Source organism: Salvia miltiorrhiza, chromosome 6, assembly GCF_028751815.1.
Source record: "Salvia miltiorrhiza cultivar Shanhuang (shh) chromosome 6, IMPLAD_Smil_shh, whole genome shotgun sequence".
Lineage (NCBI taxonomy): Eukaryota > Viridiplantae > Streptophyta > Magnoliopsida > Lamiales > Lamiaceae > Salvia > Salvia miltiorrhiza.
The window spans coordinates 4,006,733-4,061,999 of NC_080392.1; the positions used below are offsets into that span (position 1 = coordinate 4,006,733).

The 55,267-nt window shown below is 36.5% G+C and overlaps 5 protein-coding genes and 2 long non-coding RNA genes across 9 annotated transcripts; 6 read left to right on the forward strand and 1 right to left on the reverse strand.

Moving 5' to 3' along the window:
- The first annotated feature begins 3,511 nt into the window (after positions 1-3,511).
- On the forward strand, positions 3,512-4,248 carry LOC130988041 (uncharacterized). Its single transcript, XM_057911786.1, has 2 exons — positions 3,512-3,677; positions 3,778-4,248. The coding sequence occupies exons 1-2, from the start codon at positions 3,599-3,601 to the stop codon at positions 4,041-4,043; spliced, it is 345 nt and encodes a 114-aa protein (XP_057767769.1). The 5' UTR covers positions 3,512-3,598; the 3' UTR covers positions 4,044-4,248.
- Positions 4,249-9,460: 5,212 nt separating this feature from the next.
- LOC130988042 (uncharacterized) lies at positions 9,461-10,303 on the forward strand. The gene is made up of 2 exons (XM_057911787.1): positions 9,461-9,663; positions 9,778-10,303. The coding sequence occupies exons 1-2, from the start codon at positions 9,561-9,563 to the stop codon at positions 10,035-10,037; spliced, it is 363 nt and encodes a 120-aa protein (XP_057767770.1). The 5' UTR covers positions 9,461-9,560; the 3' UTR covers positions 10,038-10,303.
- A 197-nt stretch (positions 10,304-10,500) lies between these two features.
- LOC130988043 (uncharacterized) lies at positions 10,501-12,295 on the forward strand. Its single transcript, XR_009089957.1, has 2 exons — positions 10,501-11,642; positions 11,816-12,295. It is a non-coding gene; the product is annotated as an uncharacterized LOC130988043 (long non-coding RNA).
- A 1,078-nt stretch (positions 12,296-13,373) lies between these two features.
- On the forward strand, positions 13,374-15,315 carry LOC130988044 (uncharacterized). The gene is made up of 2 exons (XR_009089958.1): positions 13,374-14,522; positions 14,839-15,315. It is a non-coding gene; the product is annotated as an uncharacterized LOC130988044 (long non-coding RNA).
- A 3,277-nt stretch (positions 15,316-18,592) lies between these two features.
- Positions 18,593-22,275, reverse strand: LOC130988045 (proteasome subunit beta type-4). Of its 3 annotated transcripts, none has more exons than XM_057911789.1 (7): positions 21,904-22,275; positions 21,325-21,389; positions 20,977-21,053; positions 20,201-20,330; positions 19,901-20,060; positions 19,627-19,812; positions 18,593-18,892 (listed from the first exon to the last, which is right to left on the reverse strand). In XM_057911789.1, the coding sequence occupies exons 1-7, from the start codon at positions 21,979-21,981 to the stop codon at positions 18,779-18,781; spliced, it is 810 nt and encodes a 269-aa protein (XP_057767772.1). In that variant the 5' UTR covers positions 21,982-22,275; the 3' UTR covers positions 18,593-18,778. The 3 variants fall into 3 exon arrangements, with proteins under 3 accessions (XP_057767772.1, XP_057767773.1, XP_057767774.1); XM_057911790.1 differs by lacking the exon at positions 21,904-22,275 and adding an exon at positions 21,515-21,765; XM_057911791.1 differs by lacking the exons at positions 21,325-21,389; positions 21,904-22,275 and adding an exon at positions 21,515-21,693.
- Positions 22,276-30,468: 8,193 nt separating this feature from the next.
- Positions 30,469-32,208, forward strand: LOC130988046 (mitogen-activated protein kinase kinase kinase 20-like). The gene has a single exon (XM_057911792.1). It carries the CDS (start codon positions 30,798-30,800, stop codon positions 32,010-32,012), a length of 1,215 nt encoding a protein of 404 aa, XP_057767775.1. The 5' UTR covers positions 30,469-30,797; the 3' UTR covers positions 32,013-32,208.
- A 5,878-nt stretch (positions 32,209-38,086) lies between these two features.
- Positions 38,087-42,299, forward strand: LOC130988047 (uncharacterized). The gene is made up of 12 exons (XM_057911793.1): positions 38,087-38,354; positions 38,870-38,977; positions 39,447-39,530; positions 39,783-39,836; positions 40,000-40,145; positions 40,272-40,422; positions 40,508-40,645; positions 40,998-41,069; positions 41,153-41,226; positions 41,331-41,472; positions 41,595-41,673; positions 42,075-42,299. Exons 1-12 carry the CDS (start codon positions 38,196-38,198, stop codon positions 42,170-42,172), a joined length of 1,305 nt encoding a protein of 434 aa, XP_057767776.1. The 5' UTR covers positions 38,087-38,195; the 3' UTR covers positions 42,173-42,299.
- The last annotated feature ends 12,968 nt before the right edge of the window (positions 42,300-55,267 follow it).

A 55,267-nucleotide genomic window follows, 5' to 3' on the forward strand; every position in this document is an offset into this window, starting at 1 on the left:
AATTTTTTTTTTACTAGGGTATTAATACTTGGGCCAATATTTGCCCCACTAAAAATAAAGCAGGGCCGGCCCTGCCTTGAGTCAGCGTCTCTGTGTTTTCAGGTTTCATTTTTAGATTTTTTCTTTTTCTTTCAATATAAAAATTTCTAACTCACCGTATAAGTGCGACTACTTTTCTTTTCCACTAATTAATCAAAATTAGGGCTGTATACGAATCGAGCCGAGCCGAATACCTTCAGGCTCGGGCTCGGTTCGTGAAGATTTGGTTCGGTTCGAGTTCGGCTCGAGCTCGAATTCGAGCTTAAAAACGAGCTCGAGTTCGGCTCGCTTATAAAATACCAAGCTCGAGTTTGGTTCGAATTCGGCTCGTTAATTATTCGTTTATCTCGAGCTCGAGCTCGGCTCGAATTTCAAGCTCGAATTCGAGCTTGGTTCGAATTATTTATATTTTAAGGTTTCATTAAAATAAAAAAAATATATATTAGTTCATATATTGCTAGACTATTTATGAATCATAATTTATAATTTATTTTTAACAAATAGATAATTTATCAAGTTAATAGTAATTTTTTAATTATGAGTATTATTTTTATTATTTAACAAATAAAATATATAAAATTATTATTTAATGAACTTATTCGCGAACGTATTCGTGAGCCTATTCGCGAATAAGTTCGAGCCGAACATGCACAGGCTCGAGTTCGGCTCGATAATTTTATCGAGCTCGGATTTGGGCTCGAGTTCGGCTCGTTTAGAAAACGAACGAATTTCGAACGAGCTTTTTTCGAGCCGAGCCCCGAATAGTTCGCAAACGGCTTGGTTCGTTTACACCCCTAATCAAAATGACTAAGATTCGATTTTATCATTTTTAATTAGAATGAATTTGATATTTCTCCCTCCACCTGCCCAATGCAGCTCCTTTCAATAACTAATCGTTGCGAGCCAACTTGCTCCATATATTTTTTTATTTTTTTATTAAGCGTGTATGTGTTGTGGAGTAAAATAGTATATAATAGAGCATAAGATATACGATCAGAAATATTTTAGTCTTTTAATTAATCAACACTCAAGTTATTTCATTTATTTATTGAAAGTGGTAGTCGTCATTTTTCATTAATTAATCTTGGTTCGATTGAAGCTCATTCGATGTAGCTTATTTGATTCTTATATAGTGTAGCAGTATTTGAGCACAAGCAGAATTACAATTTTAGGTGTGGATGTGTTAGTCTAGTGGTAGGAGAGATTATATAATGCCCAAGATCTGAGGTCTTAGGTTCGAGTTTTTCGTCGCGCGGTCTTTGAATTTTACTTTATTTACTTATGTAATTTATCAAAAAAAATTACAATTTTATCCTTTTAAATAATTGACACTCAAAGTGATTTCATTTGTTTTTTTGAAGTGGTTAGTTGTCATTTTCAGTAACAAGAATGGTTAAGAACCAAATTCAATTTAATTATGTAGCATGATTGATAAAATATGTATAGAGTAACTTGTGAGATAGGATCATATTGATGAAGAAACTCAATATTTGGCCACTCATCTAAAAAATATAAATTTTGATCATTTTTTACGTTTTAGGACTATTTTGCCCTTAATTAGGCGGACTGAGTTAGGGTTACGCGTGAGGGTTGGGCTCGCGGGTTATGATGGTAGAAATGGCACTATTAGTGCCAATTGTGTCATTCATTAGGTACACTTGGCACAATTAGTGCCAATTGTGACAAAAGAAAGAGTGCGGCCGCTGGCTTTCCGCAGCCGCTGGCAGTTGGTACAAATGGCACTATTAGTACCAATTGTGTCATTCATTAAGTACACTTGGCAAAATTAGTACCAATTGTTCCAAGAGAAAGGGCACGGCCGCGAAGAGAGGCGTGGCTGCTGACAGTTGGTACAAATAGCACTATTAGTGCCAATTATCAACGGGGCAGTGAGCGAGGGAGAGAAGGGGCGCGCGGGCAAGGGTATTTTGGACCGAAATTGTAAAAAATGACCATAATTTATGTCTTTCATATGGGTAACCAAAAATTGAGATTCATTGCTCAATATGACAATATGAGTGCATATTCCCATATATGTTTATCCTCATTATTAGAATTTCTCCATTCTAACTATTTTATTAATGTGATATGAATCAAGCAAAATCAGCTCAAATGATAGAAATTATCATGATCATATTACGAATTTGGGATATATCAAAGTTTCATTAATCCATCAGTAAACAATGACTTAGACTATAGTATTTTTATCTATCTAGACTATTCCTAAAAAGTAAACGCTCTTAAAATTCAATCCACCTTAACGCTCTTAAAAGGTAAAGTTTCAATGCATCTTAGTAAACAATGAATTAGACTATACTATTTTTATCTATCTAGACTAATAATCACTCTTAACATATAGAACAATATATCACTTTGATTGATAACTGAGCAAACTGTTAGAGTATGAAAATATTCTAGGTGTTTGTCATAGCCTAGAACGAGTGTCTTCATAAGTTCTACATGCCTGGATTAGAACTGTTGCTCGATGAGTTGCTTCCAATGTTATAAGTTTGCTGAAGACACTTAAAAAGCCTTATCTTGCAGGTTTTTGGGATAGAGTTGGAAATATTTATCTCTGGATATATATCAATCGAATCTTCAGATGGAGTTGGAGTCTTTTGGCCTAGGGCTTCAGAGAACCCTAATATGTACCGCAAGTATCATCTTAAGAGTCCTACTTGAGCTTGACAACTTCTAGGGTTTGGCTATATATTGAAGACGAAGAGGACCTTTAATTGGCTGCTGATTTTCGTGCTACTCTACTGCTTTTTGAGAGTATTTTCGTGGGTTTTGTTCATGGCATACACTACATGTAAGTGTGTTCTAGTTTGTCGCTTATTTTCTTCATTGTAAGCATTGGGGTGTTATTTATTCGATTCCTTGCTCCAGCCTGTTGGAGTAAGTTTATTTGTTGGGTTTAAGCGTTGAATGTGTAGCATTCAAGTTTAGGGAGTGAGTTGTTAATTTCCTCTCAATTATTCATCTTGGTGGAGGTTTGGGAAGATATATAGGCTAGGAAAAATGACTCTTCGCGTGTAAGTCCTTTGTATATCTTATCATCACTAGTGGATAATTTACCTTGGGTGTGGCCCCCCAGACGTAGGTGTTTTATCACTGAAATGGATAACCAACTTTGATGTTCTTGTGTTCTTTATTTTTCTGCACGAATTTCTGTTTGAGTCTCTACACGAGTTGAATATTGGATTGGTCAATATTTCACAAACAATATCCCAATTAATATTTATATGGGCCATAAGACCAACTAGAATCCTACTCCTAATAGAGTAAGGCCTTAATTATAACATAATCCCGTGCCAAAAACAAGAGAATAATTGAACATAAATCAACTAAATATAAGCAACCTAATATCTTAATTAGCATATATATGTATATAGCTCACGTCAACTGTCGATGCCTGCCGTCTATTAATTATTGCTATATATATACTAGTATATAATTACCAAACCAACCTAACACATTAATCATATTAGTATAAATCCTATAATGATTGCCAATATATAGTTACACCTCGTTGTAAGGATTCCAACAACTAGGTACGATGTTGTCTGTCTTGAGAGTAATTGCAGTTGTAACAATCTTCGTCACCATTGCTGGAGCCCATGCCAGATATATTCCAGGTAATTAATCTCTAAATATTATTATTTTCAAGCGAATAATACTGTTATTTTTCTGAAGCTTGTGAATTAATAATCCTGATCAATTTTTCCAAATTTCTAGATTATGCAGATGATGGTCTAACTAGCAATGAAAAAACTTCATTTCAAGATAGTCAGATATTAGGGTTTTTTGCCATTATGAGAAAGTGCTTCTCTAAAGGGCTAGACCGCGACGGCTCAATAAAATCCGGTGGAGCGGATAATGTTTTCCGGCCAGCGTTGCCACCACCTCCACCACCTAAGTCACCTCCGGGACCCCATGCCAGCATTTCTCCCGATGAAATTGAAATGCCCTCCTTCAAGAAATTACCTCAGATGTTCGAGTGAAGATGACCCAATTCTCAAGTTTTAATTTGTCCAATATTTCCTACTCGTGTAGGAATTGCCTCATATATGCGTGTAGGTTAATGTTTTTGTGGTTTTATCTGTCTATGTACAGAAATAAAAATAAATGAGGTATGGAAAGTTCAAACTCATGTTGGACTAGCTATCGTATGTACATGTTAAATTGAATATGTCTAGTTGAAAATTATGGAAAGTTGTATAGGCTTGATATTACATGAATATATATATATATATATATATATATATATATATATATATATATATATATATATGAAAGTGTTAAAGTTTTAGGGTGTATTCTTATTGGTTTATAAATTTAGGGTTAATTGCATCAAAATACAGGAATTTAATTTAGTGACTTTTTCATTTTGCACACAAACTTTAAAAATTATATTTTAAATCATGAACTTAATTTGCAGCTCTTTCATTTTTCCCATAAAATTCAATTACAGCGTCCTATTATCCGACGTGTACATTTAATATATCACATGTATATACATGTGTCTTAGTAAAAAAAAAAAGATGTTGTTTCGACATTGGATAATTAAACTACATCGTATTGCTGTTAAACGGCGTCGTTTTAAAGTTTTTACTCAAATTAATCTTCTAATTAGGGCATTATACAAAAGGGGTAAACAATTATGGAAAAATTGAACGAGTTGCAAAGTTCATGATTTAAAATGTAAATTTTAAAGTTCGTGTGCAAAATAAAAAAGTGACTAAAGTTCGTGTATTTTGGTGCAATTAAGTAATTAACCCATAAATTTAGCATGAGAAAAGTGAGGGATAACAAAAATCCCTCCCTTTAAATTCCTTCTTTCTCCCCCTCATTTTCTATAAAAGATAATTCTACCATTTCGCACCCCACATTTTCACTTCAAAGAAGGATATATCATCACACAAAATATAGAGGGATAATATTATCCCTCTTTAGAGTGAAAAATGAGCAATGAGAAAGGGTAGAATTCTATTTTGCATAAAACAATTGAAAAGATGGAAAGGATTTAAAGGGAATTTTTTTTGTTATCCCTCTTTTTCTCACGAAAAATTTATCAATCAAAACGAACACAACCTTAGTATATATTTATGAACCAAGTCATTGATCTTAAGCGTTAGTTATTATGTATCTAAATGCATGCAATATGGGTTAAATTTTAGCGAACTTAAAGAGTTGAGATATATTTATTTTAAAATTCAGTGTTTATGGGCCACACTTAGGCACAATTAGGCTACTTAGCACTTAACATGAGCCATAGACGCCGAACTGGGCCCAAATGTGGCCACGAACGCTAAAATTAAAATGAAATGACCCAATTCTGCATATCTATATAAAATAAATGGCCTCTTTATAAATTGTCCTAAAATAGTGGTTTAAAAAAAATTAAACTTGGATGTATGGGGTTAATCATGTTTTTTTTTTTAGTAGAAGGACGTCGTTTTATTGTGTGGGTGGGAAAAAAAATTACACCTAAGAATAGAGTGAGCTTGGTGACTCGTGATTCAGTCACCGTATTTTGTATTTTGAGACATTTTTTGGAATTTAAAACGCTGAAAGTTGAAAGATTTTGTATAGAAAACGAAAGTTGAAAATATTTTTTGAAATATGCTAAAAGTTGAGGACATATATAAAACACAATTAATGCTTATATTATGTACATAATTAGTCATTTGCGTTGCCTTTTTTTTAATTTAATTTTTCCTATTCATTTAATTTTGCTTTGATTTATTCATAATTGAGAGCGGGAAATTCCTTGGGCAACGACAATTGACAAAAATATTGCCAAAAATTAGTTAACAATTTTAATAGAATTGGAGTCGATCGATTAGTTTATTAGTAGCTATTAGCTAAACCAATTTAAAATTTTGGTTTTTATGGCTGTTAAGCTGATGAGTTGTGTAACGTGGTATAAAGTTCAATCTTGGAGTTCTTTTCTTTTTGAAAAGATGATGGATAATGTTCCCTGTTTAATTGCTTCATTGATGACTCGAATCTTCAATTTATTGGTCGAAGAAAAAACGTCTTATTAACTGAGTAACTGAGTTGTGTTTCATTGTCTATTAATCTTGAAGTTTTATTGAATCTTCATGATCAATTGCAATATACAAACTTTGTTTGATTACAGTATATATTATTGAGAATATTAATTATGATGTAAGTGGCAGAATATTTGTATAATGGGAAAATTTAAATTAGTACGACTTGGTAATGTAGCAAACTATTAATTAATTTCATGCATGCCCCGCGGTAGGTAAAGTCTTGAGTCTTTGGTTGTTACAGTAATATTTTTGTATTTACTTCAGTCTTCACCATGTTTTTATATATGCATGAATGACATGACTCCGAATTTTATACGTAATTAATGTTGGATTAGTTTTTGTTGTCAACACCAATCAATTTATCACTACTTTAAATTTGAGCTTTACAAGAAAATGCGGCTCTAACGACCGAAATTTCGGTCGTTAAAACCCAAAAATCAGTCGTTAATATTTTTAACGACCGATTTAACGACCGTTTTTTTCGGTCGTTGTTTACATCGTCGCCCGAGTTTTAACGACCATTTTTTCGGTTGTTAAATTTAACGACCGATTTTTTATTTTTAACGACCGAAATTTCGGTCGTTAAAAAGAGAAAAAAAATAAAAAATATAAATAAAAAAAATATAAATAAAATAAATATTTTTTTTTCGAAAAAAATATATATATTTTTTTTTATATCTTTGTATCCCACAAGTATTTTTAGTGTATTTCCAATGTATTTTGACCTTAATTGCATATCATTTGACGAACTTTCCAGTAGGTCACCCATCTTACTTGTGCTCTAAGTCAAGCACGCTTAACCTTGAAGTTCCTTTCGAGTAGTCACCAATAGAGAACACTCGTATTATTGATATATATAGTACCTATTAATTCATTTAAACTCTAATTCAATATAAAATATCATTAATCATTCATAACCTTATAATATATCGAGATAATAACTAAGATTTGTGGTGTCGCCGAAACATTGACGATAAATATACGATCGAATTTAAAATAATAAAAAAATAATATTATCGTAATTAAAAAAAGAAAAGAAAATATGAGTATGAAAAATAACAATCAAATATACAACAAAATCAATATTAAATCAAATAATCAATATTAATAAAATTAATATTTGAAAAATAATTTTATTATTTTAAAATAATAAAATTATTAATATTTTGAAAATAATGAATCTAATAATTTAGAAATCTAATAAGTCTAATAATTTATTATAATAAGTCTAATAATTTATTATAATAAATCTAATAATTTATTATTATTTGCAAATAATATCACATTTTTATTAATAATCAATATTATCTATTTTTATAGAATAATATTATGAAAATAACAATCATTTTCAAAATATTCTCTATAATTTGAAAAAAAATAATTAAATAGAAAATTAATAAAAAAATAATTAAATAGAAAATTAAATATTTATATATATATTTATATATAATCAAAAAATAAAAATAAATAAAAAATAAAAATAAAAACGAAATTTAAAATTTTTAAAATTGAAAAAATAAAATTAACGACCGATTATTCGGTCGTTAATAAATAAAATAAATAAATAAAAAATATAAAAAAATAAAAAATTAATAAAAATAATTTTAACGACCGAAAAATTCGGTCTTTAAAAAAAATATATTTTTATTTAAAAAATATTAAAAAAATAAATAAAATAAAAAAATTAAAAAAAATAAAAAAAATAATATTAACGACCGAATAATTCGGTCGTTAAAAAAATTATTTTTTTTAAAAAAAAATAATTTTTTAATAAAAAAAATAAAAAAATACTATATTAACGACCGAATTTTCGGTCGTTAAAATTAAAAAAACAATTCAAATATAAAAAAATAATTTTTACGACCGAAAATTCGGTCGTTAAAAAAAATTAAATATTAAAATATAAAAAAAATAATTAGCGACCGAATTTTCGGTCGTTAAAAAATAAAAAATAAATAAAAAATAAAATTGGTCGTTAAACGGTCGTAAATCGATCGTTAAGGCCGCAAAATTAACGACCGAAATTTTCGGTCGTTAAACGCGTGTTTTCTTGTAGTTCTCTATACTCTAATAGTAATATGATTTTTTGAAAAAAAATCCAAGCATATACATATAGATTGCGATTTTTTTATCCAACTATTATGTATATATGTACGAAATTTTTTTTATATTAACTAGATTACAATTTCAAAAATAATATTGTAGTCTATATATATAGTAAGAAATTCCGTCGGTCAACATAAAAATCTATGAGTATGAGTGTGTAGTGTGTACATATAATAGTATTGATCAATGAGTCAATATATAGAGCAATTATACCAATATTAGTCAATTCTTGGATACAATTTTTTCCTGTAGAGACTAGAAGGGGTCCAACCAATGGAATGAAATTAAATTATTAAATGTCTATATATGTATATAGGAGTCAAATGATTTTTTAGGACAATAACTTATACTTAATTTGGAAATTAGGACAAAAACTTTCGGACTTGTAAAAATAGGACACTAATTTTTTTTTTTGAGTAAAATAGGACACTAATTAATATGCGTCGTAAAAATAGGACATTTTTCGGCCGATAATTGGCCGAGAAATGTCCTGCGGGTGCAACACTTATTAATTAGTGTCCTATTTTTACTCTGAAAAAAATTAGTGTTCTATTTTTACAAGTCTAAAAGTTTTTGTCCTAATTTTCAAATCAACCTAATTTATTGTCCTAAAAAACCCTCGTACTCATGTATATAGGGTGTTCGGGTGAGCTTAATTATTATAAGCACTTTAAAACAGCTTATAAGTTGTTTAGGTGCTTATAAGCGTCTTTAAAGTGTTTGGCAAAATAAGTTCCCAAAAAGCTTATATATAAGCTATAAAAATAAGCTTCAAGAACTTATAAGCTCCCAAAAAATAATTAAGTTTCTCTACCCCCAACTTATTTTTTCATTATCTTATAAGTAATACTCATTCTACAAAAATAACTCAATTATGATTTTTAATTTATTTTAATCATATATCATTCTAGTTTCATCTCTCTTCGATTTTCTCATTCTAACTAAAAATTCTTTATAAGTTCAATTATCCAAACACTTTAACAACTTATAAGCTTTTAATTACTAGCTCTTGTAACATCTTATAATCTCCAAGATTGGAGCTTATAAGCTCTTTAAAATATATAAGCTTAGTCAAATACATTAGTTCTTAATTATATATATGTATTCTTAATTATCAACGCTTCATACATACCTGCCCAGAAATTTTAAACGAAATAACAACAAAATTGACTAATATATTAATTAACGAACAACGTAGATGTACAGTGATCTCATCACTCTCTATATAAATGCCCATCACACTTTAAGAGTTAGCATCGATCCCACAGAAAATATATATATATATATATATATATATATATATATATATATATATATACAGAAAGAAAAAAGTCTTAAATTAAATTCCTCTTAAAGATGAAGATGATGTTTAGTTTGAAAGTTATAACACTAGTTACAATTCTTGCTGCTGCTGCAATTCAGGCCAGAAATGTTCCAGGATATTCGAAAAACATATTGGGTTAATATCTTCTCTCTCTCTCTCTCTCTCTCACCAAAACATACATCACAGTGAATTTGAAACATGATAACGTAACCAAATTAATTTAATACTATAATTATTGTGATTTTGCAGATGATCATGATGTCGATAGCATCAAAGGAGAAACTGAAACTTTATTTACCAATCGGGATTCCATGCATATGCCACGCTGGCTAATCGGAATCGGCCATTACATGCCACGTGTACGGTGTGATAAGCACCACTCAACTCCGCCTGATCTTGGCAAAGACGACCCACCGCCGCCGCCGCCGCCGCAGCCAGACTCTGGACCGCGGCAGCTTTATTCATACAGAAATATTCCTCTCAATCTACATATTCTCAATAAAGAATAAAACTTAGCTCTTATATAGTACTACTAGCCCCCTCCACTTCTTTGATACTTAACTGGTAGCAATTGTATTTTTGAAAAATCTTTAGTGGGGGCTTAAGCCCCCCTCCACTTCTTGCTTGCTGTGTCTGCCGATGATATATATATATATATATATATAAATGTCTGAGTATGAAAGGCTTTTTAGTTTGTGTAGTTGAAATAAGTGGAGTAGGTCAGTGTGTCTTGATAAATTAGTGAAGTAAAATATTCAATTAATTAGTCGTTCCTTAAATATCTTCCTTTCTTTTTATTTTGATCTGTCCCTAAAACATCTTCCTAACTTATTTTTGAAAACAAATACCCTTACAATCTCCCATCTTCACTTTTTATATGACTCATTCTTCATTCATCAAATACACAATAATTTTTTATCAAAATTCATGTCACCGGACGAGGAAGTATTAAGTTATCAATATTTTGTATTCATTGGCGCGTAAAAATCCGTCATCAATCAAATTGTATTACCTTCTCAATATTTAAAAATATATAATCTATAATATATTAAAAATGCAATTTCCAATTTGAAATTGATTTCGAATTAATTCGAATGGCAATTTTGTGAATTGTAGAAAAATTAATGTCATATTTATGCAAAATCCAAATTATAATATTACTAAAATTAACCATCATATAACAAAAAAAAAAAATCATTCATTAACTGTCATTAACTTTTTAATATTAATTTAAGTACATCCATGTAAATATATTATAATAAGCTAAAAAAATTGAAATAAAAAATGGGTAAAATTTTAATAGTTTAACAGGTGATTTAAAATTAATATACATATATAATTGCTATCGAAATTTAAAAATTTATAATTTCAAGTTCCTTACGCGATTACAACGTTCATATAATTTTAGGTTCCCTACATACACTCTTCATATAGTTTTATATATAATTTAAAATTTCAAAACTATAAACCATTTTCCATGCATCGCACGGAGGGCAAATCTAATTACAATTACATCAAGAGTTTTTTCAGCGTCCGCCCCCATCATCTATTAATTCGAAAACTACATGGGATTAATGAACTCCTACACATCTAATTCAATTTTAATTAGAGATTAAAAAGCTCTAATCGAGAATTAAAAAATTTTAATTGTGAACTATCATTAATTAACCCCTTAATAAAAATATTCATTAATATCTACTACTCAGTGTGCATGTGTGTTGCAATAGGTCAAATTAATGCGTGAAGAAAATTAGTAATAAGTTAAAACTATATATATGTTTTCAATTTCTAAAAGTATAGTGTGAATATGATATATTTGACGTACATGTCGGAATAATATTAGTCAACACTCCATACACACCTGCCCAGAAATTTAAAATGAAAGAACAACCAACTTGACTAACCAAAACTCCCATATCATCATTGTCTATATAGATGCCTTTGCTAATTCTCACATAAAACGGAAAAAAAATTAAAATAAAAAACTTCTGAAAAACCTGTGAAATTAAAAATGAAGATGATGTTTGCTTTGAAGGTTATAACACTATCAACAATTTTTGCTATTGCTGGAATTCAGGCCAGAAATATTCCAGATGATGCAAAATACATATTGGGTTAGTTTCTATCTCTCTCTCTCTCTCTCTCTCTCTCTCTCTCTCTCTCTCTCTCTCTCTCTCTTTCTCTCTCTCTCTCTCACACACACACACACACACACACAGAGTAGTGAATTTGGACCATGATAACATTGTAGCCAAATTAATTTTAGCTTGTGATTAATTATATGCAGAAAATGATATTCACAGTATAAAAGGAGACAGTTTACTTACTTGCAATTCCTTGCCACGCTGGCTAGTGGTGATCAGTCATTACGTGCCACGTGTACGGTACGATGAGCACCACCACTCAACGTCGACTAATCTTGGAAAAGACGCGGCGCCGGCGCCGCCGCCGCCGCAGTCAGCCACTGGACCCAGGCAGATTTGTTCATACACAAATTCCATTGAAATTCAGAATTTTTCTGAATAAAATTAGAAGTTAGCTCTAATATATGTATACATCTGTTGAGTTCAGTTTGTTTAATTAGTTGAGTATGAATTTCTTTTGCTGGCGGGATCAAGTTTATGTCTTCTGTAACAAATGCAAGTTTTGTTTAGTTTAATTTTTGGTATATAAGTGGGAGTGGGTCAGAGTTGATGCCTCTCTGTTTCATGTTAGATTAAAATTGTATAGTAGTTCATTTTTTATATATATATTTTCCCTTTCAAAATAGCATGCGTGTGTGAACTCATCATCGAATTGAATAATACTAGTAAAAATACTTTATTGAAATTTTAAAATTACCACCAAACATTTTTTTTAATTCTGCATTGATGCCAAATTGCATGAAAATAATGACGGATACGTGTGTGTGTGTGTGCGTGCATGTATATATATATATATATATATATATAGGCAGGGGCGGAGCCAGGGGGGTGCCCGGGGGGGCTGAAGCCCCCCCCCAAATTTTGAAAAAAAAAAAAAAAAATTTATAATATGTCTAAAAATGTTGTTATTATTGTTATTATATTTGTATTTTAGTAAAAAAAATGTCTAAAATGTATTGAATGCCCCAAAAAAAAATTTAGTAAATGTTGAACTATATTATCTATGAAAATGTTATTATTATTATTATTATTATTATTATTATTATATTTGTATTTTAGTAAAAAATGCCTAAATGTATTGAATGCCCCCAAAAAAAAATTTAGTAAATGTTTTGAACTATATTATCTATGAAAATGTTTTGAACTATATTATCTATGAAAATGTTGTTATTATTATTATTATTATTATTATATTTGTATTTTAGTAAAAAATGTCTAAAATGTATTGAATGCCCCCAAAAAAAATTTAGTAAATGTTTTGAACTATATTATCTATGAAAATGTTGTTATTATTATTATTATATTTGTATTTTAGTAAAAAAAAATGTCTAAAATGTATTGAATGCCCTCAAAAAAAAATTTAGTAAATGTTTTGAACTATATTATCTATGAAAATGTTGTTATTATTATTATTATATTTGAATTTTAGTAAAAAAATGTCTAAAATGTATTGAATGCCCCCAAAAAAAATTTTAGTAAATGTTTTGAACTATATTATCTATGAAAATGTTGTTATTATTATTATTATATTTGTATTTTAGTAAAAAATGTCTAAAATGTATTGAATGCCCCCAAAAAAAAAATTTCGGGGGCTACCGCCCCCGAACCCCCGTAACAGTTCAGCCCCCCCCCAAAAAAAATCCTGGCTCCGCCACTGTATATAGGATTATTATATACTCAACTAATTAACTAAAATATATAGTAAGAATTATTTGGAAGTTTTGCTCTTGTACAAAAAGTTTATACTCATATATGTATAAAATTTTCATCATAATGCATGAAAAATTATTAAGTTCTCATTTGAGTAATTAATACTCTTTTTACAACTTTTTGGCTAAAATAAAAACGTTAGCAGGAAACGATAAAAAAGGAACAATAGTAAAAAACCGAAAAAAAACATTATGTTGCATTAATTAGACATGCAGTATAGAGGGTATAAAGAGAAAAAATAAACAAATAGAATATAATATAATATTTGAGGCTATATTTTGTCACGTCTAATTTTCAAGGTTATATGTTGAGCGTTTTAGATTGGAGTTGAGCGTTTTCAAGGGTATAAAGAGAAAAAATAAACAAATAGAATAGAATTAGTTGAGCGTTTTAGATTGGAGTTGGTCTTGCGTATAATCAGTTGTACCGTACAATCAGGTTGCACCTTGACCCATTTCCTGACCCGAATCCGCATTCTGATCCGAACCGTGTAAATGACACTATTTGGTTATACAAATGACACTGTCTGTAATTGACATTATTCGATTATACAAATAACACTACGTATAAATGGCATCATTAAATATAATAAGAAGTGGCTCAAGACAAGTGCCTAAGCGGCCTTTTTAGTATATATGAGGCAATTTATAGTAAATTTAGTCTTCTTAATTAACTCTCAAAATTATTAGAATCGTTCACTCTTTTGGATTTGGTTAGTTTTATTTCATTTTCTCTTATAAAAAATGGTTAAGAGCCAAATATCAAAACCAAAAAGTAGCAGTACTCATAAAAAGGATCACAAGATTCACAACTGCCGTGTAATATTGTTACACGTTCTTTTGGATAAATTACTTATTTTGGATAAAATATGAAAAAATAAAATTGGGTTGGAAGACACATTATTTTTGAGGAGTTTATAAAGTTGTTCACGAGCTTAATTTGGCCAAATATTTTGAATGAACGCTTATAATCTCCTAAACAGTTTATAAGCTCGGCTAAACACGCTAATTATTATATATAAATCTAAAGTGAAGGCAATATTTCAACTAATAATTAGTACGATGTTGTCTGTCTCGAGAGTGATTGTAGTTGTAACAATCTTCGCCGCCATATCTGCAAGCCATGCAAGAGAATTTCCAGGTTAATCTCATCCTCTCTATTTTTTTTAATTACTTACTATTATTTTAATTTCAAGAAAATTAATACTAATATTCTCCTATTCTTTACTGTTTTTAATCAATGCATGGTTCACAATGAGAATCTTCTTGATTGTGAAAACTACCAAGAACTCTACTGTAAGTATCGTGAATTCGTGATATACAACACCAATTTCACTGAACATATAAGTTAGTTTTTACAGTTCTCACAATAAGAAGAGTTTTCATTTAATTTGCAAATATACATGAAGCTAGCTCTTTGAACTTAAAATCTTTATTTAATTTTTTTTAGTTTCTAGGTTATGCAGATAATGTTGGCGTTACAGGAAAGTGCTTTTCTAAAGGACTAGACGGTGATGATTCAATAATATCACTACCTAGATTGGGAAATATTAATATTTCCCGACCACCGTTACCGTCACCTCCACCACCTAGATCACCTCCGGGACCCCACTCCCGCTTCGACTTCTCCGATAAATTCCTCCAAGAAGCTCTTCTTCAGAAATTTCTTCATTAATATATGTTTATCAAGTTGTGTAGGATTTAGTATTATGTTTTGGTAGTTTGTGAATTTGTCAATGTGCTCAAACTGCTGGTCTAGCTATATGTTACATTAAAAATGTGTGTGTGTGTGTGTGTGTTGAAAATTGTGTATGTTTGAATGTTATGTGTATGTTGAAAATGATGTATCACCAACACTTAATTTGTAATTAAGTGTTAGTTATCCCAGACTCTCAGCATGGTTTTATATTAATGAATAAAGTTATTTATTAATTTATTCTTTGTCAAGCACCGATCATAGTTCTTTCCTTTTTTTCTCCCTTTATTTCTAACATGTTTAAGCAAATTCAAGAGATTCTTTTTTTTTTTTTCTTTGAGCTAAAATAAAAAATGTTTTCTTAAGGTTCTCACCAGTTTATATGGACTTTGGGTAACATGGACCTTAAACACAGTATTAAATATTTCTTGATTTCTATCATGGACCAATTACTTCATTTGGGCTTTTATTGGACCATGGTCCATATACATCGCAAAGACTCATACCTCATAGCAACAATTATTCATAAATTAATTGAGTTTCTACATTTTTTTTTCTCCAACAATTGTCTTTTTATCAGTTATATTTTTCTGCCTTCTATCTTAATTTAAAGATCAATTACTTTGTTTGCATTAAGTTCTGAGCTGGCAATGAGTTGCTATGATATAATTTTAACAAAATGTCATTTTTCATACAAGTATATGATCATCACATATTACAAAACGATAACATAAGAAACTTTTTTTTTTTTTTTTTTTTGATCGGGCAAAGTCATGTTAGATGTTAGTAATTAGTTCCCCATCCACTCCAATAACCACCTTATCTCTCCATTCACCAAAATCCACCTTATATCTCCAATCTCCAATTCGCTCCCAAGAGGGATCGAACCCGGGTCACTTCACTTAAGTGAGGACCTGGTGGCCAGTGGGCTAGGACCACATAAGAAACTACTTCGTACTCGCATTTAAATGTTCACTAGAACGATCTCCCGTGCGATGCACGGCGAGTATCGAAATTAAACGACATCAATTACTCAACAAAATTATGGATTGAAAACGTAAATTTTCAACGTATAAAGTGTAATGACAATTATAGTTATTAAATAATTAATAATTATTTGATAATGAAAATTAGCATTATACTTTATTATAATTATAAAGTATGATGCATCATAATAAATAAATAATTCACAAATATAAAAAAAAATATTTGAAATTATATTTTTAATATATATACTAATTTCATCGACAAAGTTATATTAACATGGGCTAATTGCCTGTAAATTCCTAACGTTTCCACGGAATTGGTTTTTGCACCTTTTTTTATTTTTCTTCTTTTAAATACCTAACCTTTCCTTTTTGTCTGGTTTTTGTCCGATGACCGGTTTTTTTTCACGCCGGCGCCGAAATTGATTATGTGGCAGCCGGAATTAACACTGTGGCAGCCGGAAATTGACACCTAGGCTTATTATTGACATGTGGAATAAAAATAACAAAAAAAAAACAAAACAAAAAACAAAACAAAATCCCCATCGTGACACCATCTTCTTCCCCCTTCCTCCCCTCTCTCCCCCACCCGCTGCCGCCACCACACGCCACCAGACGCCGGCACCGCCACCTCTCCTCCGGAAATCAAACGACGATGGTGGTCTGTTGACTATTGACGCGGGAAAATGAAGTTTGAGGGCGAGGGACGAGGGGCATCAGAGGCGGCCGTCTGTGTGTGTGCGTTGGGAGATGAGAGAGGAGAGAGAGCAGAGGCGAGGAGAGAAGGGATGGCGAGGCGGCGGCCGTGGCTGACAGCGGCGCCAGTCGCAGGGAGAAGACCCCTAGTTTCTATTTGTTAAATCGCCGCGCCGCTGCCCTGAAATTTCCGGTGGATTCGACGACTTCTGTTAAATCGCCGCCGCGGGGAGAAAAGCCCTAGAATATCTGTTAAATCGTCGCCGCCGCCGCCGCGTTCTTTTATTCCGCGCACCGCCGCGTTCTTTAATTTCACTGCACTTTCTTTCTGCGTGTGTTCTTGGTGTGTAGTTGATTCTTGGGGATGTCTGAAAAGAAATTTGAGATTGTATTTTGGCTGACGTCGCCGCCGAGCCCTGGAGCTCATCCGCCGCGCTGTCGAGGTGGGGAGGAGGATGGGCGCCGAGGTGGGGAAGGGGAGGGAGGCAACGAGGTGGGGAGAGGGAGGGGCGCCGAGGTGGGGAATGAGAGGGGGAGGGGGACGGCGAGCGCCGTCGCCGTCGCCGACGGCTGAGGGTGGCGGCGGTGGGTGGGGGAAGGGAGATTAGGGTTTGGGGGTGGGGGAGACTGGGGAAGATGATGATGTGTGTGTTTTTTTTTTGTTTTTTTTTATTATTTTTTTTCCACATGTCAATAATAAGCCTAGGTGTCAATTTCCGGCTGCCACAGTGTTAATTCCGGCTGCCACATAATCAATTCCGGCGCCGGCGTGAAAAAAAACCGGTCATCGGACAAAAACCAGACAAAAAGGAAAGGTTAGGTATTTAAAAGAAGAAAAATAAAAAAAGGTGCAAAAACCAATTCCGTGGAAACGTTAGGAATTTACAGGCAATTAGCCCTTTTAACATTAATACAAAAAAATTATTTTTAAAAAAGAGTTATAAAATGAACCAATATATATTCCTTCACATCTATTACATTAAAACTATTATAATTTAAAAATATATGTAAACACAAACACACGATATTTACTTATTTTTATCTAAAAATACAAAAAGGAAAAAAAGAAAAATAATTAAATTAATATATAGAAAAAAGTGAACATGTCATTAAAGAGAATATTAACACTCATTAAAATAGAAAGGAAAGAACAAAATACTATATTTTAAAACTTTAAATAATCATAACTTATTCATTCTAAATTAGTTTTTTATCAAAAGAGGAAAGATAAAAGATTTTTTGTAGTAAAGAGGGAGAGAGAGAAAAAAATAATAACAAAATTATTAAATTACAATAAAACAATTACGATATAATAACAACAATAATAATAGTGCAAAAAAGGAAGAGATAAAAATATAAAAGAATAGAGAAAAAGAAAGACGAGAGAGAAAAATAATTATCATAAATTTTTTAATTATAATAACTTATTTGTTTCAAATTCATATTTTATGATTTTTATACCAAATTAAAAATCTTGTCTTTATCTTTAATTTAAGATACATATAGAATATTTTTTCATATATCAATTTTTTTTTATAAAGAAAATCACTCAAGTATGAAAGAGAGTAGACGAGAGAGAAATTGTATGAAAAAAAAAATAGTGAAAAAAACAAAATGTGTGATAGAGAGAGGAGAGAGAAAAAATGCATAGCGTAAGGAAAGAGAAAAATTGGCGAGAACAAAAACTGGTGTTTCATATATATATAATAGGATAGGATAGGATAGGATGTGTTTTATATATACATTATCTATCATATAATAGGATGTGTTGCACATCAATCATATCTGATTTCCATGAAGCAATTAATGTTGCAAATAGTAGGAACACACAACTCCAAAAATCAGTAATGCTTCTTAACGAAACACGCACATGAAATCATGGTTTAACAAATTTACGAAATTTGTTTCTAGATGTATGTCAACATAACAAGAAAGGTTCAACTCGGTTTAAGTAACGATACGAATACAAGAGAAACCTGCAGCAAATTTTCCACATAATGTATTTGAGAACCGATGGAACTACCACGAACCCTCAGCGCCCAGGGTGGGATTCTTGAAAGCATTGAGATCCCAGAAGGTCTTCAAAGAGTATGGCTGAGAAAGTGTGAAGCCCTCCTCTGTGATCTTTGCAATCTGGAACCAATATCCTTTATTAGAAATAAAGTCTATTGACAGTTTTTGAATAGGAATCAATATTATGTAAGAATCTAGGAATCAATATTATGTAAGAATCTAGGAATCAATTTTATTGTGGGCTGATGTCACTTCTATAAAGCGAGAGGTAGAATTGAGAACATTGTTTTCAAGTTATCTAAACTATTAAAAATCCTAACTGGTAGTTCTATAATGTGTTTTAAAAGCCGAAACAGACAAGCTCCTACAGTTTTCTTATTCGCAGTTGGTGTAATTATGGTATTGATTTTCTGACCTTTTAATTTGATCTTTTGTCTAGTCAAGCATATACATGGATTATCACTAGTTAAAACAAGATCAAAATATAGTACTGATATATATATCATCAACTATTACAGCCTAATAAGATTATATATATGTACGTGCACGAGATGCACGTCAACATGTACAGCATGGTTGAACCAACTAACATAACCATAACTTTCTTACCAACAAAATATTAATACTTTATAATGGATTTTCAAAACAACGAATATACTGGAAATATGATGGTCCATGAAATCAAATAGAATGATTTAAGATCTAAATATACTAATTAGACCTTTCTAGTGAAAAGAAGCATTGTCATTAACATTTAACACATAAAGAAAATGTATTAGTTTATATAATAGCAGCCTAAACCATACAACAAATATAGAGTAACCAAATTAAATTTCATGGCAGATGAACTGTACCTGAAGTTTGTTGACAGCTGATCTATCGCGGTAGAGAAGCACGCGCATGCATTTTTCCAGTAATTTCACACCCTCTTCATATGTCAAGTTCTCATGCCATTCATCACGGAGAATTGGCCTAGCGAGGTGGTTCCCAAATCCAGTTGCAACATGGTCATCCTCATAATGTACGCCAATCATGCTAACCTGAAATTATTTAACAAGAAACATAAAAGCCCCTGGCTATAACTAAAGTTCAGTAACATGTGATAGAGAACTTAGAAATAATACATACTGTTCCAAGATACTTCTGTCCGTTTTTGATACCACCAAGTACAAGTGAATTCCATAGTGGATTGAACTTATTACGGCGATTATACATCACCCTTGTCAGATAGTTATGCACCTCTTTAGGACCAAGGGAGTTGCCATCATCCCACATGTTATCGTACAAGCTAAATTCACAAAACATGCAAATCAACAAGTCATAAATATCCAGTTACCCTAAAACAATGTGAGCAGTCCAAGAAAACTAAAGTAGTATATAAAACAGGAGCCAGTTCAATGGGTATTCCCAGTCACAGAGATGCCTTACATAAGCTCATCAAGATATCGCATGATCTCCTGGAAATCACTGATCTCGCCACTAGCACCAATAACAGAATGTTTCCCCACTGACTTTAGTCTCTCCACAGACTTGTAACGAAGGGTAGACCCATATGAACCTATCACAAAAGAGCGTGATGAATAAGTATTGTAGGCTAAGTAGCTATTAAAAGCAATTACCATGTACTAGTGGACCAAAATAATAAAATCAACCAGAGAACTACAAGCAAACTATGAGATCAGCATCATATTTTTTCAATAGCTAGGCATCACTAGGACTATGAGGAACAAGATCAAGTAGAGCACCCCCTCTAAAGTTTTTGCTTAAGTCATACTACGTAACAGGGAAAATTCTACCCTGAACCTATTGTGCAACTACATCATGAATTACACCATATCTAGTACAAATGTAAGCTTTCAAACTAATGACTTGGATTCTATGATGGCCATAACAGAAATTCACAGAAAAAAAGAAAAAGAAAAAAAGAAAGGTCTCGAATCAATAGAAAACGAAAAATGAGATCAAAATAGCTTTATTGTTTCTAGAGACCAAAAGTTATTTCTACGGTACTCGACTGCATTTCATCCACAATACAAGTTGAGTTTCATAACTTAGGAGTATATTCTTGAGCCCTAGGCATTTAGTCATTCAAACAAACCAAACAAAACTCACATCACTCAGCTAAATATCAATTACTTGAACAAATAAACAATCTAATAAACATAAATTTCACAAATAAAAATTATGCATGCTTCAGAACCAACCTCCCATATCAGCAGCAAAGAGAATTCCATCTTTGTACTTAATCCCAACCACTGAGGTACCTGTAACATATGGGTACCTACACAAAAATAAATAAATAATAATAATAACCATCATCACATTTTCCAATACATCCAGCCATTCACACGGAAACATATAATTTAAGCAGAACTTGCTCGAATTATGTTAACCTACAAATTACACCAGAAATCAAAAACAAAAAGTACGGTTCTTTCCACATGCTATAATGTAGAGTTTACTGTAAAAATCAAAATCGGGACAGCTAAACCCTAGTTCCTAAGAAAATTATTATCAGATCTTCGCATGTAAATAAACCATGAGGATCATACAGAGTTCTTTGAGAATCGGCTTCGGAGGCAATCAAATTGTTCGTAGCTGGAGCTGAATCGGCTAACTGCAAGCATTTGACCCAAAACAAAGAGGGGGAAAGAGGAAAAAAAATCAGAAATTTAAGAGAATAATAATAGCATCAATCTACTGCAATCACACGACCGGAAATGTAGAAGAGTATAAGCTTACATTCATCATTGTAATTTATGTAGCAGAATTTGAAATGCTGAAGAGATTTGAGAAGCAATTTCTTCTGTAAATTAGGTGCTCTGCCTTTATTTACTTGTGCTCGGTTTTCCCTTTCCTCAAGAAATGAGTGGGCTTTTTCTTGTGGTTGATTTTGATGGGCTTTTCTCAAAGGCCCACTGATGATTTAATTTTAGTTTAAATAAATTTTATGTTTTTGGGCTATCATTTTGGTCCCAATAAAATGCACAGTAAAATGGGATGCGAGAAAAGATATCACAAAACTCCTTACATTTATGTTCATAAATATACAAGTGGCTACTTTAATATATTGGCATTTAGAAAAGAAAAATCATAGCAAAATCCCAACAGAAATTAGAAAAGAAAAATACCTTAATTCCCGTGAAGGGTTGCTGAAGCTCGTGATCGGGGATAACAACCGGCCATTTCTCGTCGGCTTCGCGGAACATCTGCTCGGTTTCAAGGACTCGACCCTTGTCGAGGATGAGGGTGCGGATGTGCTGGGCGGGGGTGGAGGGGCGGCAACGAGCAAGTAGCGCTGGTCGCGGTGGCTAGGGTTAGCAGACGAGAGGGACGGCGATGAGCAGGCGAAGCTGGTCGCGGTGGCTAGGGTTAGCGGACGAGAGGGGCGGCGCAGCGTGGCAGGCGATGCAGTAGCGGCGCCTAGGGATAGCAGATGACAGGGGTGGCGAATTGGGGGGGGGGGGGGGGGGGGGGGGGAGGGGGGGCGCAGCGCTGATAATGTTTCATATTTTATATAACTATTATTTAATGAAAAAAAAAATGTTATGAGTTTTTAATTTTTCAAAGTCTATATTTACAAATAATGTTTTTAGATTTTATATAACTGTTATTTATTGACAAAAAAAATGTTAGGAGTATGAGTTTTTAATTTTTCAAAGTCTATATTTAAAAATAGATTCAGATTTTAGAATAATTTATTTATTTTTAAATATAATATAAGTTTTTAAAAAAATATGTGTATACATAACAGTTTTCAAAGCGCTGATAAATAACGGTTTAATAAACCGTTGTAAATGACACTCATATATAACTCATATATAACGTTTTTCGTAACGTCGGAATAACCGTTATAAAAAGATGCTTTTCGTAACGTCGGAATAACCGTTATAAAAAGATGCTCATAGATAACGGTCGGATTAACGTTTTATAATACCGTCATGTATATAACTAATAGATAACGCACAAACATAACGGACTAACTCAAACCGTTATCTAAGTTTATGGACAACGCTATATAGTTAACGGTTTTTTGTCAAAATCGTTATCTTTTTCTAAAATGCGATCATACATAACGGTTAAAAAACCGTGTATGAAATGTTATGTATGTGCATTTTTGTAGTAGTGACTACTTAAGAAGGACAATGGTCTATCATCACATTCACATACACAAATTCATAACTACCTTCCCAATGGTCTATCAAAGCAAGAAAAAAACATCTGTTTTGCTAGTGTCTACCGTTGTTTCTACTAATAAAGGTGCTTACTTTGATGAAAAATAAAAGAAAATATATATTTTCATTATTCTTTCATTATTTTCAAATATTTATTATGATATACTCCCTCTGTCCCATAAGAGTGTGCATTTTTTTCTATTCTAAGACGTCCATAAGACTGTGCATTTACCATTTTTGGACACTATTTCATCACTAACTCTTTATTTCTTACTCTTACTTTATAAATGGATCATTTTCTCCACTTCTAATACACTCATCTAACATTTTATTAAACATGTGCCACTAAAAATGATGCACATTCTTGTGGGATGGAGGGAGTAGAATTTTTTCTGGTAGGGTGGAATATTTTCTCGGACAACTTCTTTTCACTCATTTTCTCTCTAATGTTGGATAATATTATTTTTGGGTAGTGGTGTGAAAATATTATCCAACATTTTCTCATTTTTTCGTCTCTAATAAACATATGATAATATATTATATATATATATATATATATATATATATATATATATATATATAAAAGTTCTACAACCAAAATAAATGCACCTAATAGTTTGAAGTTGACACTTGTATTATGTATATCAACATATCATACATTCAAACTTTTAAGAACTCACTCATTATTGTCAAAACCACCATTTATGTTTCACATTAATTTGATAATGACTATTTCTTCAATGTAGAGTACCCTCTCCCCTTATAAAGTCTTTCAAAAGTACGATTGACTCAATTCTAATATAGTATTAGAGGAGGCTCCAATTCAATATGATTTATTTATTGTCCACGTTGTAGTGGTCGATGTGTCATATTGGCCTCCACATATATAGGAGTTAATGGGCACAATTCTAATAATTATTTCATTCATAAAAAATAATTTTGTTGATAGAGTTTCTCTTTCGATTAATAGATTAGGAATTGGAGTCATAAGATAAATGAAAATTTATTATTAATCTTTTTCAAGTAAGTAAAGAAAGAAATAACAAAAATACGAGACAAGAGAGGCCCCCCACAATTGGGGTCAATCAATGCCTCTAGTTATATGGCCGATAAAGAGGTGAGTTTGGGGGAAATGTATGGCCATCACAACTGATCATCCAGTTCATTTGGACCTAGCAACATGTCTAAATATTTTATTTTATTCTAGTCATTTTTAGACTCTTAGTCATTATTGTTACAGCAGCTGATTTTTTATATGACTTATTAAAACGAACCCTTTCATATATTAATTTTGAACGTATTTAATTCTTACTTAATTTCATCAATTAACTAAATATTATTGTTCAGTCGTTATAAGCAAATTTATGCAATACTATATATTAACTTATAGAGTATTCTCATTTCTCACGAAAAATAGTATTTTCACTATAACTAATATATATATATATATATATACACACACACACACACATGTATGGCTGCATTCTAGTGTGCTTGTGTTAACCTAATGATAAGTGGTTAATACTCAAAGCCTGAGATCTTGTGTTCGAATTCACTGTTGTGCAGTCTTGTATATCACGATGGGAGTTTATTATATATCATAATATTCTATAATATTTAATGCCTTTAGATTAAATGGACCTTAAACATAAACAAGTATGGTTGCAATTAAGTTTTGCAAAGATAATATATATATATATATATATATATATATATGGAGAGGTTCAGGAAAGAACCATAAATAAAAAAAGAACGGAGAACCATTTTCAGCCATTCGATCATCAAGATCTACGGTGGATGCATCATCTTGTTGGATGAATACAGATCCTGGGTTCGAATCCTGAAGATAGCAATTTTTTTTATTTTTTTGAGTGCATTAATTTTAACAGCGAATGCATTATTTTTTACAGTGAATGCATTAGATTTGATGGTTCTCACGTTCTCACAAATAATGTAGTTCTCCCTAGAACCACACCCTATATATATATATATATATATTTACACACACACTTTAGCACCATCACATTAAAAAAATAAAAAAAAATCAATATATAAAAAGCACTTCCAAAACCTAAATCACCAACTTGGAGAGCCAACTCTAGAATCTCCCTAGGTTGGAATAATTCTACAAGAAAACGTTGAATATGAGAGGATTATCAAATCATAAAATGAGATTGTCCAAAAAATAAGGCACGTGTTAGATTTGAAGGATATAACAGCGAAGAAAACCACATCGTCACGTTAAGGATAATCAACTAATTAATTACTACTTAATTATGTATGCCATATACAATTAGGCCCACACGCATATGGTAAACACAAAGCTTACCGCCGTCTGTAGCTGTAAATAGATCAGATCACGTTCACATTTGGCGGCACATGATTCTGCTAATCACTGTCACATGTAATAAAATTATGTCTCAATTCAAGGTATCAACAATATATTTACTTTTAATTATGTATATATATATGGTCCAAACATTCCTACACGAAAACTCTTTCTAATTATTTTTATTTGTCCAAACATATTACTCACTCCCTACGCAAAAACTCTTTCTAATTTTCATTTTTGTTCATCTATAAAAACTCTTCATGCTCATTTTTTTAAAATAAACGCTATCGATTTTAAAATATTCACGTATTTATTTATATAGTCACTAATGGACCATAGAATTAAATCTACTAACTATTAGTCTTTTCTAAATTGTGGAACTTCCTCTCTATTTATTAAATACATAATTAATTTTTCTTAAAATTTGTATCCACTTTATTGAAAAAGAGTTTTTGTGAACGAACTCTCTTACTTAGTTTTCTTAGTATTTTCTTTTTTCGTAAAAAGCATTTGTAGTTGTTACATATGCTTTTTCGACTATTTTAAGAGGACATTTGATTTGGTGGATAAGATAGATAAAATTAATTGGATTGGAGGGTACACAATTCATCCAATTTTAGGGTGATAAATAATATATGACCTCCCTAGTTCAAATAATTAATTAATTAGAGAAATTGTGATATGAGACTGTTACATAGACGAATAGCAAAATTATTTTATGGTCTAGTTTTTTTTCTTTTTTCTTTCGAGAACCGTTTTTGGTCGAGTTCGAGACAAGTACATGTATCCAAATACTAGATTTTAGGGCATAATTTCACACATATACTTTGACTTTAATTTCTAATAATTTTTATATCTTAGAGAAATCTTTTATTTAAATTATTCTTCACTTTCCACATCTAGTGAAATTATTATAATAATAATAATAATAATAATAATAATAATAATAATAATTATTATTATTATTATTATTATTATTATTATTATTATTATTATCTTTTTAAACATGTGTGTCGTTTACCTTTTATTAATTACTATTATCTTTTGTACAATTTTCTTCAAATTAACAAGATCCACCAACATAGCTACACCAACTTGTGGATGATGGATCAAGGGAAGAGGTTACTAATTGGACAAATTTATCCATTGCTATAATCAATATTTGACATACTGATCGAGTAGTCAAACACCTCAATAATCTTAATATATTGCCAAATTAATTTATCGTCAAAAATCGTACATCGAGAAAGTGGACTAATTTACTTTTTTTTTTTTAATCCTCGATTAATGTAAGGAAAACTAAACAACGAAAGAATCTGCATTGAAAACAAGCATAAAATATAAAATTTGACGTCATTTTTTTTAATATAAAATTCTGACATTAATTAGTTGCTTATTAGGCAACCTATATTTGTTCAGATAAAACATTTGTAGTAAACGAAAGAAGTATTACATGTAAATAATCTTGAGGGCCGAAAGAGTTGCTAAAAAATAATGCAATAAATACTCCCTCCATCCCGCGAATCTTTAGTCAATTCTTTTCGGCACGAAAATTAAGTAAGGGAAAAGGTGCAGATTGGCCCCCGAAGTAGTAGCCCCTATAGCGTATAACCCCTCTTACTCACTGTGTGTGCAATTAAACCCCTAAACTCCAAGAAAATGGTGCAAATCCCCCCCTCTGACTAACGGCTGTTAACAACGTTAGGTCAGAGGGGGGAATTTGCACCATTTTCTCGGAGTTCAGGTGTTTAGTTGCACACACAATGACTAAGGGGGGTTTTACGCTACAGGGGCTACTACTTCAAGGGCTAATCTGCACATTTTCCTTTCTTTTTTTTTAAATTATCTCTCATCTCTCTTTTCTCTCAAAAAGTCACGCACAAAAAAAACAGGAAGCCCTCCTCCTCCAAAATCTGATCGCCGCCGCCGCTGATTTAAGCTCCGGCGAGGCTGGCCGAGGGAGCCGCCCCTTTCCCTATCTCCTGGGCCCTAAACCCCGGAGCTTTCTCGGCTGCACACGCTCAACGTCAAGGGCGAGCCCTAATTCCCCCCTTCGGTCCGAAATCGCCGCCGCGATATCCGGCAAACCGGCCGCCTACCGCCAACGACACCCACCACATGCTCTCTATCTCAATCTGTTACAGATCGCGAGCCCTAGCTTTTCTCGATGAGGAGTCGCCTCTTTCTCTCAAATGCGGCGAAATCGCCGCCACCGTTGCTAAAAGGCCAGCAAGCAGCCAATCCATGGCTCCAGTGCAGCCGCACCCGGCCGGCGAGCCGTCTCCTGCTCGATTCTCCTCTGAAGAGGACGAAGGATTGAACCTTAGCACCGGCTGCCTCCACCGCTCGAATCTCGAACGAAGAGCGCCGCGCACGCTCTCCATCACCACTGACTGCTCTCTCTCAAACTTGCGGTCGTCCTCTGTGCTTTGCTTCAACAAAAGACAGTGCGAAGGTCGCCCCCAAATCACGCCGCAGAAGCAAGCTTGCCGCTTCGAAGCTTCGCGAGTTTGTGATGTTTGGCAAGGCGTCGGCGCCATCGCCAAATTTGACGCCTCTCACAATATAACGATCATAACCTCCTTATTTTCGCTATTTCTATATAATGTCGATTTGATGGATTAATCGTTCGTGTTGCTGATAAAAGATGATCCTACAACTTGTTGATTCAACCACCGTTAGCGGCGGTGCAGTGGCCGAGAGAGAAAAAGGGCTGAGTGAGAGAGATGAGAGTTAATTAAAAAAAGGAAAAAGGTGCAGATTAGCCCCTGAAGTAATAGCCCCTATAGCGTAAAACCCTCTTTAGTCACTGTGTGTGCAACTAAACCCCTGAACTCCGAGAAAAGGGTGCAAATTCCCCCCTCTGACCTAACGTCGTTAACAGCCGTTAGTCAGAGGGGGGGAATTTGCACCCTTTTCTCAGAGTTCAGGGGTTTAGTTGCACACACAGTGAGTAAGAGGGGTTATACGCTATAGGGGCTACTACTTCGGGGGCCAATTTGCACCTTTTCCCATTAAGTAAATAGTAATATTTAGTGTGTTAATTGTGGTTACGTAGGTGAAAAAAGATGAATAAACGGGAATTTTTTTGCCATGTAAGGAAATGACTCAAGATTCGTGGGACGACCGAAAAAGGAAAGTGACTCAAGATTCGTGGGACAGAGGGAGTAGAAAATATGAAGTTTAACATTATTTTATTTTTCAGGGTTATTGTCGGAAAATACATGTAGTTTGTCAATTTTTTGGTTTATAACATGACCTTATAATTTGACCAGAAAATACATCAATTTTCAATTTAATCGTAATTATAACATGATCTTATAGTCTGACATGAAAATACACAAAGTTTCAATTTATTCTCAATTATAACATGACCTTATTTATATTATTGTTCATCATAGATATATTAATATTTATTATTTGATATTAAATTGTTATGTATAAAATATTGTTAATTGATTGATTTATTTTTATAAAAATAAGTTAGATGATTAATTATTTTATATTAATTATTTCATAATATATATATATATATATAGGGGCGCGCTCCAGTGAGACCCCCTATTTTTCCTGTAACATGAGTACAATGAATAAGACATATAATACTAATGAACAAAACGTATATCTAATGAACAAGATGTATATACTGATGAAAAATAAAATTTAAAAAATTCGTAATGAATAAGACATATATACTAATGAACAGGGCCTTATATACTGATGAACAATGCAGTATTTACTAATGAATAACAAAATTTAAAATATTGTGCTCCCTCCAGGATTCGAACCCTGCGAAAAAAAATCACCCTCCAGATACAATATCAGCCATAGGATTGATAAAATAAACGCACCAGATCGTGCCCTAAATCTCAATAAAATTAGGGGGTCTCATTGGAGCGGCCCCCTATATATATATATCAAGATATTATATTGATGATTTAAAAATACACACACCTATAATATATATATATATATATATATATATACACACACACACATTTTTAACACACAAATGCATGTATATAAATTTGATTTTAACATTTTACACGCAACTATATATTTCTAATTTATTGGTTAATATTTTTTATAATTTCATAATTTAAATAGATAAATACTTATTATATATGTAATATATTAAGATAATATTAAAATCAAACTTATATATATGCATGTGTGAAAATATAAATATATATATATATATCTATATATATATAATGCAACCATTAATATAAAATAATTAATCATCTAACTTAATTTTTATAAAACTAAATCAATCAATTAACAATATTTTATACATAACAATGTAATTATATGAAATTACAATAAATATTAATACATTTACGATGAACAATGATCTAAATAAGTTCGTGTTATAATTGAGATTAAATTAAAATTAACTTTGTGTATTTTCTTGTCAGACTATAAGGTCATGTTATAATTGCGATTAAATTGAAAATTGATGTATTTATTGGTCAAATTATAAGGTCATGTTATAAACAAGAAAATTGATAAACTACATGTATTTTCCGGCAATAACCCCTTATTTTTCTATACAATTTTAAAATTGATTATTTATTAGGAGTGGACATATGTTTTTCAAATACTCCCTCCGTCTCACTATATCTGAGACTCTTTCTATTTAAGGCGACCCACTGTAAGTGAGACTATTTCCTTTTTTGGTAAATATTTTACTTTTTAAACACATTTTCACTTTTTTCACTTATAAATAAAATACATTTTTCTTAATTTTCGTGTCCAAAAAAAAGGTCTCACATACAGTGGGACGGATGGAGTATATCACTAGAAGTGAGGGTATTACATGTAAATAATTTAGAGCGCCAAACGAGTTACTAAATATCAATGGAATCTTAACTGCAACATATATCAGAATCTATAAATATTAACACTAATTAACATGACTTTGTCCGATCAAAAAAAAGAAAAAATGTAGCCAAAGAAACGAATCTCCCAAATTATAGATACAGGGGCATTAATATTAATGGAGAGTTTGACAAATTACAGAATTTGGCAAGAGCCGAATTATTGACTTCCTAAAGAGGAGTCCAAATACGACCGAGTTAGAAGATTCTGACCAACTCGTCAAACAGCGTAAATGTAAAAAGAGCGACACGACCGTTATTACTGTTATACAATATTCTGATTTCGGAAAACCTATTTTTCATTCTATTCGACATTATGCGCAACTTCTTTCCTCTTATTATTATTATTATTGTTAATTTTTTTTTATCCACCCATCAACGAAACGCGGCTGTGTTTTATTCTTCACAAATCCCACACAAGAAGAAACCGCAAAGAAACCCTCCACCACTTGTTCATTCTTTTTTGTAAACCCTAAATAAACATTCTTACTTCAACGAAAAAAAAAAAAGAGAAAAGAGGGGAAAAAGCTCATCAACTGAATTGAGTTTTGTCCCCGTTGTTCTTCCGTCCACGCAATTCTCTCCGAAATTGTTTAGTATCCCAATTCAGAAATTCTGCTTTGCCCAAATTTGGAGGAATGGTTGTCAAGGGAGAAGAAATTGGGAATGAATATGGAGATGGGGTGGCGTGGATTAGGGGTCCAGTGATCGGAAAAGGGAGTTTTGGGTGTGTTTATTTGGCTAGTTTGAGGAATCCGAGATCGAAATACAGCTGTTTCCCTTCTGTGATGGCTGTGAAATCGGCGGAGGTTTCGGCATCTGGTTCGATTCAGAAGGAGAGGGAGGTTCTGAGCAATGTCAAAGGCTGCAACGACATAATCAGGTGCTTCGGCGAGGAGACGACGGTGGGGGAAGGCGGCGCCATGGTGTTCAATCTGTTGTTGGAGTACGGCTCCGGCGGGACATTAGCTCAGAGGATCAGGAATTCGGGGGGAAAGGGTCTCCCCGAATTCGAAACCAAGGTGTTTGTGAAATGTCTTCTGAGAGGTTTGAATCACATTCACAGCATTGGGTATGTTCATTGCGATTTGAAGCCGGAGAACATCCTGCTGGTGCCGGATGCCCGGGGCCGGGGGCTGAGGGCGAAGATTGGGGATTTTGGGCTGGCGAAGAGGGCGGAGCAGAGCAAGAAGAGGAAGATGGAGCCGTATTGGAGGGGGACGCCAATGTACTTGCCCCCCGAGGCTGTAACCGAGAATCTGCAGGAGGCGCCGTCTGATGTCTGGGCGCTCGGCTGCATTGTGCTGGAGATGCTCACGGGGAAGCCCCCGTGGAGCGAGGATGCAGAGCTGACCGGAGATGATCTGATTAGGAAGATTGGCGAAGGCCGGGAGTCGCCTAGGATTCCCAATGGGATTTCCAAGGAGGCTAAGGATTTCCTCAAAGGCTGCTTTGTTAGGAAGTCTATGTATAGATTGACGGCTGATATGCTGCTGCTTCACCCCTTTCTTGAAGATTTGGGCGATGATGATGCATATGTTCCACAATATGGCCAAGTTGAAGATTTGGATGAGCTTGAGTCTATCTTGTTGGTGTGTGGGAGTGAGAGTGAGAGCGAGAGCGAGGATGATTGGGACGACGCCTCCTTCAGTTATTGGTCTGAAGATGATCAAGATTATGCCGAGGATGAGGAGGAGGAGGAGGTTACGTCTCAGGAGATTGAGATGAACCTCAAGGAGGAAGAGATCATCAATGGCGAGGGTACTCGGCCAATGAAGAAGCCGAGGCAGGTTTCTTCGGAGAGTAGTAGGCAGCGTTATCCAGTTAGTTTCACCATTCCTGCAGGAGTGTAGGGAAGAAGAATTCGTCGACATGAATGGCAAAGTTTTGTTGTTTAGATATATAACACTGCTAAATATATATAGGCTTTGTTCAATCAATTCATTAGTCATAGCCAGAGATAGAGGCTGTATTTTAGTTATTCATCTATGTAATAGTTACAGATTGAAATTAATTAGATTGATTCTTTCAATTGAAAGTTCATTTTCACTTGCTATTTTCGTTTCCATGTTGCTTGAAACAGATTCTGCAATCAGCAGCAGTTTAGTTGATTTATGAATTCTGAGTTCGTATAATGTTACTGATTTCCTGACTTCTTTCACCAAGATTTTCTGTTACTCGAGTTCGAAGAGATGCAAATGTTGCTATTATCCAACCTGAAAATCAAAATTACGAAGAGAGAGGATCGGTTCATTTTGAATGAGTATTCTAAAGGTCAAAAGTTCAAGTTCGAATTTCAACGACCTTAATTTTCAATTTCTAAATATAGTTTACCCATTATATGTAATTTGCACGTTATAATGGTTGCGCATCTTAATAGCGGCTACAAGTTTCCCTCGTCATAGAAGGAAAAAAGAAAGAAGCAAAAAACTCATGAACTAATCAAAATAAGGTCGTAAACGAGGCGAATCAAATACTAACAGGTTCGAGCTCGACTCGTTTAAATATTCGAGTATTTGAGCTCGGCTCGAGTTCAACTTGCGTGGTACTTGATAGTGTCAAATTCGAGCTTGAGCTCGAGTTTGATTCGTTAGATGTTCGTATACATGATGTTCGAGCTCGAGCTCGTTAAAAACTTACAAAAAGTTTGATAAATGTTCAAAATGTTATCTTGATCTTAATTAATATGTTACTCGAAGTCGAACTCATTCAAGATTTGTACACTAGTTTGATTAAAGGTTCGTGAACAAGCTTGCAAATATATTTGCAAACAAAGCGAATTCAAACATATATGTTCACGAGTTTTCAACGAGTCTGAGTACGGTTAGGCTCGAGTTCAGCTCATTTACTATTGAATCGAGCTTCGAACAAATTCTTTCTAAAATCGAATCTCAAATAGCTTGCGACTAGCTCTATTCATTTAAGGCTATTCAAATACGAGCTTTTGTAAGTTCCAAATATTATTGATACGTTTGTAAAGTCAAAATTTTGTAAGTTCCAAATATTATTGATACTTTTGTAAAGTCAAAATACCGAAATATCTTCTGCACACCTAGGGACAAAATATCTAGCTAAAAACCCTCAATTGTAAATCTTAAGTTTGAGTTGCAAGAATTAATAGATTTTTTCGAAAGGAGAATTAATAGATTTAAATATATCAAAAGTGGCAGTGAGTAATCTTCGAAGATTGTTAAAATGGATAATCAGAAAAAGTGAGGAATCAGCTTTCTTTATCTTCACGACAAAGCCTGAATAGTTTCTTTCCTATTATCCGATTTAGGCCCAGTTTGCTAGGTGCCATGAAACCAGACTCTCTTTTAATCTGGAGCTTTTTGTGTGTTTGCTAGTTTCTGCAATAAAGCAAGGCGGCCCGTTGGAGCCCGAAGGCCAGAAATCCCTCTATTAATTATCTATCGAAAGACGCAGAATTGGGTGTCTGGAGGGCTTCGAAAGTCAGACTATTGTTTTGAATTTTAATACTACCCCAAGAATTCTATTTTCGAAATAAAAAAATGACCTAGGGTAGAACACTCGGCCTAGGGGTGGTAATCGTCCGATTCGGTTATAATCGAACTGGTTTTCTGGTTAAGCGGAACAGATTAGCGCTTAAAACGGTAACCGAAAACCGAACCGATTTTTGGTTCGGTTAACCATGACACTTCAAGCAGGAATTGAATTTTTCCCGGCTAAGTCTGGCCTTCCTAAGATCTGCTTGAAAGGCAACATAGTTCATACCACGATCTTGTGTGACAAAAAATAAGGTCGTAACTTCCGCGCTGTGATCATGATGGCATATGCCGTTTTCTCCGTCACTGTGTACCGCAGCTCTGCCCCTTGAATTATCTTGCTTACAAAATATACCGATGTTTGGTGCCCGTTATCTTCTCTTACCAGCACGGAACTTAGAGACTCCACTCCCTTGGAGATATATAAGTATAGTGGCTCCCCCAGTATTGGCTTTGTCAGGGTTGGTAGCTCTGTTAAATAAGCCTTAAGATCTTCGAAGACTCGTTGGCACTCGTTAGTCCACTAAAAAATGGCTTCCTTTCCTCAAGATCCTGAAGAAAGGGAGACTTCTTTCTGCCGATCGTGAAATGAATCGGCTCAGCGCTGTTATCCGCCCATTTAGCGTCTGGATTTTCTTGATGTCTCGCGGCGCAGTCATGTCTAAGATGGCTCTAACTTTATCTGTGTTAACCTTGTTCCCCTCTAGTGTGACTTTGTATCTCAGAAATTTTCCCGATTGCACCCCGTAAGTGCATTTTGCAGGGGTTGAGCATGAGCCTGTTTTTTCGAACAACTGAGAAGATGTCTTCCAAATCGGCCACATGTGATGTTGCGGACCAACATGTCGTCCACATAAATTGAGACATTCTTTTTTAGTTGGTCCTTAAAATTTTGATCCATCATTCTTTGATACGTGGCTCCAGCATTTTTGAGACCAAAAGGCATGCTTAACCAAGCGAAAACTCCTGCACATACCGCAAAGGCTGTTTTAATAACGTCGCCCGGGTCGGGTGCATCTTTATTTGGTGGTACCCTTGGTAGGCATCCATCATAGACAATAGTTCACAACCCGACGTAGCATCCACAATTCATGTTACAAATAATATTCTTCCAGCTTACGAGATTATTAACTAAAGAACTGTTAAAACAAAATACAAAATAAAATGTTAAATTGCATAGACATTCAAAGCAAATTGAAACAAATCAGAGCTTTGAAATTAAAGCAAATTTGAAGCAAAATAAAATGTCAAATGTAAGTTCGCAGTATATAATCCAAGTATGAATTTGCTCTGCTTCATCAACTTGGTGACATTTGTGTACCCAATTCTTTTATAGAGTGGTCACATGCTTTTAAATTGGAATGACTAAACGATTTTAGGGGGGAAAAATAAGAGGTAAAGTAAATAAAATGATATATCTATTTTTTTTAAAGAATGAACGGGCGAGCTTTTTAGCCCCTAAGCCCGATTAGTCCGGTGGGCTAACTGGGCGGGTGTCACAGGGTCTTCCTTCACTCTAAATTTTTCGCCCCGTGCAGCGCCGAATTCCCACAATCCGACCAGCTTCTTCCCTCACCAACACTCGTTTGACACTTAGAATGTATGAGGCTCTCGAATGTATGCACGAATCAAAGTTCACACGCAGCGGAAATTTACATGAACAGCCTTAAGCAACACACAACGATTTATGGGAACACCATGCCCCAACCTTTAATTTTATTCCCACAATAAAATTACAAGGACCTATCTCTATGCTCAAGGCTCGCGCACACACTCTACCCCTGCACGTTCACAGCCAATTACAATAAATAAATGTGATAGACAACCCCCATCACTAAGTAAAAACCGTCTACACGGCTGAGACTAACTGCTGGGTAGTTTTTCGCCCTACTAACTCAAAACTGCCCATCGTGGGTTGTGGCAGTTGGCGCCCAGCAACTGCTTCACTCTGCTCCCACTGATCCAGCCATCGACATATCTAGAGCTCATCTCCAGAGCTGGTCTGCTCTGACCTCGCCGCGCTGGTCTGCTTTGACCTCCCCGCGTTGGTCTGCTCTGACCTCGCAAAGCTGGTCTGCTTTGATCTCTCGATCTGGTTTGCTCTGCCTACAGAGCTAATCTGCTCTGCCTCCAGAGCTGGTCTGCTCTGCTCTCCAGAGCTGACCATCATGCCGAGACGTACCTCTCACTCGGCACGTCTTGGCTCCAACCATCAAGGGGCTAACTAACCACCCCCACCAAAACCAGACGACGTCCTCGTCGTTGATGGGATTAAACCCCCTGATCTGAGCTCCTCCTATGAAATACTACCGAACCAAATTATGGCCTCATCCGATATCTCCCTGTCACCACCATCTCTTTGATCGGCCTCATTCTTGGACTCAACTTGAATTGCAGACATCAACTGCAATGGACTCATCCTAGCTCCGATCTTGCTGTCTTTGGCACTTTCAGCAACGATCGCATTCACCCGCTTCGGACAATCCCTCATTCGATGCCCATTTCCTCACAAATGAAACATCCCCGATATCTCTTTGGGACTGTTGCTGCCATTTCCGGCGCTTTGGTTACTTCCTCGCCGGACTTCTCATTCTCCTTCCCCTTTTTCGAATCCTTCTTCCTCTTCTCGAATTCGTGGGAATCACCAACCGGCCTGAAATCAACCAACCCCTCAGCAACAGCTATGGCTGACTGCACATCCTTAACTCCCTGCCGTCTCACCTCAGCCTGAGCCCACGGCTGCAATCCTGCCATAAAGCTGAACAATTTGTCCGCCTCCGACATGTAATTCACGTCCAACATCAGCGAACTGAACTTCTTCACAGAGTCACAGACAGATTCTGTGTGTTTCAACTTTCGCAATGCATCCCTCGCCACCCACGAAGAATTTCCCGGAAGGAACTGCTCCTTCAACTCACGCTTCAACGCCTCCCACGTCAAAGACTCCAACTGATCGCCACCAGCACCAACACTTGGTCTCGAACGCCACCAAAGCTTCGCATCACCCGTCAAGTACATGCTAGTGATCGACACCTTCTCATCATCGGGTACATGAGATGCCTTGAAATACATCTCCATGTCCCACAGAAAATTCTCCAACTCCTTCGAACTCCTAGTGCCTTCAAAAGGTTTGGGCTCCGGGACTCGAACCTTCGGAACCGGCCTGCCTTGCTCCACCGTTCTGAGCACTCGCTTCACGAGCCGCAACTCGTCCAACAGCTCTTCGATCTTGATGTCGACCGCCTGCGTCAAGGCAGATACCTCTTCCTCGCACGACACGATTCAACCTTCAACAAATCTAGGAGAGCCTTCCATCGATTTGCGTATCGCTTCAACCGACTCTTTGATCGCAGCAATCTGACCAAAGATGGTCTCAAGTCCAGCCGACGTTGAGACCTTCGGGGTCCTCCCAAGCACCGTTTCCAATCTCAGCACCCTCTCTTCGAGAGCAGAAAATTCCCACGCTTGCACCATCTCCACGACAGCAGCAATACGCACCAGAGCCAACTAAACCTGGCTTTGATACCAAATGTCACAGGGTCTTCCTTCACTATGAATTTTTCGCCCCGTGCAGCGCCGAATTTCCACAATCCGACCAGCTTCTTCCCTCACCAACACTCGTTTGACACTTAGAATGTATGAGGCTCTCGAATGTATGCACGAATCAAAGTTCACACACAGCGGACATTTACATGAACAACCTTAAGCACACAACGATTTACGGGAACACCACGCCCCAACCTTTAATTTTATTCCCACAATAAAATTACAAGGACCTATCTCTATGCTCAAGGCTCGCGCACACACTCTACCCCTGCACGTTCACAGCCAATTACAATAAATAAATGTGATAGACAACCTCCATCACTAGGTAAAAATCGTCTACACGGCTGAGACTAACTGTTGGGCAGTTTTTCGCCCCACTAACTCAAAACTACCCATCGTAGGTTGTGGCAGTTGGCGCCCAGCAACTGCTTCACTCTGCTCCCACTGATCCAGCCATCAACATCTCCAGAGCTCATCTCCAGAGCTGGTCTGCTCTGACCTCGCCGCGCTGGTCTGCTCTGACCTCGCAGAGCTGGTCTGCTCTGATCTCTCGATCCGGTTTGCTCTGCCTACAGAGCTAATATGCTCTGCCTCCAAAGCTGTTCGGCTCTGCCTCCAGAGCTGGTCTGCTCTGCTCTCCAGAGCTAACCATCATGCCGAGGCGTACCTCTCACTCGGCACGTCTTGGCTCCCACTATCAAGGGGCTAACAACGGGCTTTTTAGACCCGAGTTTTTTCGAGTCTCTATTTTATAAAGTCCAACCCAATCCAAAATATAGGTGGGCGGGCCGGTCTGTCGGGCCGGGTCAATTTTGCCAGCTCTAGTAGAAGTTGTGAAGTTATTAAAAAGTGAAAATATAGAGGCCCAAAGCGATAGAGTCGAGAAAGTTTAGGGAAATAATTGCAATTTATTCTTCGTTGTGAGTGGGTCGCAAAATAAGAATTTCATCAGCTCCCCTCTCTCTGACTTGGATTTCACTGAAGATGTTGGGGTTTGAAGACTGTGGGAAGCTGCTCCGGCTGCTCAGCGCCGGCGAAGACAAGACCTTCGACGAGATCGTGGCGGAATTTAACTCCAAATTCCCTCGCTCTCTGCACTTCTATGCCTGCTCCGCCCTCGACTTCCTCACTACTGACCCCAAGGTTAGGGTTTTTCTATCCCTCACTTTCATTTTTGTTCAAATTCTTCCGTTGCCACTGTTCTCTGTTAATTTGGCGATAATTGAATTGATTACGATGTTTATCTGGTCGCTTGACTTCTAATATTCACGATTAGCCGAAATAATTTGTAGAATTGGATTACCTTTTGGAGGTCTTATTTGCGAACAGGACTAAGTTTTCCGACTATTTTGCTCAAGTTAGAAGTTGTAATTGTTCGAATGAAAAGTGTACTTTTTCAGCAAGCCACGGAGTGGGCGAGTTCTGAGTTAATTAAGCTCTTTGTAATGACTTTTGCCACTAATTCTTACGTGCAATAGTTGTTGATATCAGCCTCCTTTTTTAAAAATATTTGTGTGCATATAATTTTTAATTTCCTCTTTACCTTTTGGATATGAGCTGCACAATATGGCGTCTGTGTATCATGTTTGGACACTTATTGAAACATTAAAATGCATGTTGTGCAATGTAGGCTAAAGTTTTCAGTTGTTTTATTGCAGGAAAATTTTCTAAATCCAACTCAGCGGTTGATTGCGTTTGCCATCATTCATCAAGCATATTCATCACAGCAGCCTTCTTCAAACCCCTTCGTATCCAGGCTTGTTGATGTAAGTTTAGCATGTCAATTTGCATAAACTTTCAGGCTTTGTTTTTACATAACTATTTTCTGTAGCAATGCTTATTCTTTGTCATTACTTCTGTAGTTGTGTAGAGATGTCTATTGCTTTCTAAATATCTTTCATCACTCTATTATTTTCACTGCAAGATGAGACATTTTTCTCACAATTTTCAGAACACCCTTTCTCATAGTTCTACATTTATGAAAGTTTGCTCTTTGCAGCTTATAAACTCTTCAGTTTTCAATACTTTGATCATATAAATTGTTCTCCGAGTGTGTTAAATATTTCATTTCTGTTCAAATTCAACTTTCCAACGACTTAATGTTATGTCACTTTTTAGCAAATCTTTACCTTTTTACCTGACATTGTACTTAAATTGATACTTCTATTTGTTTGTTGATGAAATCTGTTTTAAGCATCAGTTATAGTTTTGCTTCACAGTGTTGTCAATTTGCAGGCAGCATGTGATGATGTAGCTGAAAAGTATGAAAGGGCATTTGTTCTTCAATTATTGAGCTCTACCAGTGTGAATGGTCGAGAGGTTCTTCAATCATTTCTCTTGCTGTAGTTCCAACTTTATCAATTTTATGCTTATGCTTGTTGGTTTCGCCCGTTTTATTTTTATTCAGATGTTTCCAATTTAAACGAGTAAGTCATTCCATACTTGCATTGGGAAAAGGCCTCCCATTGAAATGTCAAGTTCACATGCATTTGAGAATGTATAGTGTACTCGCTGAAGCTGCTTTCTTTCTTTATCCACTTTCTGTGAGTGATTTTAGCTTCTTCCATGCAGTTTCTCAAGCAATCCGCAGCCGATTACATAAATAGTTTTGATCTTTCATCACATGTAAGTGTAGATGGATTTGACTTTCCAGTCCATGCATATAATTATTGCCTGTAGCCAGTTCTTTTGCCACTCATGTTGTCTGGGAAAATATAGTTGTTATAGTCCTTTTTATCTCTTACTTCAACACATCCATTATAATTTTCCATTTCCTTTAAACTTCCAGTCCTTTCCACAACGTGAGCAATTGCAGCAACAATATTGTGGCAAAATACAGCCAGAACCATTTAAATGCTTGTTCAAGGACAACTCTGTGAAAAATATAGTACCTGATCCTGATGTACCCCGTGGATGTGATAGTAATTCATCTGAGTATGACTCTTACTAGTGACTTTGCGTGATTTTACTGTGATATTCTTCACAACAGCACGATTTCTCCACATAATCGTTTACAATTAACTGTTTTTCTTTGTCTTGGTATTGGAATTCACATTTCAGGTTTGATGCACAGCCTGGAGTTACATCTAAAATTGGATCTGGGAATAGAGAAGAGACAGTAGTTGGGTTGTTGTCCTCTCTCTCTCTGGACGGACTAGGTCCACAATGGATCAGGCCGCCCCCTCCAAGGCTTCCAGTAATGGATGGAGAGGTAATGTGCAAGCACTAACAACTGTTAGCTGATGAGACGTTCAATAACTGTATGCTTTTTAAAAAGATCTTCTGGTTTTGTGCAGCTATTGTGGCTGAACCCCGATATGAACCATGAGCTTTTATGGGACTATGGGATGTGTGCTGATACTAGTAGAGGAGCTGCTGTAAGAGATTTAATTGCAAAAGCTTTGAAGGGGCCGCTCGTTCCTGTGCAACAAGAGGTACTATGATTTTGAAGGTCTTTGTTACAAACTATGGGCAATGTATTGTGTCTCGGGTGTTAAATCATGATGAGTGAGTGCTGTAAAAACTGAAGCTACTTTTACCTTATAGTTCTGGCACTCAAAATATATAGCCAGTAATTTATGTTTAGTTCATCATGATGACTAAGACAGAAATATGTTAGCAAGTGTTCGCTTAGTTATGTAGACTAAGAGTTATACACATTGTACTTAGGTCATTTCAAACATAAACATAATGGTTTATCCTCTACTTGAACCCTTTATTTTGTTCAAAGAAGTTGTGGATACCGTGGAATTATTTAAATGTGCTTGATATATATTTTTCCTTCAGCAAGTGCTGGTGGAGTTGGCGAATGACCCGAAGCTTGTATATCACTGTGGACTAACACCTAAAAAGCTCCCGGTATGTCATTTTTCTGTAAGGGTGTTATTTCAGAATGAAAATGCGGTTCTGGCCTATTACCGGTAATCTAACACTTTCTCCAGGACCTAGTGGAGAATAATCCCATGATTGCTGTGGAAGTTCTGATTAAGTTGGTGAATTCTCCTGAAATATCAGAGTATGATATTGCTCGTTGCTTTTGGCTTTTGACTGATAAGAGTTCAGTATTATTTTGCTTCAGTGCTTACAATTTTTTTTGCAATTTCTCTTTCCTACTTTCAGATATTTTACAGTTCTTGTAAATATGGAGATGAGTCTTCATTCAATGGAAGTTGTAAACAGGCTGACGACTACAATTGAACTTCCTACGGAGTTCTTACACACTTATATTTCGAACTGTATAAGTGCTTGTCAGGGTATCAAGGTTTGTAGTTCTACCACTTACTATTCTTTTAATTTTCTTTTTTCTTGAAATATAATATACTGTTTACATCTTCATAGCTGGGATCCCTAACTAATAATACTAAGAAATCATTTGTCTTCCAGGATAGGTACATGCAGAACAGACTTGTGAGACTGGTTTGTGTTTTTCTGCAAAGTTTAATCCGAAACAAAATAATCAATGGTAAGCAGTTTGTAACATGATACTACTATGCATTATCAAATGGCTTCACAGTTCTATACTTGGTACTACTCTTAAGGGGCGTTCTCTTTGCATGGTTGATAAGATGCACGATTGAGTATCTTTATACTGCCATAGCATAACTAGATAATGAAGACGCTTAGGTAACAAATTGGGCAGATAAGTAGTGATTGTTCTGCTATACTTTAACGAGATTTATGAAAGGGCGCACTGGATAAAAAATGTAGATAGCGCAAGCTGAAAGTTGATCGTACTGTTAGTTCCCTCCTCTTGTCCATGGGAACATAGTTATCAAATGACTGGGTCTCGGTTGGCTGGATATTCGACTGCTAGCTGCTGGCTCTTCTATATCATTGTGATACATGTGTGAAATGTTTTTGCAGTGAATGACATCTTCATCGAAGTGCAAGCGTTCTGCATCGAGTTCTCGAGGATCAGAGAAGCAGCAGGCTTATTTCGGCTTCTTAAGACCTTGGAGTAGATGTCGTATAGTGGCTCTCTGCATGTTTGAATGGACACTTAATTGAATGTAGCTGCTAATGTTTTCTTTTACTTGCCATAAGAAATTTATATTTTATCAATGACGACGAAATGAACCTTTCAGCTGAGTCGAGTGAGTTTCTTCTATTTAAATTTAAATACCTACTAAAGCAAATTTCAATGCTTTTGTATGACGACAGTTTTGGGAATGGGGGTTTCGGGAGGTGCGTTCTATAAAAGACTTCAATCACTGCATATTGTACTATTTTTATTGATATGTAGATTCAATTTTTTTAAATATCTCAATCCGTGTATAATAAAAAAGAATTTTCTTTACCGTTAAATTTTCTCTTAATTATTTCCATCATTTTTTTTATATAAATTTTGATTCCTGAAAAATATTCAATATGAATGTTAAATTAAAGGTTGTGAAAATATCTTTAATTTGATATTAAAACAAATGAATTTGAAATTAATTAGTTGTGAAAAGTTTATATGATTGTTTAATTATGATTATTTTAAATTTATTTTTTTAATGGGTGAAATCAAACAAATCACGGTCAAAAGAAACTCAAATTTCTCAGACAATATTTTCAGAAAAGAAATAGGGAACGGTGAAATCAATAGGTTAAAATTATAGGGATTTCGGGGGATATGGCGAAAGTATTTTCGGGCACGGTGAGAGACGAATGCAGAGAGGTCGACCGACGGAACCCAAGAAATCCGACGAGAGAGAGGATGATGATGAAGAGTAGAGGTTTCAGGTGGAACGTTTGAGATAGAGAGAGAGAAGAGGTAGAATTAGGGTTAATCCTCAGTGCGGCGAAATTGAGGAGAGCACAAAAGGCATCAATTTTGGAAATGTTTTCAAGTCCGTAAAAATGAGTTAATTATGGACCGATTTTTTAAGAGTAATTAACGCTAATTTTAATGCTTAAATGAGTCATTATTTCTAAAAATAGGAATGTGTCATGTAGGTTGGGACTAAGGATGGCAATCGGGTACGACGAGTACGGATAGTGACTATCCATACCCATACCCATACCCATGAACTAAATGGATAGTGGTTTTTAACCACGAAACTATCCATGGATATCAAATGGTATGCAAACCCGCCACCCGCGGGTACTCACTATCCGTCGGTATCCGCGAACCCGTTACCCGTCGGGTATCCGCCACCCGCTATCCATCGAATACCCACCATCCACTATCCGTCGGATACTCGCCACCCACTATCCGCCGGATATCCACCACCCACTATCCATTGGATACCCACGAAATAAAATTTAATCATAAATTTATTACAAATTTAACGGGTAATTGACGGGTATTTCACGGGTAATTGACGGGTATTTTCGCGGATAAACGAGTTTCGCGGGTATGGATAGTAAGTATCCAAACTCATACCCACGAACTAAATGGATAGTGAATTGCAACTACGAAACGATTCGTGGATATCAAATGCCTCTCAAATCCATCGTAATATGTTCGGGTTTCCGCGAGTATCCATTACCCGCGGATAAATTGTCATCTCTAATTGGGATAATCCAAAAAAAATATGTGTCATAAATAATGGGACAGAGGGAGCAAAATATAAAATGATCAAAAAATAAAAAATGAATACTTCAAGTTAAGGCAGATGGAATAGGGTCAAAATTTAAAATACCCACATTCATAACTTATCTATCAAAAATACCCACTTCCACAAAACATAAATCAACCATACCCAATTCATAATTAATGACAAAACTACCCTTTAACAAATCCTCTACATATTCATCATGAAACAGTTTCAGTTTTATAGATTAATCAGGCCCAACATGCTTCCGTAACACTTCAAAATAATTCTTAAATTTAAACCAACATTATACCTTTGTCGACTGGTCTTCTTCAGGAGTCGGTCTTGTTGCGTTTTACGGCTCGTCTGCCCACCCGGCACGCACCAACCACACACTCGCAAGAGATGGTTGCAACTCTTCTCCTTCACTAAGTGTCGACTCAATACTTTGTTGGAAAATTAAAGAAAATATTTCTACTCAACCGGAATAGTTGGACGTAAACAAAGTGTTTATAGAGGAATTATATAAAATTTAATTTATTTCATAAAATTCTCCCCTAGGGAGGAGACTAACTTGTTTAGCTACCTATAGTAGCTAATACTTGTGTACATAAAAGAAAACGAAAACTAAAATTAAAACGAAAAAACTTTGAAAACTAAATTTAAAAATTACAAAGATAATTTTCTAGAGAGAGGAAGTGGTGTGTGAAAATGTGTTCTGATTTTTCGATGCCTTCTTCTCTCCAGAGCCTGGGTTTATATAGAGGTTTGGACCCCTCTATTATTGCTCGGTAGTTGGCCTTGGATTCCTTCCTCGTGGCCAGCTTGCTTGGATGGTGATAGCCACCTTCTTTTGTCGGCCATTATTGCCGACACTAGTTAGTGCCTTCACATGGATGGAGTTGAACCTTCCTTTATCTTTTTGCGATAATGGTTGGTGAGGTCCAGCAACTTTTCCACCATCCTTTGTCTTCTTCTGATGAGTGGAGTTCCTGTAGAATTACCCACTTTGGTTAGTGGGTAGTTGGCCTGCATTATCATCCGCCCACTTTCGTCGTTTTTCTTTTAGTGGGTTGTCCTCCTGTTTTGAGTCACATGACTCCCTTTTCTTTGTCGGGCCCCTTACTTTTTTGGTGCCCGTGGTGTTCGTCCACGTGGAGTCTTGTGCTTCTTGTTAGGCTTTGGGAAGAAGCCTTTGCCGAACTCCGGTTCTTTCTGCGTTGGACACTCCATGCAGATGTGGTCTGTCCAATGGCCTAAATGAGCCATGTTACAGAATTTGTGACGGGTTTCTTTGCTTCCCGCCACCTTGTTTCGCCAGAGTGTCTGCCTCTTTTCTTCAAAGGCCTTCTCTGTGAAGCTTGTAGTTTTTCCTGTCATAGAATTTAACAGGAAAGATCCAAGTCCTGCATTCTGAGAGAACTTGAACTGATACTTTACTTTGTCCATCTCTGTGAGACAGACCCATAGTCCCCATGCACGTCTCGTGGAGATTTGATCCTCCGTGAATGTTGTGACAATGGAAACTTCATGATTGGGTGCCTTAATTCGGTTTAAGGCCTCCGTGTCGGGTCTCCGAAGCTTAATAAAATGAAAAGCTTCATGATTCCATTTTCCTGCTGGTTCTGGAGCTGCGCTGAGGAAGTATAGCTCCAGGACATCTCCCCGGTTAAGGGATTGGTTGTTCGCCCAAGCATCATAGACTGTCTCTTGGATCCACCTGGGTAGACCCTTGATTTCGCTAAATGTTGGCGAAGTAGTATAAACTGAGGCTAATGCCCCGAATTCATACCACTCTTTGACCTCCTGAGGATTGGCTCCGGTGGTCATCCATATGCGAGGATATTTTCCCGCAACATCAACCCGGCAATAGCTCGGATTGAGTCCTTTTCTGGTATTGAGTTTTTCCCATCTGGACTGGTACATCTGCCAAACAGGAGAAATATCAATAATATTAGTATCAATCTTAGATTTGCTCGTCAGTGGCCTAAGACTGATCTCTCCCTCTTTTACCCCAGAGGTGGAGGGTTGACATGTTGGTTCGGGCGGTGAAGCCTTAGCAACATCTTTTTCTCGAGGATCCGGTTTTAACACCTTAGCCTCAGAACTTGTGCTAGGGGTATTGGAATCCCCTGCTACAGGTAATCCGGCCTGTACGGTAATGCATGCTTCGATCATGGGAGCCATGATCCCGCGCAGGAGCGGCTTGTGGGTTGCATCATTAAGATTTAACATCTTTTTGATACATTCTCGTATGCGGTTGGTTACTTTGGATTCATCATCCGTTTGTATCCTTCCCGCTTGTTTGGCATGGAGTAAACACTCTTGCCATTCTTGTTGTAGCATCTCCAGGTTGTCCAGGAGCTGCCTCTGGTACTCCATGATAGAGTCAACCTCAGTTGGCTCCATCTCTTGTAAGGAAATCTGCAAGAACATTTTGATCAGATTTCAAAATGACAATATCATAATCATAATATTGGCATTCTGCTTGCCATCTAAGTAATCTAGCCTTTTCAGGTTTAGATTCAATCTTTTTTGTTAAGAAAGCTTTAACGTTGGTGTTATCTACTTTCAAAACGAATTTTTTAGCAAGTAGGAAAAGCGGCCATTTTTTAAACGCCTTCCGCACTGCAAAGAATTCTTTCTCGTTGATGTGCCATCGCACATCCTCGTTGTCGGAGAAAAGACCGCTACAGTATCTGCAAGGTTCTTCTCCATAAGGGGTGATCTTTGTGAGCACAGCGGCCCACCAGGAATCACTCGCGTCGGTGTAGAGGACCAAGTCATCCTCGTCTTGTGGTATCGAAAGTTTCGGGAGATTTTTACAAATCTCTTTCAACTTTTTCATACCCTCCCGATGCTCCTCCTTCCAAATGAATGGAACATCTTTCTTCAGTAGTGGACTGAAGACTTTTCTTTGTTCTGCAAGGTTTTTGATAAACATTCCTGCAAAATTGACAACTCCGAGAAAACTTTGGAGCTGCTTCTTTTCCTTGAGATCCTTCGGAAATCCCTGGACTTTTTCCACAATATGATCTTGTAGAATTATCCCAGATTCATCGATCTCGATCCCCAGAAACTCCATCTTCTGGGTGGCTATGACTGCCTTCTTTTCAGACAGTACTAGTCCTTCTTGTTGACAAACATCCGCAAAGATCTCCAGATGTCTGACATGTTCATGAATGTTTTTTGATGCAATGAGAATGTCATCAATATAAACAAACATAAACGAAGAATAATCTTTGAAGAGATTATCCATCTTCCTTTGGAATATCTGAGGCGCGTTGGCTAACCCCATTGGCATGACATTCCAGACATAATGTCCTTGTGGAGTTGAGAAGGCTGTGAACTTCTTACTCCTTTCATCCATGCGAATCTGGTAAAAACCCGACTTGCAATCGAACTTTGAGAATACCCTTGCACTTCTGATGCAGTTGATAAGGTGTTCTCTACTCGGGATGAAATATCCGTCAAACTCAAGAATATCATTAATCCCTTTGTAATTAATGACCAATCTTGGTTTTCCTCGCTTGATCTCCCCATGATTTCTCACCAGAAATCCAGGACTGCTGTAAGGCGACTTCCCTGGTTCGATCAACTTCAAATCAAGGTGTTCCTTGATTATACTCCTCATATCCTATTGATCTTGAGTGTTCATCAGGATAGGTCTGAACCTAACAAACTCATGCTCCTTTCCAGTTTTAACTTTCAAGGTTGCTCTGAGCTGGTTCTTGTCCCACCATGCCAAAGGATCCTCGTGGTAACACTTTTGGATTCTCCTTTTGACGTCGGCAATAGACACCTGTTCTTCTTCCTTGATATCTTTGTGTGATATCAGGGATACTTTGAGGATTTGAGTTTCTTCCTCGGAGAGATCTGGGAATCCCTCAGTTCTGCATTTGAGCAAAACTTCTCCGAATCTCCTTTGATCCTTCATTTGGGGTCTCCGGAGTCTGCCATCATCACCACGCTTGCTGCGAAATTTGATTGGCATCGAGCGATGAAAAGCTCCATTGAGCCTTTGCACAATGATTTTGTGATCACAATTGGTTGTGAACACTAGCCTCCGGGCTTCATTGTCTTGTATGTACCGCTTGAAGCTTTGCAGAAAATTATTTCCGAATAATATATCTGCTCCGGTATCATGGAAATAAATTGGTGGAGTTTTGACCATGTACCAAGGTGTCTGTCCTGCTCCGCAGATCAATATTTCCGTTTGTTTTACTCCCTTTGATAGAAGCAAAATCTTTTTGGAGAAATCCCTTCCTGCAATTCGAGGTAGATCTTCTTCAACTTCTGCTGGAAAGACTCCTCGTTTTGCTGTACAGATTCCTGCTCCTGAATCCACGTAAGCAGCAAAATATTCTGCTTTGAATTTCTCATATAACATCCCTACAGAGATGTATATCGAGAATGGACTTGTCATTGGATCATCACTCTTTGGCGTCCAATTGTAATCTCCATTCCTCCTGATTTCCATGACCATGGTTTATATTTGTCAAGGAAATCTCGTCCTAATATCAGGACGTTCGCTTCTTGTCCGGCCTGGCCTTCGGTCTGAATTTCAAAACCTCCAACCTCCAGAGTTCCGATGTATCGGTTGTCTCCTGGATTTGCCAAATAATACAACGAACTACAAGGGAACTTGTTTTCCCTGTTTGTTGTATCGAATCTTGTGGAAACTTGTCTCCATCCTTCGGGACATTTGAGCCTGATTCTCATGTCCGGAACTGGTGTTTCCTGGATCGCCCTTCTCTCATAAGACTGAGAGAAACTCCTTGTTATAGGCCCTGAAGTTAGCCTATTTCCTTGGAATGATAGCCTTGGTGCTCCTAGTCTGAGACTCTGGGTATGGCTAAGCACCGGCTTGTCTCCAATGTCGATGTCGATTTCTCTGATCTGAGGAATCTCCACTCGGTTTGGAGTGACTGCCTTGGCAACCTCCTTGAATATTTCTGGAATTTCAATATATTCTTTTCCCAGAAATAATTTCGTATGATGGGAATTTGATAAGGCATACGAGACTTGATAAGTCAGTGAGTATGGCCTATTTTCATCCGTCATGAATTCCTTCTTCTTGTAGTCCTGATAGAGAGTCAGGGCTCGACTGAAGGATGAATCTTGCAGATTATAAGTGATTTGTGGATAGAACTCAGTTATAATCTTCTTGGCATAGAGATTGCCCGAAAAAGCTCCAAGAATGGATTCTCTGGCATCTCTGATCCTTTTGTCGCAAAGTGCAACGTCAATTGGTTGGTCTGTCCCTGGGAAGATGGAAGATTTGATTACCAACTGAATTGCTCCAATATGAATCCATTTCATCGTACTTGCGACTTCTGGCTTCATTTTCTTGAGATCCTGCTTAATATCTTCGGCAGGAACTAGCTGGATTTCCACCTGATTACTTGTAATCTCAATTGGAAGCGCCATTTCTTGGCTTGTAACGCCAAAATAGACATGATGCTTCCTTTTGGTTGGAATCAAGCTATGTAAAACTCGATCCAATCTCCTATTGGAAAACCCTTGGTATGCTTGTACCTCTTCGGTTTCCTTCTTGAGTTTTTTCACGAGCTTCTTCACCACTTCTTCTTGTGGAATCAGAAAATGGCTAGTGAATCCATTCTGATCCTCCTTCTGGATGTGGTGGACCTCGTGTTCTTCTTTAGTCTGACTCGTCTCCGGTTGATCCATCGGTTATCTCCGAATCTTCAGAACTAAAGACTTCTTCTTGCTCATATATGCTCTCATCAGAGGATATATCTTCAAACTGATACACGGGTATCAGATTCTGGTAAAACATAGCATCTTCGATATCCTGTGTGGATTCGAATCTTTTTATCCCTTTTTTCTCGTTGTCGGGGCAATTGGTAGAGATATGCCCCTTTGCACCGCACGACCAACAGTTGCAATCCTTGAAACTTTCATTTGCTTTGGCCTGAGTACGCCTGAAAGTTTTTCTCGCCGGGATTCTCTTTTGATTTGAGAATCGGTTTCTTGATGGTCCGCTCCGTTGGCCTGATTTGTAGGAGCGCGCCTTCTGTCTGGTCCACATAGTTCTTGGCTTCCAAGAACTTCTTCTGGACTTTCTTTCATAGGGTTGGTACCTATGTTTCTTTCAGCTCTTCCTTTGATATAGCAGTTCAGCACCAATCTCTGTTGGAAGATCAATGTTGTCGCACATCAATGGAGATTTCTTATTGAGTCTCCTCAATCTCTTGAGATTCCTCTGGTCCGCTGCCTTCTGGCACCATTCGGACAGTTTCTTGTGGACATAAGACATCCTCCTTGAAGTGCTGTCAAGTGGATATCCTCCCGGTGAAACATACTCATTGATGAGCATTTCCCTCCATGGACTTGGAAACTTCGGGAAAAAGAGATCCATGGCCTTCTGATCATCAACTACCCCCATATAGACATATAGGGTGTACAGGCGCAGAAATTCATCGAGAGCTTTTGGCTCTAGCACCATCAATCTTAGATTGTAAAGTGCCTGTTGATATTTCTTGCGCTTCTCCTCCGCGGTTCCTTCGAAAAAACCCATTCCCAAGAAATGGATTTTTATTTGTTTAGTAGTCTCCTTTATGATTTCATAAATTGACGTGCTACTAAACATCTCTTCCCTTGCTGAGACTTCGATTTTATCCCAGTATTGTTTTGCCATGCCCGCCAAGCTTGCTTCGAAGATCCTGGCAAATTCTTTTTTGTCGTAATCTATTGTGGCGATCACGACATTCAATGATGAAGCCCATTCGTCAATGAGACCCTCCCATTCTTTGAAACTGGCTTCGTCGAGGTTGAGAATCAATCCATATGGATGGATTGGTTCTAGTGTGACCTTTCCTACAGGAGTATCCTGCATCTGAGGCCTCCGTCTTTTGGTCCGCCGGAACTGGCTAGTATCTTCTTGAGCCGGTCCCTTCTTTGACGGTTCTCCTTCTTGAGGCTCGGTTTTAGGCACCTCATCTCCTTGGTTCATCTTTAGATCAATCATATTGAGGTTAGCAAAAGATTCTGCTAACTCCTGTAGATCTTCTAATCCGATTCTGTCAAGGCTATTCATGATATTTGCCTTTCATGATTCGGATTATGTCCTTCGGCTGCAACTCCTTGGGTGCTGCATCGAATAGAGGTAGATACGTTGGGTCTTTGGACCATTGATTCCGAATTTTTCCGGAACATGGTTTTCGCCTTTCAATCTCCTCCACTCTCTTCTGGATATCACGCAAGAGGGTTAGTATTTCCTCTTGTTTGAGTGATATTTTGCTCATCTCCATCGGTAGCTCATACAGCTTGTTGCCGTAATACTCCACCGTCTTTTGAATCTCCCGAAGGTTGACATTTTCGGAAGAGTCTGGCTCGATCTTGTAGTAGCTTGGATAAGCTACTCCCGCCTTGGTTTTTGGGTCCATCAATCGTGTGACTGATGGGCCTCGTCTCTTGTTCGTTCAATCGCCGTTCTGGTTGCGGCGAGTCCCATGAGGTTCTCATGGTAGAATTGGATACTCGTGATAATATCACGAATAATCTCGACATCTTCTCCTCGTCGTAAGTTGGTAACGAGGGCTTGATTATTCCAGTTGAGTCCGTCTAGTAGACGGGTGGTTTCGCTCTTCAGATGTTGGAGAGAATTCCTGTAGGGTACACATCTCGGACACTCGTCCGGATCCATAAAATTTTTAATGGAGTCTCCTCCCACATAGGTTAATTATAAAATAAATTAAAAATTACATAATTCCTCTATAAAAACCCACTCTGATACCATTTTGAGAAGCGCGGGATCTAACTGTTTTAAATTGTTTTTGCTTAAAAGTACGTGGCGTTGTCTCACAGTCCAGACCCAGTTTACCCAGTTTACAGAGTAACCTATCGGGCACGAGGAAAGTTTCCAGCCGATATACCATTTAAGCCAAATCAAAATTATTAAGAGAGATTAAGTATAAGGGTAGGAATGGTATTTCACTATGAAGTGGGTATTTTTCATAGATGTTTTATAAGGGTGGGTAAATTTGATAGATATATTATAAAAGTGGGTATTAAAAACCATTTGCCCGATGGAATATATCGTAATCGTGCCTCGCATATAATGGCTGCAATTAGTTATATGGAGGGACGGTAAGGATTGAATTTTTGACCTTATTCTGTTTCAAACCTTATTTTTTAGGGCAAATGGTTTTTAATACCCACTTTTATAATATATCTATCAAATCTACCCACCTTTATAAAACATCTATGAAAAATACCCACTTCATAGTGAAATACCATTTCTACCCTTATACTTAATTTCTCTTTATCTCCTATCTTTTGCCTAATTAAGCTTGACTAGTATATCGGCTGGAAACTTTCCTCGTGCCCGATAGGTTACTTCGGTAAACTGGGTCTGGACTGTGAGACAACGCCACGTACTGTTAAGCAAAAAATGATTAAAATTGGTAATTGTTCAAATTGATCCCGCGCTTCTCAAAATGGTATCAGAGCGGGTTTTTATAGAGGAATTATATTATTTTTAATTTATTTTATGATTAACCCATGTGGGAGGAGACTCCACTGAAAATTTATGGATCCGGACGAGTGTCCGAGATGTGTACACTACAGGAACTCTCTCCAAAATCTGGAGATAGAAACCAGTCGCTTTATAGGCGATCTCAAATGGAACAATCGAGTCCTCGTAACCAACCTACGACGAGGAGGAGATATCGAGCTTATTCGCGATATCATCGCGAGTATCCAATTCTATCATGAGCATCTCATGAGAATGGCCGCAGCCAGAACGGCCATTGAACGAAACAGAGACAAGGCCCATCAGTCGCACGATTGATGGAACCAAAAGACAAGGCGGGAGTAGCTTTTCCAAGCTACCAAAAGATCGAGCCAAGCTCTTCCGACAACATCAACTTGCGGGAGATCCAGAAGACGGTGGAATATTATGGCGTCAAGCTATACGATCTACCGATGGAGCTGAGCAGAATATCACTCAAACAAGAGGAAATATTAATTCTCTTGCGTGATATCCAGAAAAGAATGGAGGAGATCGAAAGGCGAAAACCATGTTCCGGAAAAATTCGGAATCAATGGTCTAAAGACCCGACGTCTACATCTCTATTCGATGCAACACCCAAAGAGTTGCAGCCGGAGGACATAATCCGAATTATGAAAGGCAAATATCATGGATAGCCTTGACAGGATCGGATTAGAAGATCTACAAGAGTTAGCAGAATCTTTTGCTAACCTCAATATGGTAGATCTAAAGATGAACCAAGGAGATGAGGTTCCCAAAACAGAGCCTCAAGAAGAATCGTTAAAGAAGGGGTCAGCTCAAGATGATGCAAGCCAGTTCCAACGAACCAGGCGACGGAGGCCTCAGATGCAGGATACTCCTGTAGGAAAGGTCACACTGGAACCAATCCATCCATACGGATTGATTCTCAACCTTGACGAAGCCAGTTTCAAAGAATGGGAGGGTCTCATCGACGAATGGGCTTCATCATTAAAAGTCGTGATTGCCACAATCGATTACGACAAAAAGGAATTTGCCAGAGTCTTCGAAGCTAGTTTGGCAGGCATGGCAAAACAATTCTGGGAAAAACTTGAAGTTCCAACCAGGGAGGAATTGTTTAGTAGTACGTCCTTATATGACATCATTAAGGAAATTACTAAACAGATTAAAATCCATTTCTTGGGAATGAGTTTTTTCGAAGGATCCGCAGAGGAGAAACGCAAGAAATATCAACAGGCACTTTACAATCTAAGGTTGATAGTGCTAGAGCCAAAAGCTCTCAATGAATTTCTGCGTCTGTACACCTTATATGTCCATATGGGGGAAGTTGAAGATCAGACGGCCATGGACCTCTTCTTTCCAAAGCTTCCAAGTCCATGGAGAGAAATGCTCATCAATGAGTATGTATCACCAGGAGGATATCCACTTGACAGTGCTTCGAGGAGGATGTCTTATGTTCACAAGAAGCTGTCCGAATGGTGCCAGAAGGCGGCGGACCAGAGGAATCTCAAGAGATTGAGAAGACTCAACAAGAAATCTCCATTGATGTGCGACAACATTGATCTTCCAACAGAGATTGGTGCTGAGTTGCTATATCAACAAAGGAGCAGAAAAAAACATAGGTACCAACCCTATGAAAGAAAGTCCAGAAGGAGTTCTTGGAAGCCAAGAACTATGTGGACCAGACAGAAGGCGCGCTCCTACAAATCAGGCCAGCGGAGCGGACCATCAAGAAACCGATTCTCAAATCAAAAGAGAATCCCGGCGAGAAAAACTTTCAGGCGTACTCAGGCCAAAGCAAATGAAAGTTTCAAGGATTGCAACTGCTGGTCGTGCGGTGCAAAGGGGCATATTTCAACCAATTGCCCAGACAACGAGAAAAGGAAGATAAGAAGATTCGAATCCACACCGGATATCGAAGACGCTATCTACCACCAGGAATTGATACCCGTGTATCAATTCAAAGATATATCCTCTGATGAGAGTATATATGAACAGGAAGAAGTCTTTAGTTCTGAAGATTCGGAAATGACCGATGGATCAACCGGAGACGAGTCAGACTAAAGAAGAGCACGAGGTTCACCACACCCAGAAAGAGGATCAGAATGGATTCACTAGCCATTTTTTGATTCCACAGGAAGAAGTGGTGAAGAAGCTCGTGAAAAAACTCAACAGGGAAACTGGAGAGGTACAGACGTACCAAGGGTTTTCCAATGGGAGATTGAATCGAGTTTTAAATAGCTTGATTCCAGCCAAGAGGAAGCATCATGTCTATTTTGGTGTCACAAACCAAGAAATGACGCTTCCAATTGAGATTACAAGTAATCAGGTGGAGATCCAGCTGGTTCCTGCCGAAGATATTATGCAGGATCTTAAGAAAATGAAGCCAGAAGTCGCAAGCACGATGAAATGGATTCATATTGGAGCAATTCAGTTGGTAATCAAATCATCCCTCTCCCCAGGGACAGATCAACCGATTGATGTCGCACTTTGCGACAAAAGAATCAGAGATGCTAGAGCTTCAGTTCTTGGAGCATTTTCGGGCAATCTCTATGCTAAGAGGATTATAACCGAGTTCTACCCACAGATCGCTTATAATCTACAAGACTCATCCTTCAGCCGAGCCCTGACCCTCTATCAGGACTACAAAATGAAGGAGCTTATGACGGGAGGAAATAGGCCATACTCACTGACTTATCAAGTCTCGTATGCCTTATCAAATTCCCATCATACGGAGTTATTTCTGGGAAAGGAATTTATTGAAATTCCAGAAATATTCAAGGAGGTAGCCAAGGCAGTCAATCCAAACCGAGTGGAGATTCCTCAGATCGGAGAAATCGACATCGACATTGGAGACAAGCAGGTGCTCAACCATACCCAGAGTCTCAGACTGGGAGCACCAAGGCTATCATTCCAAGGAAATAGGCTAACTTCAGGGCCTATAACAAGGAGTTTCTCTCAATCATATGAGAGAAGGACGATCCAGAAAATACCAGCTCCGGATATGAGAATCAAGCTCAAATGTCCCGAAGGATGGAGACAAG

Excerpts from the sequence above, each read along its gene's own strand:
- LOC130988046 (XM_057911792.1), top strand. The coding sequence starts at position 30,798 with ATGGTTGTCAAGGGAGAAGAAATTGGGAATGAATATGGAGATGGGGTG.
- LOC130988042 (XM_057911787.1), top strand. The coding sequence starts at position 9,561 with ATGAAGATGATGTTTAGTTTGAAAGTTATAACACTAGTTACAATTCTT. Across the intron at positions 9,664-9,777 it reads ATATTCGAAAAACATATTGG|ATGATCATGATGTCGATAGC; the intron begins GTTAATATCTTC and ends GTGATTTTGCAG.
- LOC130988045 (XM_057911789.1), bottom strand. The coding sequence starts at position 21,981 with ATGTTCCGCGAAGCCGACGAGAAATGGCCGGTTGTTATCCCCGATCAC. Across the intron at positions 21,390-21,903 it reads AACCCTTCACGGGAATTAAG|TTAGCCGATTCAGCTCCAGC; the intron begins GTATTTTTCTTT and ends AAATGCTTGCAG. Across the intron at positions 18,893-19,626 it reads CAGCTGTCAACAAACTTCAG|ATTGCAAAGATCACAGAGGA; the intron begins GTACAGTTCATC and ends TATTGGTTCCAG.
- LOC130988047 (XM_057911793.1), top strand. The coding sequence starts at position 38,196 with ATGTTGGGGTTTGAAGACTGTGGGAAGCTGCTCCGGCTGCTCAGCGCC. Across the intron at positions 38,355-38,869 it reads TCCTCACTACTGACCCCAAG|GAAAATTTTCTAAATCCAAC; the intron begins GTTAGGGTTTTT and ends GTTTTATTGCAG. Across the intron at positions 41,070-41,152 it reads TAACACCTAAAAAGCTCCCG|GACCTAGTGGAGAATAATCC; the intron begins GTATGTCATTTT and ends CACTTTCTCCAG.
- LOC130988041 (XM_057911786.1), top strand. The coding sequence starts at position 3,599 with ATGTTGTCTGTCTTGAGAGTAATTGCAGTTGTAACAATCTTCGTCACC. Across the intron at positions 3,678-3,777 it reads CCATGCCAGATATATTCCAG|ATTATGCAGATGATGGTCTA; the intron begins GTAATTAATCTC and ends CCAAATTTCTAG.